Genomic DNA, 72,089 nt, shown 5'->3' with positions numbered 1-72,089 from the left:
CCAATTCAGTATACTTTCAGTTTTGCTATCCCACCATTTGTCCTTGTCCACAGCGTTGACTCGCTCAATGTGATGGTAGGTTTCGCCACCTATCTTCCTTCTTCCTTTGATTGTTGGGATGGTATGGAGACTGTATATGGATTGCTACCGTCGCCATGAATAATTACCTATTGGTGATTCCACTCGGATTTCATTGCTTGATGTAGGGTTGATGCCACAGCTCCAGCGACATGGATCCAGGGCCGTCCCAATAGAAAGTTGTAAGATGCTAGGACGTCCTTCACTTGAAAATCAATGTCGAACCAAGTCGGTCCCATTTGCAGACGCAAACTGATTTCCCCAATAGTGGACTTTTGGGATCTATCGAAAGCTTTGACATTAATGGCTCCATCCTTGATATCATGTAGGCTCTTTCCCAATGTTCTGAGAGTCACCAATGGACAAATATTGAGGCTGGACCCTCCGTCAATCAGGACTCTGGTGATGAAATGATCTTCGCACTACACAGTGATGTGCAAGGCCTTGTTGTGGCTTAGCCCTTCAGGTCACAGCTCGTCTTCATGGTAATGATTTTGTGACTCTCCAATACTTGCCCCACCATGTTTGCCATTTCTCCTCCAGTTATGTTGCTGGGTACATATGCCTCGCTCATCACCTTCAATAAGGCATTCTTATGTGCGTTAGAGCTTTGTAGCAGAGCCAAGATAGAGATCTGGGCTGGCATTTTGTTCAACTGATCAATGATCGAATACTCTTTGGCTTGTATCTTCCTCCAGAGATCATCAGGCCTAGTTTCTGTGACAGTTGGTCGTCCAAAGGCCTGCTTACTGGACTCGCCTAGGTGTTCTGGGATATAAACCCTGTCGGTTCTTGTCATACCCTGTGCTGCAATTGCTTCTCCAGATTTGGTTTTCCCTTTCCTTTTCACCTCGGTGGTGTAATCCAATGGTATGGCCTTTGGGTGGAATGGTGTTACGGCTGTCATGGACACCGGGATGGGTACCTTTGCCTTGGATGGTAACACATCCACTTCGAATGGTACAAGTGTCTTTGGAGACCCAAACTCGACCTCAATAGGTCCTCGCATCTTTGTAGAGGAAGGTGCTTCGAACTCAAGTGTTATGGACATGTCTACTTCAGCGTTTTCAGAAGGCTGAATCTGGACCACAATTAGATTAAGTGTGACCGTTGGTTCCTTTGGCTCGTCACCTTCAACGATCAATCTGATCGACCCTTTGGGGTCTCAATCATCCTCTATCTCAATCATGTAAACGCCGCCACCATTGTGGCCAGGTAGAGGGTTGTTGCGGACATTCAGAGCTGGCTCTTTTGCTATGATGATCTTGTTGTCAATTAAAGCTTGGATATTATCCTTCAGAGAGCGGCACTCATCAATGGTATTCCCTTTCATGCCGGAATGGTATGCACAAGTTTTGTTTGTGTTGACCCATCGGGAGGGGTTTTCGGGGTTTACGACAAGGATGGGGGTGATGTAACCAGCAACTTTGAGCCTTTCATAAAGCTGGTCGATAGGTTTCGACAATGGCGGTATACTATTTGGGGGGTCTGCGGTTGAAGTTCGGTCGGGGTGTAGGAAAGTTTTGGCAAGTGGGAGGTGGTTGATAGTGAGAGGGTTAAGTATTGTAGGCTTGATAGACATGTGCGGGTTGGGAATATCTGGGTGAAGTGGGCTGATATGTGGGAGGTGGACGTGATTGGTAAGTAGGTGGTGGAGTTTGGTAAGAGGGCGAGGGTGCTTGGTAATTTGGGGTAGGTTGATATGTAAGTGGAGGTATTGGGTAGGTTTGATATTCAATTAGGGATTTTGTTCTTTGCGCAACCATCACGACGCTCATGTCCCTTTTCTTGGACGTGCCACCAGACTGTAGAGCCTTGTTGGTGGCCTGCAAAGATTCAAAGTTAGTGACCATACCACTTTTGATACCTTCCTCGATCCTTTCCCCTAGCTTGATAATGTCGGAAAATTTCTGGCTTTCAATCGGCATTAACCTTTCATAGTATTGTGGGTCTTGAGCTCGGACAAAAAACCTGTTTATTTTTTCTTCTTCTAAAGCCGGTCTGACCTTAGCAGCTTCTGATCTCCAACGAGTAGCATACTCGCAGAATGTCTCCGAGGGTTTCTTCTTTAAGTTCTGGTCTGGTGCATTTTCCGCATTGAACCTGAACCTGTCCATGAAATCGGACGCCATACTTACCCAATTTGACCACTTCTTAGGGTCTTGGTTGATGTACCAAGACAAAGCATCTCCTTTTAGACTTCTCATAAAGAGTTTCATGCGAATCTTTTCATCCCTTCCTACTCCAACCAGCTTGTCACAGTACGTCCTCAAATAGACTTTGGGATCCCCTGTTCCATCAAACATCTCAAACTTGGGAGGTTTGTACCGCTCAGGAAGTTCGACAGGTGGTTGTATGCAAAAGTCCTCGTAATTCAGTCCCTCAATCCCCTTGCTTCCTTCGACACCCTGAACTCGGCTAGTCAGCTTCTTGAGTTCCGCGGCCAGATTCCTGATAAGAGAGTCAGACTCCGGTGTGCTTGAAATAGGTTGAATATAGTGTGTTGTGGTTTCCACATAGATGGGGGTGTTGTGGGGATGATCATTTGTGGTGTTTAGTGGTTCAGGAATGAGTAGTAGGGTGTTGTCTGAAGTGTGGTATGTGTTGAAGTGGTGATGGGGAGTGGGTTGGTTTTGTGGTTTCGGGATTCTTTGTGGAGGTGTGGGGTTTTAAGTGTTGGCAAAGTTGACATTTGGGGTAGTGAGGGAAACGACAAATTCGCCAAGTTCCGAACTTGGTCCAGTTCTTCCTGAAACCTCAATAACTTCTATTCGAGCTGGGAGGCACTTTCCTTGGAAACTTGAATACCCTGAGGAACCTCTACCCTTTCAACTGAGTTCTTTTCTCTTATGTTGCTCAAATCTTCCATCTTTCTCTTGTTCTTATTTCTGATAGGACTCGGAGGAGGAGGAGGTGGAGGGCCCTTAGATCTTGCGGAGTATGATGACGATGCCAGAGTTCACGAACTAACCTTTGGGGAGGGGAATAAACAAAAGGTAAAAACAAAAAGGTAGCAAGTTAGTGCGGATTATGAGAAGAAAATGTTGCAATATTTAAACACATAGTGCAAGAATATAAATCGTGTCCTAATTTGGGAGCCTCGTTGTGCCCTAGGTAGGCCTAGCGACAAGTTGATTTGGAGAACTTATAATGCTAAATGCCTCATTTTATTGATAAAAAATAAGGCGAATCCCAAACGACACTAAAATAGTAGAAAAATAAAATGTCACTAATGGCCGTTGGCCTTATTACATTTTTAAAACAAAAGAAAAGACTCCTAACTACTTGGTCTCAGAAGGACCTTCCCTAGACTCGACATCTTTAGCTCCATCGAACAGCTTCACCAGCTCACGCAGTCCCAACAACAAATAGGCTCTAGCGAAGTGTCCTCCTTCGTTTCCCTCAGCGTTCTGGCAGTTTTCAATCCTCTGGATGAACTTCCTTTCCAATTCCACTAAACCCCGCTCCAAATACCCTAGTCGCTTGTTGGTGCTGATAGCCATATATTTCCATTCTTCAATCAACTTTTGATGGGCTTCTTGAATCTCCCAGTGCTTACTTTCTCATTCTCGTATCCTCTTGTACAATTGGTTGTACTTGACCTATGCTTTAGCCTTTTCATCGATGATCTGTGACCTCAAACAAACCCAGGTTGGCTCAGACCTTTGTGATTATTCCAAGCCATCCTGAATAGTATATGGTGCAGCCAACATGGTATCTGTCTGGCTTGATAGTATCTCTTCCCATGATGATCTTAAAATGCCACATATGCTGAGCTTGGCACTTATAAGGACTGTCATCAGCTTGGAAATTAGCCCGGAAGTGGCTCATCTTGTCGACTCTTGGTATAACCCGCTTCCTACCATCCTGTCTCATGACCCGGAGGGGGACAAAAGGGTAGGTTCCTCTTAAACCGATCAGTATCAGAAACGGTGCGTCCCTAGATCGGGCAATGAACTTGTCAGTAGGGAACCATTCGAACATCCATTGTATTTGATCCTCAGTCTGATTTTCAAACAGCTCCACCCATCCTTTGGTATCTTCTGGCTGAGCAAACATGTCGAGCATGTAGTTCATTCGCCTTGGTTGATGGAAGGCTATATGATCATCCCAGTCTCTCCGCTGAATCTCTTGTCGATATTCACCGCTTTGGAGATGCTCCATGAGCCAGAGCTGTAGTAGCAAGTTGTAGCCTTCGAAGTGTGGGGCTCCTTGTTGACACTTTTCCAAGGCTCGGTACATTTCTGCAATGATCATGGGCACTATGCTAAAGGGTTGCCCACTAATTACCTCTATTAAGGTTTTAGTGACCATAGCTAGCCTGGTGTGAATCCTTGCTTTCTTCATAGGAAACGCTATCATCCCCAAGAAGCAGAACATAAAAACAAAGACCCTTCTGTGGATATGCCCTAATGAGGTGAGGGCGAATTCATCTGAGTCAGTGCGGTACGACTTACTATGACCGTACCTTTCGTACAGATAGTCGAAAGGAGTGTAGGAATCCTTCAAACAGGTCAAGTCTGTGTTTTTCTTTAGTCCCATCATTTTGAAAAAACCCCTACCCTTGCAATTTTCCGGCATAAGTAAACCCGAAGTCTCCCACGAAATACCAGCTAATCCTCCTATTTCCTCGAGCAAAGGTGTCATCTCAATCTCCCCAAAGCGAAACACAGACCTATCACAGTCCCAGAACAGAGTAGCAGCTTCTATGATTTTGTTGTTGGGTTGGACCCCACTGGACTCGACTATTTAAACCAATAATTATCATAAGCATCATTTAGTTCTCCAAATAAATGCACAAAATATGGTAACGTCCGTTTGGGTTCCTAGGGAACCCAGTGGACTTTGGACAAGGCTATCTTAAAGAGTCATTATGTGGACCACATAGCTGACTCGGCTAGGTTTTGACAGTGATGCATGCACAATTGAAAAGAGTAGGGTTTCTATATGGTATTAGAATGGTACCCTGAGTGGACAACACAAGCGGGAAAGGCACGAAACTGTCGACTACACTGTTGATCGATTGATTTAGAGATAGATTTTTTAGCATGTCTTGCATGTACTGGTTATGGTCTAAATTAAATTAAAGCATAGGATAGGCTGATTCATCACAGATTTCTCAGATGAGGAGTCCGAATTAGCCTTCCCTAGTTGTAATTTATTAAAGACTGATGCAGTTAATCAATTATCTATTGGCTTGCCTAGGTGAAACTTATAGGCATGATATCTAACGGTGCTTACTCTGATTTTAAAGAAGGCTTACTGATTGTAGAAAACACATAAGTTCTGCAGATGTTAGACTACATTACTACTGATTTTAGACTTGTAGATGAAATAAACGAATCAAATTCAACTGGTTACTCCTATAGGCATGATTTATAGGCGTTGTTGGTTTTAAGACGATTATAAAAGTGCATGAGTCCTATAGACATGGTATCTAGAATGAAACTTATTATTACTTAACCTATAACTATTTGCCTAATGATAGATGTAAAATGCAGAAGTACCGAAGACCTATAGTCGTGATTTCTATATGCAGAAGTGCAGAAAAACCTACAGACATGATTTCTATATGATATGCGAAAGTGCAGAAAACCTATAGATATGATCTCTATGTTTGCAGAGGTGCAAAAAAACCTACAGAAAGGATTTCTATATGATATGCAGAATTGCAGAACTTGTGAATAGTAACGCCTATGAGCATTCTGTCTACCCTTTGCATACATAAGCGACCCTCCCCTTTTCACTAGAACCCCATAAGTTATTACAACATATTACAAACCAGAATGAATTAAGAAAAGTAAAATTACATCAGAAATTAAGCTACAACTAAGGAGCCTAATTCAGACTCAAAGTCCAACAATATGAGGTGAACGAACTTCCAGGATCAGGTTTCCAAAGCCTTCTCTTATTTGGGATGTGTCAAAGTTCCTCAAGAGCCTCAAATGGACTCCGAGTAGTGCTTACAACCCAAATATATTGCAGAATTAAGAGCATAGTGCGGTGTAGAAATACCAGCCCTCAGATATCCCAGTTTAGAGGGAACTCAAGGTCCCAAAGTAAGGCTCATAAGAGGGGGGGTGGGGTAGAACTTAGAATCTAAGAGTAAGTGTAAGTGCACAAGGGGGAATTGGGGAGCCATAGCAGGCTGGTAGTCATGCCCAGCAATCAGGAGTGCTGGCACACCCTTGACTAGCCTATTAGCCACATTTTGAGAGTTGGGATCCACTGAGGATCAGGTTCAGACCTAAGCATCAATTTGGATGCTGTTAGGCCAATGAACCTTAACTCAAACATATAGACGGGAGTGGGGGTATAGGGAGTTCATAACAAACAACAGATGCAAAGAGAGAGTAGCATACTCAATACATAACATGAATAGCAAAGTAGACAGGAGTGTAGCAACTATAAAATAAACACATAGGGATTGTGCTGAAATTGAAATTAAGGCATACCAGTTTCAGGGAATGAAATAAGTGAAAGCTGAAGTCTTGTAAACCAAATTGCAAGCAAACAATACAAAAGATCTCAGAAGAGAGTAGAGTATTGAAAGAGTATTATAATTGAGTGGTGTGTGTGTAAAGTATTGAATTCGAAGTGTTGAATTGTTGGTTCAAGGTGTCTAAGTGCAGAAGGGTCTTGCCCCTTTTATAGTGCAGAAGACAAGTAATAAAAGGTAAGGGAATAGTTTGCAATCAATCACACAGAATCTCCCTTTAGTTAAGGGATTCTGATTTCAAACGGGTAAAAAACAATTGAGGAAAGAATTGGATTAAAATCTTTTCCAAAGTAGTACAAGAAGATAAAATACATAGAAACTATTTAAGGAAAGAGTTTGATAGCAACACGGTTTGTGCAAATAAGGAAAGACAATCAATCATCAACTAATAAAAATCAGAAATTGAGTTTTGGTATGAATGAATAAAATCAGAAAAGATGAAGAAAGGTTTAATTAAAGAAAATCAGTAACAATCAATCAAACCTTATTAAAAGGAATTCTGAATCAATCACAAATTGGCAAAATCTCTTTTGAAGGAAGAATTCCTTATATATAAAGCATACAGACATGTCAAACAAGAAAGAACTGTCATGCTAATTAGAAAGAATCTAGCATAGAAAAGTTTAGAGGCACAAGAAAAGAGGCTCAAATTGAGTACATAGACTCAGACTTAGTTCGAGAGAATCCAGGGTTCCATAATAGAACCCTAGTCCAAACATAAGATCAAACTCGCCAAAAACCCCAAATCCTAGGGTTTCAACTCGAATCTGATGCAGAGATGAGAAGACAAATAACTGAAATAGGCTCAGAGGTCTCTTTCAGAGGCTTATGAGAAAACAAAGAGGTAAAATAGCAGGTTCGAAACAAACATAGTGAAAAAGCCGATTTGAAGCATAAAGAACATGTTTTAAGAAAAACTTGGAACTTAAACAAGTTCAGAAGACAAAGAAGTAGCATAAACTTAAGAAAACAGTAGATGAAACATGTTTAGAAAGAACTCAAACAAAGTCCAGAAGAAGACAAATAAGAACTAAAAGCTTAGTAGAAATTACAGTAAAGGAACACAGGGTTAAACGAACACATAAGATAAATGTGTGAAAGCATGATATAGAAACCAGTAGAAGAAAGAACGGAGCACAGTAGAAGAATATGCATAATAAGGCAAACCTAAGAACACAAGAGAAGGACACGCAAGGTAGAAAAAAGAACATTAAACATAGCATAGACAGATTCACACAAAGAAAAGAAGAAGAGGAGTCAGAAAACCTTTTAAATTGTTTTTTAGAAACCCTAAATTGAAGAGAAACAAATTTTGAAAGGGAAGATTGGAGAAAACATTTTAAAATTCCAGTAGAACACAGATATAGCATAGATCTAACAAAACAACTAGAGAAAACCTCGAATAGCTTATGGTTTCAGAGAAACCCTAGAAATGAGAAAGGCTTGAAAGAAAATCCGATCCTAAGTCGAAAAGACTTATATTGCTTGAACACACCGGAATAATGGCCGGAGAAGCCATAGATCTACAGATCTGAGAAAGATCTGAAGAGAGCCATTGGAGTCGGGCCTCGAAGCTACAAACAACCATGGTTTGATGGTGGAGGGGGTGAGTACCATCCATCCATGGCCTAAGAAGCCACGGATTCCGGTGGAAACATGGTAGAATAATGTGGGAGATGGCTAGGGTTTTAGAGAGCTTGAGAGTGTTTTGAGAGACGAAGGGTTTCAAGGCGGCGGGTCAGGTGAGAATGAGGGAGATTAGGGTAGTCGTTTAGGTTTAATTATGGAAGGGCGAGTCTTGGCCGTTGATCTTGAGAGATCAACGGTCCAGATTTAAGTGGTAGGTGAGGAACAGGTTGGGTCGTTTGTAATTGGGTCGTGGGTTGGATCCAGATTGAAACTAGGTTGGTTTTAATTTGGGCGGAATTGGGGTCAAATTGAGGTTAAAATTGAAAGGAAATGAGGCTGTAATTGAAATAGAAATAGGCTAACTGTTAAATAGCCAATTTTTCTCTTTTTATTTTATACAAATAGTGAAAGAGACTTTAAAAACAAATTAACAGTACTGACCCAACTAATAACGCATAAATATTGATTTAAAATATTGAAACCAATTTTGCAATTATAGAAATGCTATTAATCTTAAATAGGCTATAATTGCAATTATATGCAATTTAGTCTTTTAAATATCAAATAAATTTGTAAAAATGTACAAAAATTATCTTAACTATATTTTGGTATTAATATGGGAATAAAATAATTATTCACCAAAATTGACGATTTTGAGAATAATTATGGATTTTGTACTGCTAAAATGGATAGTAAATTGATTTTAAAAACTCTTCAAAAGATTGGAAAAATACTAAAACACTTGGGTATGATTATGTATGCATATATATGCTATTTTTAAAGTATTTTGTATATAAAAATACATAGGAAAAAATTGGGTATCAACAGTCTGCGATCGAAATTTAGTCGAGGTCTAGGAAAGTTTTGACGTGTGGGAGGTGATTTATTGTGGGATGGCTGAGCATTGTAGGCTTGGTAGATATATGCAGGTTGGGAATATTTAGGTGAAGTAGGTTGATATGTAGGAGGTGGGTATTATTGGTAAGTAGGTGGTGGAGTTTGGTAAGAGGGTGAGGGTGCTTGGTAATTCGGGGTAAGCTGATATGTGAGTGGAGGTATCGGATAGGCTTGGTATTTGATAGGGGATTTGGCTCTTTGTGCAACCATTACGGCACCTACATCCCTTTTCTTGGACGTACCACCAGACTGTAAAGACTTATTGGTAGCTTGCAAAGTTTTAAAGTTTGTAATCATACCACTTTTGATGCCTTCCTCGATCCTTTCCCCTAGCTTGATGATGTAGGAAAATTTCTAGCTCTCAATCAACACCAGACTTTCATAGTACTACGGTTCTTGAGCCCAGACAAAAAACTTGTTCATTTGTTCTTCTTCTAAAGCCGGTCTAACCTTAGCGGCTTCTGATCTCCAACGAGTAGCGTACTCGCGGAATGTTTCCGTAGGATTCTTCTTTAAATTCTGGATGTAGAACACATATGGCAAATTTTGTGTGTTGAACCTGAACCTGTCCATAAAGTCGGATGCCATACTCACCCAGTTCAACCATTTCTTCGGGTCTTGGCTAATGTACCAAGACAGAGCATTTCCTCTCAGACTCCTCATGAAAAGCTTCATGCGAATCCTTTCGTCCTTCCCTACTCCGACCAGCTTGTCGCAGTATGTTCTCAAGTGGACTCTCGGATCCCCTGTACCTTCAAACATATTGAACTTAGGAGGTTTGTACCCCTCGGGCAGTTCTACATCTGGTTGTATGCAAAGATCTTCGTAGTTAAACCATTCAATCCCCTTACTTCCTTCGACACCCTAAATTCCACTAGTCAATTTCTTGAGTTTCGTAGCCAGGTTCCTGATGAGTGAGTTTTTATCATCAGACTCGGGAGTGCTTGAGGTGGGTTGGGTGGAGTGTGGAATGGTTTCCACATAGATGGGGGTGTGGAAATGGTCATTTGTGAAATTCAAAGGTTCAGGAATGAGCAGTGGAGTATTGTTGGATGTGTGGCAAGTATTGCAGTGGTGGTGAGGAGCGGGGTGGTTTTGTGGTTTTGGGGTATTTTGTGGAAGTGTGGGGTTGATATCTGGGGTAGTGAGGGAAAATGACAGATTTGCCAAGTTCCAAACTTGGTCAAGTTCCTTTTGAAATTTCAACAACTTTTGCTCGAATTGGGACGCACTTTCTTTGGAGACCTGAGTACCATGAGTGACCTCTACCCGTTCGGTTGAGTTTTCCTTTCTAGTGTTGTTCAAATCTTCCATCTTTCCTTTGTTCCTGCTTTTGATAGGACTAGGAGGAGGAGTGGGTGGAGGGCCCTTTGATCTTGTGGAATATGATGACGATTCCAGAGTGCACGAACTAACCTTTGGGGAGGGGAATAAAAATGAAAAATAAAACAAAAGGTAGCAAGTTAGTGAGGATTATAAGGAAAAGATGTTGCGATATTTAAACACATAGTGCAAGAATGTAAATCGTGTCCTAATTTGGGAGCCTCGTTGTTCCCGAGGTAGGCCTAGCGACAAATTGATTTGGAGAACTTAGAATGCTAAATGCCTCATTTTATTGATAAAAGTAGACGAATCCCAAAATGACACTAAATAACAAGGAATAAAATGTCACTAGTGGCCATTGGCCTTATTACATTTCTTAAAGCAAAAAGAAAAGATTCCTATCTATTTGGTCCCGGAAGGATCTTCCTCAGGTTGAATGCTCTCATTAATCAGATACTCCAGTTCGCGTAGGTTCACCAGTAAACATGCCTTTGCCAGGTGTTCTCCTTTGTTTCCCTCAACGCTCTGGCAGTCGGTGACTCTTTTCCTCGCTTTTCCTTCCCATTTCAATAGACTGTATTCCAGATATTCCAACTTTTCGCTAGCTTTGGCGGCCCTCTCTTTCCACTCATTAATTTGGTCATTTGATGAAAGACTCCTTCACCAGTCTAGCAAGAGTGAGGGTATGCTAACCATACAAAAGTTGGGGACCTCGTTCTTCATTTTCTGCAAAACAAAAAGGGTTAAGACCCTACCCCCACCAGATTCGACTATTAAATATCAATAATTGCCATAAAAACATTTAGTTCTCCAAAAAAATGCACAAAACGTGGTAGTGTCCGTTTGGGTTTTGGAATAACCCAATGGATTTTGGTCAAGGCTATCTTAAAGAGTCACTATGCGGACTACATAACTAACTCAGCTAGGTTTGACCATGATGCATGCACAATTAAACAGAGTAAGGTTTCTATGGGGGTTTTAGACTGGTACTCTTAAGCGGACAACTCAAGAGAGAAAGTCACGGAACCGTCGACTACACCGTTGATCGACTGGTTTTATCGCAGATATGCCTTTGCCGTATTTAAATGGTGATAATATCGGAAGAGCGCAACCACTCATTATAAGCGTTGCTATGGTATTTGTTTGGCACGAGTGAAATATGATGTTGAGCATGATTATGCAATAATTATAGCAGATTGTCACGTATTTGCACATTAGGAAAGCAGTAAATAGAACAGTTTTTCATAACTTAAAGCGGTAGTAAAGGAAAGCAGTAAAGGAAGTAATAAAGGAAAGACAAGTCAGTTTTGCAATCGAAAAGGAAATTGAATGCTTAAAAGAAATAAACAAATAATTGCACATAAAGAAGCATAAATTCACAATAATAGTCTGAAATAGTAAAAGCATAAAAGTCGCCAGCAGAGTCGCCACGCTGTCGCGCCCCCTTTTTCTCGCGAAATCGGGTTTATGACATTTGGGAGGAAAACTCGTTCCCTTTCGGGAATTGGGTTTGAATTGAAAAGTCGCCACCTAATGATTAAAGTGCATTAGGACACTAGGAGGGGTTTGTTTTGAGTAACCAGAGATTGAGTAAGGGCTTGAAATTATCCCAGGAGGAAGGTGTTAGGCACCCCTCAGAATCCACTAGTGTGGTTCCCGGCAAAACTATTGTTGTAACTTAAATGCACATAGGCAAATAAAGGCTTCATATAAGAGGGAATTTTCACGTAATGGTTATAGATAAACAAAAGTAAGAAAAAGGAACTAAAAAGAGTTGATTTTATTGAAAGAAATGGTTAAAAAAGATTTAAAAGAAACGAAGAAAATAAAGGAAAGGGGGGGTCCTAGGTTTATTAATATTATGGATCACCCTACACAACATCCGGTAATCACTCCTTAGTGAGGGGCTACACGTGATGTTATTGCGTGGTCATCATATCCATATCTACCCTTTCCCACCCCGTTAAGGTATTAAAGTGCGAAATGGTCTTGTTTACTTATTGCATACCATTACCCACCCCAATCCTATCAGCCCCGGAGGTACTTGGGACTACTAATCCTAAAGGGAAGAGGTATTGGGCTTATTTGTGGTTTAAAAAGGTAAAATACTAAGTGACAAACGAAACACATATAGCAAGATTGGGGAAGCATATAAACAAATAAAAGGGCTCAAACAGACCTCCTTTAAACCAAAGAAAGTACATAATGTAGCATATCTTGCATGTACTGTTTAAGGTCTGATTAAAACTTAAAGGGTCGAGGCAGACTGATTTATTACATAGTTCAGATATAAAGCCCGAATCAGGCCTGCCTGCTGGTTGTAGTTGATAAAAAGTCTGATTCAGTTTATAAGTTTACCCTATGGCTTGCCTAAATGCTGGACGAAAACCTATAGGCATGACATCTACTGATTCCAGAAATAATGAAGTAAACATGAATACATATTGGTTTAAGAAAAATCGTCTGTTATTAAATAAAGGTGAGTTTTAGCAAAAGAGTATGCATCACTGTTACTGGTTTTAGACTTAAAAGCGAGTGAAATGATTTAGACTTGATTAATAGCTCATATAGGCATGCTTTCTACGCGTTTGTTGATTTTAAACCCCTTTTAATAGACATGGTAAAATGCGAAAACCCTATAAACATAATATCTAGATGCTGAATTTCATTTAAGGCCTATGAACATGATATCTAATTGCGGCTGATTGATTAAGACCTATAAACATGATTGCCTAATAAAGAATGTGTATGCAAGATTCAGATTTCCAGGTAATTATAGACATGGTATCTATATGAGAGAATGCAGAATCCCTACAGACATGGTATCTATATGAGAAATGCAGAATTCAAAAAGTAACTTATAGGCAGGATATCTATATGAGAGTGCAGAAATTCAGAAATAACCTATAGGCAAGATATCTACCCTTCACATAGTTATCCCTTCCTTTTCACTATCCATCCCCAAGAGTTTATTACAAAATTATTACAGCCCAGAAAAAGAAAAATACATCAGAAATTAAAAGGTACAACTAAGGAGAGCCTGATTAAGACTTCTTATCTGAAATATGAAGTAAACCAACTCCAAGAGATCATATTTTGAAGCCTTTCTCCCATTTGGATGTGTCAGAGTTCCCTAAGAATATCGTAAGAACTTTGGGCAGTGCTTTCACTCAAATGTATCACTATATTAGGACATAGTGCAGTGTGGAAGGACCAGCCCTCAGGTGTCCAAGTTTAGAGGCAACTCAAGGTCCCAAGGGAAGGCTCACCAGAGAGGGGCAGAACTTATGAACTAAGAGAGAGTGCAAGTGCAAAAGTAGAATTCTAAAAGGGGAAAGGGAAACGGGGAATAACTTAAAAATCAGTACACATAAGGGTGTAGGGGAATAGGGGAATTTGCAAGAGCAAAAGAAAAGCAGGCTGACGGGCACACCCAGCAATGGGAGATGCTGGCACACCCTCCAGCCTGTTTACTTATAGGTTAAGACCCTATTGGTTCAAACTTAATTCATAGGCAACAACTCACATTGTCATGCCTTAAGTCACAACTCTCAAACACATAGGGGTAATGGGGGTAGGGAGCAAGTATTCACAATAGAAACAAGCAGAAAGATATGAGCATACTAACTTAAATATTGAACTTTACAGAAACAGTACAATAGACATGGATATAAAAGCTGTAAATGAACACATTGTGATGATGCTAAGAATTAAACCCGGACATACCAGTTTTCAGGGAAACAAGTAAAGAAAAGCAGTAGGTATTGTAAAACAGGCCACAGTGCAGACAAGAAGAGAATATTATTATGAGAGAGTATGAGTTCAGAAGGATTCTGAAAGTGTGTTCTGTCTGTGAAGAGGGTCGTGCCTCTTATAGTGCAAAATCAGGCAGAAATAAGGTAAGAAAATAGTTAAGGAACTGATTGTCAATTAAGGATCAATCACACAAGACTTTCCTTAATTAAGGGATTCAGATTCAAATGGGTAAAACCATTTAAGGAAAGAAATTGAGTAAACACTTTGTGCACAGCATGCAATTAGGGGCAAATACATAAAAGGTTATTTTAAGGACAGGGTTTTGAAGTACACGGTTGCACAAATAAGGTAAGAAAATCAATTAGTAGCTAGTAAATCAAATTATCAGGGATCTTGTAGTTATTAATCCATGAATAAACCAAGTCAGAAAAGATGAAGAAGGGTTTTAACTTAGGTCGAGTCACAGAGAAAATTAGCAAACAATGGAAAGAAATCAATCCAACCATATTCAGAAGGAAGTTTGAACTAATTGCAAATTGAAAGTCACTTGAGAGGGAAGTGTATCATATATAAGGAGCATGTGAGCATGTTAAGCATAAAAGAAAGAATAAAAGAGATTGTCGTGTCATTGTGAAATTAGTAGGAAAATCCAATGTAGAAGAGTTTAGTAAAAAACCAGAATTGTATGAAAACCAAGATGTCCAAACTCAGTTTAGAGACTCGAAGTTAGTCTGAAAGAATTAGGGGTTTTTTGAAATAAGACCCTAGTCAAGAAAACCACAAAACAAAGATGAGAGGGCAAACAATTCAATCGAAACATGTTTAGAGGTTTCAGAAAAGAACTGAAACTTCCAACATGCTTCTTTCAGCAACAGAACTCATGAGTAACATGCAAACATAGTAGAAGGGTTCAAAGCAAACAAAGTGAAGAAACTAATTCGAAGCATAATGAAAAAAGAATGATAAGAACAATAGAAGAAGCATTCTTAAGAAGATCTTTTAGAAGAAACATAAACAGAGCTCAGTAGAAGGAAAATAGTAAGAACACTTAAGAACACAGTAGAAAATTATAGTAGGAGAACATACCAGAACATGGTAGAAGAAAATACCAGAACACAGTAGAAAAGCATACGAAAATATAGTATAGGAAAACACAGTAAGAGATGCATACAAGAACATGGTAGAAGAAAATTCAAGAACACAGTAGAGACAAATACACATGAAAGACAAAGAAAGTCAGAAAAACACTTAAACACTTTCAGAAAAACCCTAGATCGGAAAAGAAAGATTTTAAAACTAGTTTTTTTGAAAGAAGAGTCAGGAAAATCATTTGAAAACTCAAGGAAAGCATAGATACACAACAGATCTAAAGGAATCGGAGAAATCTCGAAGGGTTAGGGTTTCAGAAGAACCCTAAAAATGAGAAAGGCTTTGAAAAGTCACCGATCTGAGTCGGAGAGGTCAGAATCAGGCTCACACAACCATGGTACGTCGGAGCAAGGCCGAAGATGACCGTAGAATTTGAAATAGACAGAGGTCTGGACACAACCCTTCATGGTCGAGTCATGGAGATTCAGTTAACCAGGCGTAAGGAGCCATATGTGGCTTGGTGGGTGGTGAAACCACCATGGATTTAGATTAGAGGGTGGCCAAAGAAGGTGAAAAGGATTCATTAGAGAGGAGGGGATGGGGAAGGTTCTAGAGAGAACCAGGGGTTAGAGAGATAAAGACAAGTGAGGAGAAATGAGGGGTATTGGGGGGGGGGTCATTTGATTAAAAAAGGTAAGGGCGGATCTAGATAGTTGATTAAAATTGATCATCGGCCAAGATCTGATCCAGGTTGGGTTGGGTAGTTTTAGGAATTGGGCTGGGTGATTTGGGAATTGAAATTGGGTTGGATAAGGGGTGCAAATTAGGCTGAAATTGAAAATGAAATTTGGCTAGGTTTTAAATAGCAAATTAATTTCTGGAAATAAATTTAAGGTACTAAATTAATTAATAATATATAGATATTAAATTAAAAATACTGGAATCAATTTTGTAATTATAAACGCAATTAAGTCTAAAATAGGCTAATATTGCAATTATATGCAATTTAGCTTTAAAATACTAAATAAATTTGTAAAAAATTTGAGAAAATTACCTTAGCTATATTTTAGTATAAATATGAGAATTCAATACATGAATTACCAAAATGCCTATTTTGGGAACACTTATTGAGTTTTTCTTGATAAAATAAGGCAATAAAATTGATTTTAAAAGCCTTTAAAATTAAGGAAAAATAAAAAAAATATTTGTAAATACTTATATATTCATTCATGTTCTATTTTGAAATTATTTTGCATATAAAAAATATACATGGAAAAAATTGGGTATCAATAGTTGGCTCGCCCTACGTATGTTGTACGTATATGTATGTATGCCTTTTTGGGCAGATTTCCTTCATGTACATTACTCTTGTAGTGCAGTAGATGTTATTAAGGTTTATATATTAGATGTATGTTTAGGGGTGGTTGATAGGTAGGATCGGGCACCCGTCGCGGCCCATCGGTTTGGCTAGTCGCAAAAGTGGTATCAGAGCAGTTCGTCTACAGACCGTATCTAGTAGAGTCTTATTTATGGGTGTGTCATGCACAACAATTATAAACAGGAGGCTACAAGACATATATGATGTTATCCTCTCTTTTTATCTCAGATCGTGCGATACAAGAATTCATGTTCCTAACGATATGTTATATTTTCAGCGATGCCTCCAAAGAGTACGACCGCCCAAAAGGGAAAGTCCGTGGCTGGTGAGACTACTAATTGAGATCCAAGAGTTACTAGGGCTCGGGAAAAGTCTCATAGTGAGGTTCCATCTCAGACTTTACATATCCCGAGCTTTCTAGAAGAGCTCCAAGGGGCACCAACTCCAGCGCCCGCCCTTGTACATTCAGCACCTCAGCCGGATGCACCGGATTAGGAGATGGGAGATGCTATTCAGTTATTGACCCGATTAGTAGCCGCGCAGGCTCGGCGTTAGGAAGTAGCTATTGGTCATGTAGATAGGTCCGTAAGTGCGAGGGTTCATGACTTTATTAATTTAGACCCTCCAGTATTCACTGGAGCAGATCCAAACGAGGACCCTCGGGTATTTATTGATAGAGTGCAGAGGACGCTACGGGTAATGAAGGCCACTACGACTGAGTCAGCTGAGCTAGCTTTCTATAGACTCCGAGATGTTGCAGTTAATTGGTATGAGTCTTGGGAATTGTCTAGAGGTGAGGATGCCCCTCCAGCTATATGGCAGGAGTTTACATAAGTTTTTCTTCGTCATTATCTGCAACCAAAGATTAGACGAGCTAGAGTTGATAGGTTCTTGACACTTCGACAGGGTAACATGAATGTTTGGGAGTACACTCTTTAGCTTGATTTGTTGGCTAGGTATACTCCTACTATTGTATCTAATATGGAAGATCGGGTTCATCGGTTTGTGATGGGATTAGAGCCTCACTTGCTTAGCGATTGTATGTCGGTCTCACTTCAGCTAGACATGGATATTTCTCATATTCAGGCATACACTCAGGGTGTAGAGGAGCACAAATAGAAACAAAGGACCAATCGTGAGCATGATAGGGCCCAAAATAAGAGAGTGAGGTTTTCGGGTCCTTTTGGTGAGTTTCGAGGTGGTCAGAGGTAGCAGTACTCAAGGTATCCATCCCAGCCTTCAGCTAGCGTGCCCCCTCAGTTTGGCAGTAAGAGATTTGATCGTTATACATAATCAGGGTCTGGTCAGAATTTCAGTGGCTCAGGTTCTCAGAATAGGGGTGAGTCAAATTAGATGAGGCCACCCTTGCCATGATGTGCTCAATGTGATAAGCAGCATACCGAGCAGTGCCACATGGGGTTAGGTGTTTGTTATACTTGTGGTTATCCGGGCCACGTTATGAGGGATTGTCCGATGAGATGTGGTGCAAGCATAACTTAGCCAGCGGGATCTGTAGTAGGTTCATCATCATCAGTACGCCCCTCTAGGCAAGGTCCCCAAGCACCAATGAGTCATGGTAGAGGCAGAGGAGGAGCATCTAGCTTGAACAACCCTCAGAACTGCATTTATCTGTTGGCAGGACGACATGACCAAGAGTCATCGCCTGATATTGTTACAGGTATATTAACAGTCCACCTATGATGTATATTCACTGATTGACCCAGGTTCTACCTTATCATACGTTACTCTGTTGGTTGCTAGTAAGTTTGAAATAAAACCTGAATTGGTTAAACATTTTGAGGTATCTACACCTGTTGGGGGCTCGGTGATAGCTAAGCAGGTATATAGGGGTTGTATAATAATATTTCATAGTCAAACTACCGTAGAAGACTTAATCAAGTTAGATATGGTAGAATTTGATGTTATAATGGGTATGGATTGGTTGGCTTATTGTCATGCCAACGTTGTTGTAGATATGGAAGTGGAGTCACCAACCATTCAGTCCATCCCTATTGTGAATGAGTTTCCCGATGAGCTTCCGGGTCTCCTACCAGAGCAAGAAATTGAATTTTCTATTGACATAATACCAGATAATCAACCAATATCTATTCCTCCCGATATAATGGCCCCCACATAGCTGAAAGAGTTGAAAGAAAAATTAAAGAACTTACTTGAAAAAGGCTTTATTAGACCTAGTACGTTACCGCAGGGAGCACCTGTTTTGTTTGTGAGAAAGAAAGATGGTTCCTTATTAATGTTTATTGATTACAAGCAGCTGAATAAAGTGACGATCAAGAATAAATACCCGTTCCCGAGGATTGACGATTTATTTGATCAGTTGCAAGGTGCCAAGTAGTTTTCAAAGATAGACTTGAAGTCCGGGTACCATCAGGTAACGGTTAAGAATGAAGATATTCTGAAGACAACATTCAGGACTAGATATGGGCACTTTGAGTTTCGGGTTATGATGTTCGGTCTGACCAATACCCAAGCATAATTCATGGATTTAATGAACCGTGTGTTCATGCCTTTTTAGATCTGTTCGTAATTTATTGACGATATATTGGTATATTCTCGGTCAGAGGCTGAGCATGCAGATCATCTACGTATGGTGCTCAGAGTTCTACAAGAAGGGAAGTTGTATGCAAAATTTTCTAAATGTGAATTCTAGTTGAACTCTGTAGCTTTCCTTGGGCATGTTATTTTGGGTGAAGGTATCCGGGTGGATACACAAAAAATTGAGGCAGTAAAGACTTGGCCTAAACCCACAACACTGATGGAGGTTCGTAGCTTTCTCGGTTTGGTAGGTTATTACAGGAGATTTGTGGAAGGTTTTCTTCCCTTTCAACACCTTTGATAAAGTTGACTCAGAAGGGAGCAAGGTTTCAATGGACTTGTCACACCTCCTATTTATACACCCGAAGGTAGTACAAGGGAGTTTTCCCAATTAAAGTGACATTATTCGAAATGAGATTATTTATTTACTTATTTTTTTTTCAGAGTCGCCACTTGGGATGGTTTGTTTTATGGTGTCCCAAGTCACCGGTTTATTTTAAAATTCCAAATCGAGGAAAATTCGACTTTCCTTTTGAAGTCTGCGAACTAGAAATTCTGAATAAGGAATTCTGTTAACCCGAGGGAAGGTGTTAGAGCAAGGTCGCTTAAACTATCATAATTGGTCTATTATCTGACTTTAATACATGTTTTAGCCTATGGTATATTTTTAACTTATTAAGCCGCTTTTAATTAATTTTAAGAAAATTCAACGTCATCTAAAACATGTCTTGAACCACGTCACATGAAATGCACCCCGGTCCACGACACGTGTTATTCAACGTTGTTGAGAGTTGGAGTTAGGTCACATGAAATGCACACCCGAGTTTAAGGAAATTAATTTAAATTACGCGGCTAAAGCAACTGCGCACTTTCAAGTTGGCGAGGGCCATGGAAAATTCAATTAAATGGCACGCCTCGATTTCTATAGGATAAAAATTAATTAAGTGAAAGCCATGGGTTTTGAGATTTTATTTGGCATGGCACGCCTCAAATTATTCTAACTAAAGGGTTTCTAAAATTAATTTAAATTTTTTTAGGGCCATACATTGTACGTTCGACTAAAATGCACGCCTCAAGCTATATTGATAAGCTAAATTAATAAGCTAATTAAAGGGCCTAGTTAATTAATCACAAGGCTAAGGGGATTTCTTATTTATTTAAAACAAAAGTTTAAGCTACATTGATAATCAACGGGTTTGCATTGGTAGAACTGCTCCAATTATTTTGAAGATAGTTTGGACCAGCAGTAGTCATTTGCTGAGATGACCATATCGAAAAGGAAACAAACCCGCACATGATAAAGCATACAATCCTCCAATTCACAAAGTCCTTCAAGATTGGGCCCAAAATGAGCCCAAATTTAGTGAAACAATGAACATCTAGAGACATGAGACATGAAATTGAATGTTCATCAGCTGGATCGGCATTAGGCCCAATTCTTAGAACCAAATAATTTGCACAAAATCAATTAAACGCAAGTCAACTAATGCTACATGAAACATGAAATTGAATTAACATTTTAACTTCTGAATTTCAACTATTTAAACCAGAATCAACTAGTTGAACTTCTGAATTTTAGTTTTCATGCATTTTAGGCCAGATCTACTGTGGGAAAAATCCAGCAGCAGCAGATAAACAAGTTACTGGGCTCAAAAAGCAGGCCTAAACGACACATGGGAAAGCAAACTCCCACTTTGGAAACAGCCTTAAGTCCTAGGCCCAAAGAGCCTAAACTTTGCAAAGATAAGGCTGGAGCAAGACTCAAGATCGAGTCCACACTCACACAAAACTACCATTTCACATCCATCAAACCAAACCAGCTTGATAGACTTTCATCAGTACACAACAGTAATTCAATTCCAAACCACCTCACAAATACGCCTATGAATTTTAATCTCAACTAAACTATTTTCTCAATAACACAAATAGCTGAACCCAGGATGTTCACATGTCAATTACTTGAATCCAAAATCACACCCAAACTCTTAAATTGATTCATTTTACAACATATTAAGGACATGAGAAAACTAAAATAACATGCCTAGTATTAGATTTACTACAGAATACTAAAGAAATGGAAGAAACAGAAGGAATAAAACTCAAATATAACTTTGTATTTAATCAGGTTTCATCTTAAAACACATGTTCACATTCACTTGTTTTGCATAGTTTGAAGAATACATGGATTGCATATAAAAAAACAAGGAGTTAAACAACATCAGCATAATCAACTCAAAGCAGCAATAGAACAGTGATAGAATGACAAATCAAAACAAAACATCAAACCAAAACTCAAACCATTTTTCAACCTAAGGCACGATTTTAGAATTTTCAGGAGTTCTAGCTAACAATGAGAATCAGAGATCCAAAACCAAGCAGAGTTTTTAGCATTTTCGGTTTTTCTGGAATTCAAAGAAAGCTCTGTTACTTCTGAAATTTTCAGTATTTTTTAGCCTCCAAAAATCTCACTTGGGAGTGAAGAAACAGTATCCTTTATAGGGAGCAATTAGGGCAGCATAAATGAATCAACTTATTTTCTACTTACCCTTTTCAAATTTTCATTTTTGCTCTTAATCCTTAACTAGAAAATCTGTTTTCCTAATCAGTCCTCCGCCCACCTTCTAGGCAACTTCCTAAATCAGTTACTAAAGATTCCCCAACTTAAAATGCCTAAACTAACCCTTAAACCCCCTGTTTTTACCCCAACCTACCTCATGGGTCAAGTTGAGCCAATAGCTTAAAACCAAATGAACGGGCTGCTCTTGCAAATGGGTCAGAAATGACCCAAAGCCAAACAACAAACTAATCCAAACTAAATTCCGTGAGCATATGGAAAGCAGAAGAAAACAAACACTTAAATGATTTCAAAATTGAAAATCTAAACTAAGTGACTGATTAATAACACAAGTGAGCATGGAATCAACTAAGTTATTAAATAGAAATAAACCCAATTAAACTGAACTATGAGACTAAAATTAAACGAGGGGGAAATCAGAAACTTAAAACCTAAAACTAAACAAAATGGATAAACAAAGTCAGGGCACAACTTTTTTTAGAAATTGAAAAGAAAAACTGAAAATGAACGGAAATAAATACGAAAAAACAAATTAACCTAAAGGGAAGAACTAAGTTCGAAACTTATCACAATTTTAGTCAGAAGACAGACCAACCAAAATACATGGAGAAGAAAAGAAGAAGAATAAGAGGTGAAACAAATCCAAATGGACAGAAAAGATAAGAGAAGGAGGACTTACCAACTCAAATAAACACTTCTGGATGCCCTGATTTAAACAAAATTGATGCTAATCACTTGTTCTTTGTCAAGAACAAGCGGACAACATTAATTTTGCCTTGAATCAGATTTCAAAACTCGAAAAACTGGAAGCCTATGTTATGCATGCCACAGATTCAAGAGATTCTGATTTGGGGCTTTTAAAGCTTCAACTTCAATTCAAGAATCAACGAACGTTAGGGTGATTCAAGGCAAAACAAATGGATATTTGGAGTGAGGGAGCCTTGGAGGTTCTCCAGTGTTAGTTTGGGGTTGAGCAGAGGTGGCGCCGCCACCGGAGAAAATAAGGGCAACACTAGGGTTTCTCCTTTAAATTAAGATTCGAGATGTTCCAAGGAGTTTTGAGGGAAGGTGATTGGTGATTCGTGGTTGGGTGTGGAGAGGATTTTGGGGTGTATTTTTGGTGGTGATTTGCGGTGGCGCCGCCACTGGTGGCGGGTGGAGATAAGGGCGGCTTTTAGGGTTTTTGTTCTGTTGGGGTGAGAGAGATGAGAGACGAGGGGGGTAGGGGGTGAACGTTTGGACAGTTATATATCATAGGGGACTCAGTTCCGGACCATCCAATCAATTAAGATCATCAAATAATTAAAGAAAAAAATTCTAATTCTAGGAATTCTGTAGGAATAATTCATGCGAGGCAAAAATCACGTGCTCACAGCTGCCCCTCTTTGCTCGGAGACACGAAGGGTTTTCGGGCAAAGATAAAATGAGCAATCACGAGGGATTTTTGCCCGTTTGACATTCCATGAGAAGCATTTTGAAATGAGTCTGACCGAACCTTGCTTCAAAGGTTGCCTACATATCCTTGGCTATAAAGGAATCATGCCAGTGTAGTTCTTGAAGTTTTGGTAGCTGGGACTACCGGGAGCTATGATTTTATTGTTGTTGCTGCTACTGCTTGCTGACCCCCTTATTACACCAAAAGGAAAATCAAAAGCTAAGCTAGCTAAACCTATCAACTACGAGTTACAAGATTCCTATCTATAAATATCTCGAAGCTTGATCTTGAGTCTTGGCTAGGTCTTGCTGCAGACTCCGATGCTCGTCATCTATAACCGCTGGTTCATTCTTCAGCTTTAGATCAAGGCGGGACATGCGAAGCTTCTTACTTCAATCATATCTTGAGCAGTCCACATCTTTCTCCGTTTCAAACTTTGAGTTCGCTTCTTTGTTTTTTTGTCCTTTTTCTTCTTTTCTTTGTTTTGGATTAAAACTCATTCTTTTGGTCATCTCGAACCTGTGCCTTGAGGTCAAACCTGATCAGGCACCAAAACAGACAAACAGACGAAATTTTCTACCCCAGTTTTCACTAGGAAAATTTCGTGAGTTATTTGTAACCAAAACCTACATTATTTCTTTATTGAAAGCAACAAAGTAAGGATCGTGTGTCCTTAGGAAGAAAGATTAGGGAATGAAGCTCTATATCTAAAAATCTCAACTTAGGGATTGGAGCCCTAATGTTGGCAAAAAGGCGACTAGGGAATGAAGGCCCTATGTTGGCAAAAAGGTAACTAGGGAATGGAGGTCCTATGTTTAAAAAGCTCAACTCAGGGATTTGAGACCTAATGTTGGTAAAAAGGCGACTAGGGAATGGAGGACCTATGTCTAAAAATCTCAACTTAGGGATTGGAGCCCTAATGTTGGCAAAAGCAACTAGGGAATGGAGGCCCTATGTCTAAAAATCTCAACATAGGGATTGAAGCCCTAATGTTGGCAAAAAGGTGACTAGGGAATGGAGGCCCTATGTCTAAATCTCAACTCATGGATTGGAGCTCTAATGTTGGTAAAAAGGCGACTAACAGACCCTAACAGAAAGAAAATACGGACTCGAAAATAAACTGACAGACTCCAACAGAAACAGACTAAAGTGAAAAATCAGGAATACATTAATGCTCCTGGGCCCTCGGAACACCATTCGGTCTCGCCGCGGGCCTATATGCCAGATCACCTTGCAGCCGCTCCATATCACTCATTATCTGGCGAACAAAAGTCATCACTGTAGCGAAGAAGGTGGTACAAGTCATGTCCTCGCATGCTTGGCACTTCACAGTGATGTAATCAGCAATGGCTCTGATCCTCTCTCGGATTTTGCCCTTTTCCTGAAGAAATCACCCTATCTGCTGATTCCTGGCTTTTAATACCTGAGAGTCGTGAAGATGTTGATTTTGCACCTGTTGTATTACTTCCTCCATCTGATCCATCAAATTATAACAGTGTTCCCTGTCAGCTTTGAAGCCTTTAGCCTGCTTGGGTGCCTCATTTTGTAGAGTAGCTACCTTTCTTCTCAAGCTGGTGATTGTCCCTTCATACTTTCTCTTCAGTTGTTGCACAAACTGCGTCCGACCTTTTGCATTTTCCACCAATTGAGCCCGGGCTTTGAGCTTTGACAGCTTCCATTTGTCTTTATTCCTGGCATGGGTCAGACAGTGTTCGGCTCTTCAAAACCTTGGGGGTTACCATAGCGTTGGTATAAGAACAAGAGAGTGCAAAAACCTTCAGATAAATTTCCATCCTGGATATCGCGACTAATACTCAACAAATCCAGAAATCTATGGGGAGATACTGGTCTTGGTGACAATGGATATCGACTTCTAAAGTTTCCATTAAGGCCCGCATAATCCGCAACTTCCTCCAGCGTGGGTGTGAGCTCAAAGTTAGAGAAACGGAACACATTGCGAGATGGGTCCCAAAAAGGTACTAAAGCTTCAATTATGTCCAACCTTGGCTTGACGTTCAATAGTCCGACGAGGCCTCCCAAAACCTTTACCACTGTTTCTCTACTGCCTTTCCATAGATCATTCCACCACATGTGGAGCTGTAAGGGGATATCATTAAGGACTGTGAATGGTTCAATTTCATTTGTGCACATCCTGCACATTTATTAAGGTGATTTAATAACTTATTTTGACCCAAAAAAGTGATTCCATTTTTTCAAAATTTTACTACAAAAATAAAACCCGGTTTTGCAGATACGACCTTTCAGTGCTTCGGGGAAGAAAATTTTAATGTTGTGCCTGCTAACTGGTCAAAAATAAAAAAAAATGACCAAAGGTGGTTGTTCTTGCAAAAACAGCCTTCTGGCACCCTTTTGGGGACATTCGGCTTATTTTAAACAAGAATGGCATCACCCTGCTTATTTGTGACAAAAATAGAATTTTGTTGTTTTTGGGTTATTTTTTGCAAAAAGAAGTTAGAACCGATGGGGGTTGCTAGTGAGAATCAAACTGGCGTAGTTCGGGCAGATTTGACAAAAATGAAAACCAACTAATTTTAAAAACAAAACTTTCTATTTCTTTTCTTTTTTTAAAAAAATTTTGGCAGAGTTTCGGTATATTTTGGACACTGATTTTTCAAAACAAATAACTATCACTCTGAGCCTTCACACTGTTATTTTATTTTCCCAATTTCTTCTATTATCCACAAGCCGGTCAACATGCAAATCCGAAGCAAATAAATGCACAAGTAGCAAGTAAAATGATTCAGGATGGTCTTTTCATTTCGGGTACGCATGTCCTAGACAGACCCAACCCCTGTGTTGAGTCTCCTAAGTCAAATGCACGTGATGAAAACAAATGTTTCTACTAGGGATTCGGCATGAGGTTTTGTTATACTAGGTTTAAAACCTGAGTTTATTGTTCTAGACCTGGCTTACCCGAGCAGACAACCCGAGCCGAGGGGGGGCAGCGTACCGGGAATACAGAAGCTTCACCGACTTAGCAACTTGTCCGAACCTCGTTCTAAAATGGGTTAAGACTCTAGACAGAAGAGAAGTCACACGAAGTGCACCCTTCTCCATGATTTAAAGACTCGGAGAGAAAGGGTTTCATAGCAGTTTATATACAGTTCACAGAATATCAAAACGGTAAAAGCATTTCGCACATTAGGATCAGACATGTAGGAAAATCAGATAACAGATAAAGCCAATCATAATAGCTATTCTAAGCTCGAATTCTTGAACCCTAAACCAGAGATTCTGAGTTCGGTCCCCAGCAGAGTCGCCAGAGCTGTCACACCTCCTTTTTACACACCTGAAGGTAGTACAAGGGTGTTTTTCCAATTAAAGTGACATTATTCGAAATGGAATTATTTATTTATTTATTTATTTATTTATTTTCAGAGTCGCCACTTTGTATGGTTTGTTTTCTGGTGTCCCAAGTCACCAGTTTATTTTTAAATCCCAAATCGAGGAAAATTCGACTTTCCTTTTGAAGTCTGCGAACCATAAATTCTGAATAAGGAATTCTGTTAACCCGAGGGAAGGTGTTAGGCACCCCCGGATTCCGTGGTTATAGAACGGTCGCTTAAACTATTATAATTGGTCTATTATCTGACTTTAATACATGTTTTAGCATATGGTACATTTTTTAACTTATTAAGCCGCTTTTAATTAATTTTAGGAAATTCAACGTCATCTAAAATATGTCATGAAGCACGTCACATGAAATGCACCCACGGTCCATGACACGTTTTATTTAACGTTGTTGAGAGTTGGAGTTGGGTCACATGAAATGCACACCCGAGTTTAAGGAAATTAATTTAAATTACGCGACTAAAGCAACTGCGCATTTTCAAGTTGGCGAGGGCCATGGAAAATTCAACTAAATGGCACGCCTTGATTTCTAAAAGATTGAAATTAATTAAGTGAAGGACATGGGTTTTGAGATTTTATTTGGCATGGAATGCCTCAAATTGTGCTAAATAAAGGGTTTCAAAAATTAATTTAATTTTTTTAGGGCCATAAATTGTACGTTCGACTAAAATGGCATGCCTCAAGCTATATTGTGTTACAACCCATATCCACACACGTTAGTTCATGCCATATATTAGTTAACATAAATTCAAGAAGTAATTACCTTTGAGACGATAAGAAGTTAATCCTATTGGTTTTAAGTGATACAAGGGTGTATAAGGGTGATTAACAAGTATTAGAAGTTAAACGAATCAAGGATGTGGTAACTCGTATTTTCAGGTAAACCTAGAGGTTATTAATACACTCAAGGTCATGTATTAAGGTGTTTGAATCATATAATATCCGTATCATAAGTCTTGAAGCCAAACGAGTTATGAAACAAAAGTCGACAAAAGTTGTCGCAACTTAGGTTCATAATTTTACTTAAACATTAGGTCAAATGTTTCTAATCTTTTCTCCTAATTTACAAGGAATTATGGGTTATATACCAACAAAATTAAAGATCTATGATTCTAGTTTCCAACGCATTAAACCATTCATCGATACGATCTCGAAGTAGAGAGATATTCGCATTTTCGCGAGACTGCGCCAGGAACCTCTCTATGGGGCCCACTAAGGCGGTTTAAGATATTTGGACCTATATAGGATGCCTCCAACCCATTTTAAGTCATTTCTTCTCACTATTTTCAGACCTTAGAACCCTAGGAATATCCTCTCAAGGTTCTCTCAAGATTCAGGACCCAAAAAAGGGCAAACAACACAAATCAAGTGTCGGGAATTCCGTGGCGCTAGTAAGTCTCTTGTTCTTCCTGTTGTTGCTCATTTTTGTGTCGTTCCAGCTCATGTGGGAGGTTGTTTTAAAGGGTTTATGTTCTGTAAATACTTCCTCATGTTCTTAATATCAATCCTAGGTGATTTCAAGCCTTCTAAAGTGATTTTAGTGCCGAAAAACACTAATTGATCGCTAGTTTCGCTTTTTTGTTGTTGTGGCAGCATTGGAGGGATATTTCATGGAAATTTAAGGTCAAATTGGAGTTTTACTTTCTTTATAAAGGTAAGGAACCTCTTACTCTATATTTATTTAAGATTATCCAAGTTTCGGCTAAGCCATTGAAGCTAGAACTTGTGAAATATATATCGAAAGGCTTGGTAGTAATGTTATTGTTTTGTGGACTGTTTTGCGTTGTTGTTGGGCTGCGTATTTTACTATTGTTTTGTGGAGTTATGGAGGAGGAATGGTGTGGAGAAACACTATATATATGTAGGGTTGTGTGATGATAGTTATTCGTAACATTTCCGGGTCGTTTGACACGACTACGGTGGTCGTCGTATGTATGGAGTGATTAGGCTGTGCGTGGACTATTTTGGGAGGCTCAATATGTTTATTATTGATGTTGTTTGGGCTGTTTGGTGATTGTTTTGAATGGTGTGAAGTCATATATATAGGGGAGGTGCTGTCCGTTTCATCGTAAAATAGGTTGTGGTCGATACATAATAGTTATGACGCTTAAATGATAACGATAGTATCGTTTCTCTTATTGTAGACTAAGGAGTTTTGACAATTGCATAGCTTGAGATTGGGGCAGTATATACAAGGTATGTGAGGCTATCCCTTTTCTTCTTTTGCACGACTCCGATTGTACATAATGTAATGAACGAGCTTCCAAGATACTCTACTCTTACAAGCTAGCAGTACTTACATTGTTTTCCCTCTTATGGAACGATTGATGTTAATGTTGCTTCTCTTATTCTTATGTTATCAATGTTGTTGGTACTTCCTGATTCTTATAAGGTTCATAGTGAAGAGTTAGTCCTAATAACGTGTACAGAGGATACCGACCTTACGTCACTCCGAAAGGTTTAGAATGTGATTCCATGAGTCGAGCATGCATTATATATATGTATCTATTTTACTCTACCGAGCCACGCTATAGTTGGCCGGGTACGACACCTATTGTGCAACCACTGATCAGTTGGGTTTTACCGAGCTCCACGTGGCCGGGTACGATTCTACCGAGCCTATTATGGCCGGGTACGATATGATGATGATGATATTATGGTCGGGTACAATATGATGATGATGATGCCCACAGAGGCGAATGTTTTAAAGGTTTATGTATTTATACATATGTATCATGCATTTCATGTCAGTAGCCCTCAGAGGTACTAAGATGTTACAGGTTGTATATTCTCTATCCTTGCTTACATTACTGATCGTATTTATGGTTCCCTACCTTACATACTCAGTACTTTATTCGTACTGATGTCCTTTTATTTGTGGACGCTGCATGTCATGCTGCATGTCATGATAGACAGGCAGGTGCAGCTCCCCCACTACAGTAGGCTGTCCAGTTCAACGGTGATTGGCGAGATCCGTTCTCCGGACTTGCCTTGGTCTTGGTATGCATTTTTGTTATTGACATTATGGGTATGTAGGGGCCATGTTCCGGCTATGTTGCAGAACTTATGTTCCTTTAGAGGCTCATAGACAGGTGTCGACTCATGTATAGTTTGGTATGCCTTGTCGACTAGTTTTTGTTGTATAGTCTTTCATGGTAGCGTGGTAGCTCATACCTTATATGTAGTTTCTTGATTGTCTGGTCATCCCCTGCTATGTATGTTCATGCCGTCATATTTTATTGCTGGTTGTCCATGATCCAGGTCTACCATTTATATTGATCTCGTCAGCCCTAAAAGATAATAATGAAGGTTAGATGAAATGTACGTTGGTGCTCGGCAAGTATGGTCGGGTGCTAGTCATGGCCCTCCAGTTTGGGTCGTGACAAACTTGGTATCAGAGCAAGTCTGTCCTAGGGATTGTCTATGAGCCATGTCTAGTAGAGTCTTGATTATGGATGTGTAGCGCGCCACATTTATAATCAGGAGGCTACATGACATCTAGGGTTGTTACCTTCTTCCTGAATCTAGATCGTGCGTAGAGTTGAGTCGTAAGTGTTTGTCTCTAATATTCACCTTGTTTTCTTTCAGTGACGCCTTCGACTAGGAAGCAAACGATTAGTAGACGGCTTGATACAGCAGCGGGAGAGGGTACCAGTCAGGTGCCCCAAGCTAGAACAGGACAAAGTGAGGCTCAAAGTGAGATGCCCTCTCATACCTCATCTACTCCATCTCTTCCAAAGGATATTAGAAGGCACCCAGTGCCTCCAGTTCCTCTGTCTGGCACTACAGACCAGGATATGCGGAGTGCTTTGCAGTTGTTGACTAGCTTGGTAGCTGCTCAGGCTCAGAGGCAGAATACAGGTGCTGCTGATAAACCAGTTAGTACAAGAGTTCGTGATTTTATTAATTTAGACCCTCCAGTGTTTACCGGATCAGACCCCAAGGAGGACCCACAGACTTTTATTGACCAGGTTCATCGTACACTTCGGGTTATGCATGTTAGTGATACAGAGGCAGTAGAGTTGGCTTCTTATCGGCTACGGGATTTAGCGGTTCTCTGGTATGATAGTTGGGAGAGATCCAGGGGTCCGAACCCTCCTCCAGCTGTGTGGAAGGAATTTTCTGAGGCCTTTCTTCGTCACTACTTGCCAGTTGAGATACGACGAGCTAGAGCTGATAAGTTCTTGAACCTTAGACAAGGTAATATGAGTGTGCGAGAGTACAGTATGCAGTTTGATTCTTTGGCAAGGTATGCTCCCCATATGGTGGCCGAGATGAGTGATAGGGTGCATATGTTCGTGAATGGGTTGGGACCACATCTGATAAATGAGTGTACGACAGCCTCCTTGGTGGAGGGCATGGATATTTCCCGTATTCAAGCTTATGCCCAGACCCTAGAGGATCGTAAGCGCCAGCAGAGGGCAGTTAGGGAGCAGGATAGGGGCCAGCATAAGAGGGCGAGATTTGCAGGGTATTCTGATGACTTCAGAGGCCGCATCAGGCCACAGTTTTCGAGGAGTTCGGCGCCACCTGTAGCTAGTGCTCCTCCACAGTTTCAGAGGCCTCGATATGATCGATCCTATTCTGGTCCAGGTCAGAGTTCGCGGGCATCTGGCTCGCAACATCACAGGGATACTAGTCAGATGAGACCCCCAACACCACATTGTGATCAGTGCGGCAAGGCCCACTTTGGACTGTGTCGTCGAGGTTCTGATGCATGCTATTCGTGCGGGCAGCCTGGCCATATGATGCGGGATTGTCCTAATAGAGGAGGTGATGGTATGGCTCAGCCGACTGGATCTGTGTCTGGTTCTTCCTCATCAGTTCGACCTCCAGCACGGGGTTTTCAGCAGTCGACAGGTCGTGGTAGGGGTAGAGGTGCAGTGCCGAGTTCGAGTGGTGCTCAAAATCGAACCTATGCTCTAGTAGGTCGACAGGATCTCGAGTCGTCTCCAGATGTTGTTACAGGTATTATATCTGTGTTTTCTTATGATGTATATGCGCTGATTGATCCGGGATCTACATTATCATATGTTACACCCTTTGTGGCTAATAAGTTTGGCATTGAACCTGAATTGATAAGTAAACCCCTTGCGGTATCTACTCCGATAGGAGATTCTGTGATTGCTAGAAGGGTATATAGAGGTTGCACTGTGATGATTTGTAGTCGTCAAACCTCGGCAAATTTATTTGAGTTAGAAATGGTTGATTTTGATGTGATAATGGGAATGGACTGGTTGGCCTCATGCTATGCAAATGTTGATTGTCGTACGAAGATGGTTAGGTTGCAATTTCTGGGTGAACCCGTCATTGAATGGAAAGGGAACATTGCTACACCGAAAGGTAGGTTTATTTCCTATCTTAAGGCAAGGAAAATGATCTCAAAAGGTTACATTTATCATCTCGTTCACATTAGGGATGCGGAGGCAAAACCGCCTACTTTACAATCAATCCCTGTGGTCAACGAATTCCCAGATGTTTTCCCAGATGAACTCCCAGGCCTTCCTCCTGAAAGGGAGATTGAGTTTAGCATTGATGTGTTGCCTGACACTCAACCGATCTCTATTCCTCCATACAGAATGGCCCCGGCAGAGTTGCGAGAGTTGAAGGTGCAGTTGAAGGACTTGCTGGATAAGGGCTTTATTAGGCCTAGCACTTCACCTTGGGGTGCACCAGTCCTATTCGTGCGGAAGAAAGACGGGTCGTTACGGATGTGTATCGACTATCGACAGTTGAATAAGTCTACTATAAAGAACAAGTATCCACTTCCAAGAATTGATGACCTGTTTGACCAACTCCAGGGTGCCAAGTATTTCTCCAAGATTGATTTACGTTTAGGGTATCATCAGGTGAGGGTTAAGGAGAAGGATATTCCAAAGACGGCCTTCCGGAGAAGATATGGGCACTTTGAGTTCTTGGTGATGTCGTTCGGGCTAACAAATGCCCCAGCAGCTTTTATGGATCTCATGAATACTATATTCAGGCCCTATCTTGATGTGTTAGTGATTGTATTCATTGATGACATTCTAGTGTATTCTCGTTCGGAAGCGGAACATGCGGGCCACTTGCGGATAGTATTACAGACGCTTCAGGATCGTAAGTTATATGCTAAGCTCGCCAAATGTTAATTCTGGTTGAACTCAGTAGCATTCCCTGATGAGGGTATTAGTGTCGACACTCAGAAGATCGATGCAGTAAAGAATTGGCCGAGACCTACAACACCATCAGAAGTCCGCAGCTTCCTAGGGCTAGCAGGATATTATAGGCGGTTTGTAGAAGGATTTTCCTCTATATCATCACCATTGACTAAGTTAACACAAAAAGCTACCAAATTCCAGTGGTCTGACACTTGTGAACGTAGTTTTCAGGAGCTGAAGAATCGATTGACATCTGCACCAGTGCTCACTCTTCCTGAAGGAACAGAAGATTATGTGGTATATTGTGATGCCTCAGGTATAGGTTTGGGGTGCGTATTGATGCAGCGTGGGAATGTGATTGCTTATGCATCAAGACAATTGAAGAAGCATGAAAAGAATTATCCAACCCATGATTTGGAATTGGCTGCAGTAATATATGCTTTGAAGATATGGCGGCACTACTTATACGGCGTCCATGTTGACATCTACACAGATCACAAGAGTTTACAATACATCTTCAAGCAGAAAGAGTTGAATTTGAGGCAGCGTAGGTGGCTTGAATTATTGAAAGACTACGACGTCGAGATATTGTATCATCCCGGTAAAGCCAATGTTGTGGCAGATGCTCTCAGCCGTAAATCAATGGGAAGCTTAGTACATATTGAGGCAGGTAGATGGGGGTTGATTAAAGAGCTTCATCAGCTAGCCAATATGAGAATCAGATTGTTAGACTCTGATGACGGAGGTGTTACTGTACAGAATACATCAGAATCATCTTTGGTAGCCGAGGTAAAAGCACGACAATATGAAGATCCTATCTTAGTACGATTAAGAGAAAGCATTCAACAGTGTAAAAGTATGGCTTTTGGGATCGGAAAAGATGGGGCACTGAGATACCAGAGCCGATTGTGTGTGCCTAATGTGGCAGGGTTGCGAGAGAAGATTATGAATGAGATTCATCAATCCCGATATTCCATCCATCCCGGCTCGACAAAGATGTATCATGATGTCAAGGAGCAGTATTGGTGGGATAATATGAAGAAGTCTATTGCAGAATTTGTAGCCCAGTGTCCCAATTGTCAACAAGTAAAGATAGAACATCAGAAACCCGGTGGATTGCTTCAAAATATAGAGATTCCGACCTGGAAGTGGGAGGTGATTAATATGGACTTCATTATTGGATTACCTCGCTCTTATCATAAGTTTGACTCCATCTGGGTGATAATTGATCGACTTACAAAATGTGCCCATTTTCTGCCAGTGAAGACAACTTACACGGCTGAAGATTATGCGAAGTTGTATATCAAGGAGATTGTTAGGCTTCATGGTGTGCCCGTATCTATTATATCAGACCGAGGAGCTCAATTTACGGCTAACTTTTGGAGGTCTTTCCAGAAGGGTTTAGGCACACAAGTAAATCTCAGCACTGCATTTCATCCGCAGACTGACGGACAGGCTGAACGTACCATTCAGACACTGGAAGATATGCTACGAGCATGTGTTCTAGATTTTAAGGGGAATTGGGATGATCATCTTCCACTCATAGAATTCGCCTATAACAATAGCTACCATTCCAGTATTAAAATGGCCCCATACGAGGCACTATACGGGAGGAGATGTAGATCACCAGTTGGATGGTTCGAAGTCGGTGAAACAGAATTATATGGGCCAGATTTGATTCACCAAGCTATTGAGAAGGTGAAAGTGATACAGGAGCGATTGAGGACGGCACAAAGCAGGCAAAAATCTTATTCTGATGTCCGACGTCGTGATCTAGAGTTTGAGGTTGGTGATTGGGTTTTCCTGAGGATCTCACCAATGAAGGGTATTATGCGTTTTGGGAAGAAAGGTAAGCTGAGTCCAAGGTATATCGGGCCGTATAAAATTCTTCGACGGATTGGACAGGTTGCTTATGAGTTAGAATTGCCATCCGAATTGGAATTTGTCCACCCGGTATTCCATGTATCTATGTTGAGAAAATGTATTGGAGACCCTTCTCGAGTCGTCCCTATCAAAGATGTACAAGTTACAGAGGACCTATCATATGAAGAAGTGCCAGTGGCGATATTAGATCGGCAAGTCCGCAAGCTGAGAACAAAAGATGTAGCTTCCGTCAAAGTATTGTGGAGGAACAAAAATATGGAAGAAATGACATGGGAAGCAGAAGAGGAGATGAAGTCTAAATACCCTTACTTATTCCAGAATGAAGATAACAAGGATGCTGGTGGAAGACAGGATACATTGGAAGGTGAAACGGCTCTATGAGGTAAGCAATAATTTGAGAATACTCCTCCTTAATACAAAATGGTGATATGTAGATAATGTAAATACGCATAATGCTTTGTGTAGCCTTGTGAAGCCATATGTTGGGCTTAATTACTTGCAAGTTTTGCTAGTGACCATTTTATAGGGGAAAATTGATCGGAAATTTCCATTGGAATCCACGATGATTTAAACTCCCCATAAACCCTTACATTCGAGGACGAATGTTCCTAAGGGGGGGAGGGTGTTACAACCCATATCCACATGTGTTAGTTCATGCCATATATTAGTTAACATAAATCCAAGAAGGAATTATCTTTGAGATGATAAGAAGTCAATCCTATTGGTCTTAAGTGATACAAGAGTGTATAAGGGTGATTAACCAGTATTAGAAGTTAAACGAATCAAGGATGTTGTAACTCGTATTTTCAGGTAATCTAGCGGTGCTTAATACACTCAAGAGGTCATTTATTAAGGTATTTTAATCATATAATATCCGTATCATAAGTCTTGAAGTCAAACGAGTTAGGTTCATAATTTTACTTAAACATTAGGTCAAACGTTTATAATCTTTTCTCCTAATTTACAAGGAATTACGGGGTGATCTACCAACAAAATTAAATATCTATGAGTCTAGTTTCCAACGCATTAAACCGTTCATCGATATGATCTCGAAGTAGAGAGATATTCGCATTTACGCGAGACAGCGCAAAGCACCTCTCTATGGGGCCCACTAAGGCGGTTTAACATATTTGGACCTATATAGGATGCCTACAACCCGTTTTAAGTCATTTATTCTCACTATTTTCAGACCTTAGAACCCTAGGAACATCCTCTCAAGGTTCTCTCAAGATTCAAGACCCAAAAAAGGGCAAACAACACAAATCAAGTGTCGGGAATTCCATGGCGCTAGTAAGTCTCTTGTTCTTCCTGTTGTTGCTCATTTTTGTGTCGTTACAGCTCGTGTGGGAGGTTGTTTTAAAGGGTTTATGTTCTGTAAATACTGCATCATGTTTTTAATATCAATCCTAGGTGATTTCAAGCATTCTAAAGTGATTTTAGTGCCGAAAAATACTAATTGATCGCTACTTTCGCTTTTTCGTTGTTGTGGCAGCATTGGAGGGATATTTCATGGAAATTTAAGGTCAAATTGGAGTTTTTATTTCTGTATAAAAGTAAGGAACCTCTTACTCTATATGTATTTAAGATTATCCAAGTTGCGGCAAAGCCATTGAAGCTAGAACTTGTGAAATATATATCGAAAGGCTTGGTAGTAATGTTATTGTTTTGTGGACTATTTTGCGTTGCTGTTGGGCTGCATATTTTACTACTGTTTTGGTGGAGTTTTGTATGAGGAAGGGTGTGGATAAACACTATATATATGTAGGGTTGTGGGATGATAGTTATTCGTAACATTTCTGGGTTGTTTGACACGACTACGGTGGTCGTCGTATGTATGATGTAATAAGGTTGTGCGTGGACTATTTTGGGAGGCTCAATATGTTTATTATTGATGTTGTTTGGGCTGTTTGGTGATTCTTTGGAATGGTGTGAAGTCATATATATAGGGGAGGTGCTGTCCGTTTCATCGTAAAATAGGTTGTGGTCGATACATAATAGTTATGACGCTTAAATGATAACGATAGTATCGTTTCTCTTATTGTAGACTAAGGAGTTTTGACAATTGCATAGCTTGAGATTGGGGCAGTATATACAAGGTATGTGAGGCTATCCCTTTTCTTCTTTTGCACGACTCCGATTGTACATAATGTAATGAACGAGCTTCCAAGATACTCTACTCTTAGAAGCTAGCAGTACTTACATTGTTTTCCCTCTTATGGAACGATTGATGTTAATGTTGCTTCTCTTATTCTTATGTTATCAATGTTGTTGGTACTTCCTGATTCTTATAAGGTTCATAGTGAAGAGTTAGTCCTAATAACGTGTACAGAGGATACCGACCTTACGTCACTCCGAAAGGTTTAGAATGTGATTCCATGAGTCGAGCATGCATTATATATATGTATCTATTTTACTCTACCGAGCCATGCTATAGTTGGCCGGGTACGGCACCTATTGTGCAACCACTGATCAGTTGGGTTTTACCGAGCTCCACGTGGCCGGGTACGATTCTACCGAGCCTTATGATGGCCGAGTACGTTTTTTTACCGAGCCTATTATGGTTGGGTACAATATGATGATGATGATGCCAACAGAGGCGAATGTTTTAAATGTTTATGTATTTATACATATGTATCATGCATTTCATGTCAGTAGCCCTCAGAGGTACTAAGATGTTACAGGTTGTATATTCTTTATCCTTGATTACATTACTGATCGTATTTATGGTTCACTGCCTTACATACTCAGTACTTTATTGGTAGTGATGTCCATTTATTTGTGGACACTGCATGTCGTGCTGCAGGTCCTAATAGACAAGCAGGTGCAGCTCCCCTACGACAGTAGGCTGTCCAGTTCAGCGGTGATAGGCAAGATCCCTTCTCCGAACTTGCTTTGGTCTTGGTATGCATTTTTGTTATAGACATTATGGGTATGTCGGTGCCCTGTTCCGGCTATGTTGCAGCACTTATGTTCTTTTAGAGGCTCATAGATAGGTGTCGACTCATGTATAGTTTGGTATGCCTTGTCGGCTAGTTTTTGTTGTATAGTCTTTCATAGTAGCGTGGTAGCTCATACCTTATATATAGTTTCTTGATTGTCTGGTCATCCCATATTATATATGTTCATGCCATCATTTTTTATTGTTGGTTGTCCATGATCCAGGTCTACCATTTATATTGATCTCATCAACCCTAAAAGGTAGTAAAAAAAAGTAAGATAAAATGTACGTTGGTGCTCGGCAAGTATGGTCGGGTGCTAGTCATGGCCTTCCAGTTTGGGTCTTGACATATTGATAAACTAAATTAATAAACTAATTAAAGGGCCTAGTTAATTAATCACAAAGATAAGGGGATTTCTAATTTATTTAAAACAAAAGTTTAAGCTACATTGATAATCAACAGGTTTGCATTGGTAGAACTGCTCCAATTATTTTGAAGATAGTTTGGACCAGCAGTAGTCATTAGCTGAGATGACCATATCGAAAAGGAAACAAACCCGCACATAATAAAGCATACAATCCTCCAATTCACAAAGGCCTTCATGCTTGAGCCCAAGATGAGCCCAAATTTAGTGAAACAATGAACATCCAGAGACATGAGACATGAAATTGAACATGAAATTGAATGTTCATCAGTTGGGCCAGCATTAGGCCCAACTCTTAGAACCAAATAATTTGCACAAAATCAACTAAACGCAAATCAACTAATGCTACATGAAACATGAAATTGAATTAACATTTTAACTTCTGAATTTCAACTATTTAAACAAGAATCAACTAGTTGAACTTCTGAATTTTAATTTTCATTAATTTTAGGCCAGATCTACAGTGGGAAAAATCCAGCAACAACAAATAAACAAGTTACTGGGCTCAAAAAGCAGGCCTAAACGACACATGGGAATGCAAACTCCCACTTTGCAAACAGCCTTAAGTCCTAGGCCCAAAGAGCCTAAACTTTGCAAAGCTAAGGCTGGAGCAAGACTCAAGATCAAGTCCACACTCACACAAAACTACCATTTCGCACCCAACAATCCAAACCAGCTTGATAGTCTTTCACCAGTGCACAGTAGTAATTCAATTCCAAACCACCTCACAAATATGCCTATGAATTTTAATCTCAACTAAACCATTTTCTCAATACCACAAATAGATGAACCCAGGATGTTCACATGTCAATTACTTGAATCCAAAATCACACCCAAACTCTTAAATTGATTCATTTTACAACATATTAAGGACATGAGAAAACTAAAATAACATGCCTAGTATTAGATTTACTACAGAATACTAAATAAATGGAAGAAACAGAAGGAATAAAACTCAAATACAACTTTGTATTTAATCAGGTTTCAGCTCAAAACACATGTTCACATTCACTTGTTTTGCATATTTTGAAGAATACCTGGATTGCAAATAAAAAACAAGGAGTTAAACAACAACAGCAGAATCAGCTCAAAGCAACAATGGAACAGTGATAGAATGGCAAATCAAAACCAAACTTCAAAAAAACCCAAACCATTTTTCAACCCAAGGCACGATTTTAGAATTTTCAGGTGTTCTAGCTAACAAAGAGAATTAGAGATCCAAAACCAAGGAGAGTTTTTAGAAATTTTGTTTTTTTTGGAATTCAAAGAAAGCTCCGTTACTTCTAAAATTTTCAGTATTTTTCAACCTCCAAAAATCTGACTTGAGAGTGAAGGAACAATGACCTTTATAGGGAGCAATTAGGGCAACAGAAATGAATCAAGTTATTTTCTACTTATCCTTTTCAAATTTTTATTTTTTGCTCTTTAATCCTTAACTAGAAAATCTGTTTTCCAAACTAGTCCTCCTCCCACCTTCTAGGCAACTTCCTAAATCAGTTACTAAAGATTTCCCAACTTAAAATCCCTAAACTAACCCTTAAACCCCCTGTTTTTACCCCAGCCTTCCTCATGGGTCAAGTTGAGCCAATAACTTAAAACCAAATGAACGGGCTGCTCTTGAAAATGGGTCAAAAATGACCCAAAGCCCAAACAACAAACTAATCCAAACTAAATTCTTTGAGCATATGGAAAGCAGAAGAAAACAAACACTTAAATGATTTTAAAATTGAAAATCTAAACTAAGTGACTGATTAATAACACGAGTGAGCATGGAATTAACTAAGTTATTAAATAGAAATAAGCCCAATTAAACTGAACTATGAGACTAAAAATAAACGAGGGGGAAAATCAGAAACTTAAAACCTAAAACTAAACAAAATGGATAAACAAAATCAGGGCACAACTTTTTTTAGAAATTGAAAAGAAAAACTGAAAATGAACGGAAATAAATACGATCAAACAAATTAACCTAAAGAGAATAACTAAGTTCGAAACTAATCACAATTTCAGTCAGAAGACAGACCAACCAAAATACACGGAGAAGAAAAGAAGAAGAATAAGAGGTGAAACAAACCCAAATGGATAGAAAAGATAAGAGAAATGAGGACTTACCAACTCGAATAAACACTTTTGGATGCCCTAATTTAAACAAAATTGATGTTAATCGCTTGTTCTTTGTCAGGAATAAGCGGACAACAGTAATTTTGCCTTGAATCAGATTTCAAAACTTGAAAAACTGGAAGCCTATGTCATGCATGCCACAGATTCAAGAGATTCTGATTTTGGGCTTTTAAAGCTTCAACTTCGATTCAAGATTCGACGAAAGTTAGGGTGATTCGAGGGAAAACAAATGGGGATTTGGAGTGTGGGAGCCTTGGAGGTTCTCTGGTGTTCGTTTGGGGTGGAACAGAGGTGGCGCCGCCACCAGAGAAAACAAGGGCGGCGCTATGGTTTCTCCTTTGAATCAAGATTCGAGACGTTCCAAGTAGTTTTGAGGGAAGGTGATTGGAGATTTGGGGTTGGGTGGCAGAGATGATTCAGGGGTGTATATTTTGTGGTGATTTGCGGTGGCACTGCCACTGGTGGTGGGTGGAGATAAGGGTGGCTTTTAGGGTTTTTGTTAGGCTGGGGTGAGAGAGATGAGAGATGAAGGGGGTAGGGGTGAACGCTTGGATAGTTATATATCAGAGGGGACTCAGTTCCGGACTGTCCAATCAATTAAGATCGACGGTCCTGATCAAGGGGTAATAGAAACGACGTCGTTTTGGTTCCGAGTGGGGCAGACCGGGTATGTGGTGGTCTGGGCCGGATTTTGAGATGGATATTAAGCAAAAAAATGTTTGGGCCCTAGGGAATTTTAATTAAAACGGCCCAAATCCGAACTTCTCTTGTTTTTAAATCTTTTTCTCTTTCTTTTTTTTTCAATTTCAAAATTTCTTTTCTTTTAAAAATTAAAAATAAAACCTTAATTAATTATTAAAACTAAATTGATCTACCAAAATAATCTAATTATCCTTCATAGTATTTATAAAAATTAATTAAGTCCTAATTTAGGAGAAAACTATAACAATTCGAAAATTAAAGAGTAAAAATGCAAAATGAAATAATTTTGTCGTTTTCTTTCATTTTTATAACATTTGTTAACTAATTAGCCTAAAATATAAAATAGGACCCTAAATGAAAATGCAACAATTTTTTTTTGTACTTGTATTCATTAAATGAATTAAACATGCACACAAAAATGCAAACAAATACAAAATCATCAAATAAGTAAAGAAAAAATCCTAATTCTGGGAATTCTGTAGGAATAATTCATGCGAGGCAAAATCACGTGCTCACAGGACTGATGGTTGCAAACGGAGTTTCCAGGAATTAAAGGATAGATTAACTTCAACACCGATTCTAACGCTCTCAGAAGGGATCGATGGTTATGTGATCTATTGTGACGCTTCAGGCGTTAGATTGGGTTGTGTGCCAATGCAACATGGTAAGGTTGTGGCTTATGCTTCCATACAACTAAGAAAGCACGAGAAGAACTACCCGACCCACAATTTAGAGTTAGCTGCGGTGATTCGTGCACTAAAGATGTGGAGGCACTACTTGTATGGAATTCATCTTGATATCTATACGGATCATAAGAGCCTTTAATACATCTTCAAGCAAAAGGAATTGAATCTACGTCAAAGGAGATGGTTGGAGCTACTTAAAGACTATGACGTTGATATTTTATACCATCCGAGGAAGGAGAACGTAGTAGACGACGTCCTCAGCCGTAGATCTATAGGTAGCCTGTCGTGTTAACGGCTAGAAAAAAGGAGAATAGCCCATGAGGTTCATCAGCTAGCTAGTCTTGGAGTTCGGTTACTAGACTCAGGTGATATTGGAATTACTTTTTAGGATACAACAACATCATCTTTAGTAACTAAAGTAAAGGAATGCTAGTACGAGGATCCTGTGCTAGTTCATTATAAGGATACCACTCTTCAGAAGGAGAAGACACCGTTAGAAATTACGGAAAATGGGGTCCTCAGATATCAAGGGCGATTATGTGTGCCCAATGTTGCAGAGATGCGTTGGCAGCTTATGGGAGAAACTTACTATTCTCGTTATTCTATCCATCCAGGAGAAACAAAGATGTATCATGATATCAGGGAAGTGTAGTAGTAGGAAATATTTAAAAAGGATATAGCAGAATTTGTTGTTCAGTGTCCTAACTATCAGCAAGTTAAGATTGAGCATCAAAAACCCGGTGGATTATGCAAGCTATGGAGATTCCGACTTGGAAATGGGAAACAATCAATATGGAATTCATTGTAGGCTTAACTCATACCCAGCGTAAGTTCGATTTGATGTGGGTGATTGTTGATAGGCTTACAAAGTCAGCCCATTTTCTGCACGTCAGAACTACATATTCCTTAGAGGATTATGCGAGGATTTATATTAAAGAAATAGTACGACTACATGGTGTCCCTATATCTATTATCTCGGATAGGGGAGCTCAATTTGTAGCTAATTTCTGGAGGTCCTTCCCAAAAGGATTGGGGACTCAAGTAAGTCTTAGTAGAGCATTTCATCCCCAGAGAGGCAGACAGGCTAAGCGTACTATTCAAACACTGGAGGATATGTTACGAGCTTGTGTAATAGACTTAAAAGGTAAATGAGATGATCATTTACCGCTTATTGAGTTTGCATATAATAATAGTACCATTCTAGTATTCAGATGGCTCCATACAAAGCTCTTTAGGGACGAAAGTGTAGGTCGCCTATAAAGTGGTTCGATGTTGGAGAATCTGAATTACATAGGTCAGACCTGGTTCAACAAGCCATAGAAAAAGTAAAGCTTATCTGGGATTGACTATTGACAGCTCAGAGTCATCAAAATTCATATTTTGACGTGCGGCCACGAGATTTAGAGTTCGGGGTTGATGATTGGGTATTCTTAAAGGTGTCACCTATGAAAGGTGTGCTGAGATTTGGCAAGAAAGGCAAACTTAGCCCATGGTATATTGGGCCTTATAGGATCATTCAGAGAGTGGGCCAAGTAGCTTATAAGTTAGAATTGCCCTCGGAGTTGGTTCTGTCCATCCTGTTTTTCACGTATCTATGTTACGGAAGTACATTGGCGATCCTACCCGAGTGGTGCCAACGAATGATGTACAGATTACAGAGGACTTGTCATACGAGGAAATTCTGGTTGCCATTCTAGACCGACAAATCTGCAAGCTACAGAATAAGGAGGTAGCCTTCGTGAAAGTACTTTGGAGGAATAACAATGTGGAAGAAATGACTTGGAAGGCCGAGTTAGACATGAAGTGTAGATATCCCTACCTATTTCCTCCTCTAGAGAAGGGTCCGACTGAGACGTCATAATCATAAGGTACATGTATAAATTCTTGTGTTGGTTATTGTTGTTGGTCATGTGAGGCCATTGTCGTTATTGATACTTGTGGTCTGGTGTTGCATTGGATTATAAAGCTTCTACAGGGAGAGTTGGTAGTAGTGTTGTTACAAAGGAGACCCTACCAAAGTTATATGGATGACGGGGAGTCGAACATTCGAGGACGAATGTTTCTATGGAGGGAAGGATATTACATCTTGCATTTTCGTACGTTAAAAGTTTTGTCTTCAGTTAATTACGTAGACACGGAGATGAGATCATCTTAACGTTAACGTACTTATGCTATTTATAACAAGCGATGAATAAGTGTTATGAAGGATAAAGGGGTACACAGATTAAAGAAAATGAGTTTCGTTGAAAGTGGCCAATTTAAAATAAAATACGGGTCGAGCGATAATACCCGATAATTATGAACTAGTACCATGCAAGGTACCATATGACCACGATAGTATAATATATATAAAGTACATAAAAAATAATAAGTAAATTTTTTAGTAATTTGTGTCAATTTTTAAATTAACCGGGTAATTGATTAATTACCGGGTAACGGGACAATACCCAGTTAACTAATAAGTGAGTAAAGATTAATAATCTTCACCTCTACTCCCCACGTTGCAGTATGCCACCATTCAAGCATATGACTCATAGTCATATATGCTTAGTATGGCAATGTAACGTGTAAAATCATTAAATGACTCATGAGAATGAGTCATTTTAAAGAAAGACTTGATCTCACCTCCTTGTAAAAGGGATCTAAACAACAATATGTTATTTAGCCAAGAAATAACAAAGAAGAAACGTTCAAAGAAGCAAGAACGTTGAGGTTTGAAAGGTTAGGAGCTAAGAAAAAATGTTAGAAGTCTTCATTCCAAGCAATTTCTTTCAAATTCAGAAGTAGAAGCTTCATTCTCTCGTCCCAACATATTTCATGGAAGCAGAAGCTTCACTTCGATCAAATAATTCAAGAAACATGTATGTTTAGGCCATCCCTTCTTTCTTTTGGCATAATCCAAATTATACTTAAGAAACGAACAAACACATAAATTACTCTATTTATAGAAATAGTAGGGATGTCTATATTCTTGATTCCCCATGAAAAATATTATCTTCTGTTCATGGGTCTCAGAATGATACACAGTTGAAAAAAATTTATCTGGAAGGAATATTAAGATTATTACGTATTTTTCATGCATTTCACTCATTTATACATGTGCATTGGCCCATGACCAGATGTGTTATATATGCATATATATGTAAATATATTGATATAGGATGTGGGAAAAGGTTACAGCGTTATATACGCACCACCACCTGATCAGTTGGTATATATTGATGATGTTGCCCACAGTGGCTGAGATGATATGATGGGATGCCCTCAGTGGCTTTATGATATTATGTACACCCATATCTATGTAGGGTACGACATTTATACGCACATGCATGACATTATAAACGTTTCAGAATTTACAAAGTTATTCAGAATTAAAGATGTGTTTCCTTATTCCATGTTTCATCTATGTCTTTTACGTACTAAACTTCATGCCTTACATACTCAGTATACTTTTCGTACTGACACCCAATTTTACGGGGCCTGTGTTTCATGCCCGCATGTGTAGGTAGGCAAGCTGACGGTCCCCCTTCTTAGGATCCCTGATCAGCGAGAGTTGGCGTGCTCCACTTGATCCGGAGCTGCTTTTGATTTTGGTACGATAAGTTTGTGTGTGTATATATATATATGGGTATGACGTGGCTCAGTCCCGTCTTTGTACAATTATGTTTTTATTAGAGGTTTGTGGATAGTATGCCTAGTTGGATAGTATGTGGCCTTGCTGGCTTCCAGTTTTGAGATGCATAGTTGCCTATAGCAGCCTTGTCGGCTCGCCCTATGTATGTTGTACGTATATGTATGTATGCCTTTTGGGTAGATTTCCTTCATGTACATTACATTCGTAATGCAACAGATGGTATTCAGGTTTATATCTTAGACACATGCTTAGGGGTGTTTGACAGGTAGGACTCGGGCACCCGTCGCGGCCCATCGGTTTGGGTCGTGACACTGTGCCTTTTGACATTATTATTTATGCACAAAGGGTGTTTCCGTACTTCTTGATACTATTATTATTGTTGCATGAATGGTGTTTCCTTTCTTGTTGAGAAAGGGCGATATGATAATGGCATGAAGGATATTTCTGTGCAAGTGAGGATGAGAGTTTATGGCATGAAGCGTGTTTTCTTGCAAGTAAGGATGAGAGACATTCATTATGTTGTGTTATCTTTCCGTCACATATGCATTTATGACTTTACCCAGAGTTTTTATTGTTACACCTATGTTTTCTATGTTGGTTGTTGTTGTTAGGTTTGCCTTCTACCTTATTTGTTAATGTTCTATCTATGCCTTTATAATTGTTTATCATTGTTGCATTCATGCTTCATTCTTGTCAGCTATATTTATACCTATGCCTTTTAGCTCGTTTGTTATTGTTTATTGTACCTTTTGCCTTGTTAATTATTGAAATATATGCTCTCATATCTTAATTTCTATCCTTACTTCTATGCCTCCTACCTTGTCGGTTACCATTACCCTTTTGCCTCTACCTTATTTGTTACTGTTATTTGTGTGCCTTCTACTTTGTTGTTACTATTATTTGTACTCCTTCTACCTGGTTGGTACTGTTATACATACACTTGGTGAGATGAGATAAATGCACGAATGATATTGCCGTGCCATTTGATTTGACATATATGCATATGTTTGGTTAGTATGAGGTAAATACACAAAGGGTGTTGCCATGCTATTTGATTTTGTATCTTGAACACATTTCTCTGATAATGAAGATTGGTGGGTTGACTATGTTGCTTTAGTGGATATTGCCTTAACCTCTTGACTTGACCTTTTAAGAAAAGGGTTGATTGTGATATCTAGGAACCTGATCATTATTTTTTTAGTTAATCATTTTATTATTGTTCGTATTTGTTCTAGTTATCTGCATTGTTATTTTTCGTTGGTGCCTTTACTGCAATTTAACTGTACATGTTATATTAGCGAGTATCTTTTGAGTTAAAATTCCTCGTAACTACTTCATCGAGGTTAGTCAAGATACTTATTGAGTACATAGGGTGTGTTGTACTCATACTATACTTCTGCACCTTGCGTGCATAAATTTGGAGATGTGCAGCTACGGAGTTTGAAGGCATAGCATGGAAGACATACCAACAGTCCAAATACAAACTACCATTTGTTCGTGGTAGTTTAGGATATATATTTCTATTTTTGTAAATTTCAAACAGATGATGTATATTTCCTCAAACTAGAGTGTTACTCTTATTCTGAGTCGCTCGTGGATTGTACTACCAGTTTTTTGTAGGTGTATTGAACTCTTTTGGCTATTTCACTCATTATCTCTGTTGGTTTCTTATTTACTATTGACTAATATGATTGGGCTTACCTAGAGGTTTGGGTTAGTTCTCATCATGACTTAATGGGATTTTAGGTCGTGATGAGTTGGTATTAGAGCTCTAGATTTGTAGGCTCTGTGAGTCATGATTAAAGGCCTAGTAGAGTATTGCTTATCAGTATGATGACATCCATATTTATCTTTGACAAGCTACAGGGCATCTAGGATATCAATTATGCACCGACGGTTTGTGATGTTGTGGAAGGGATGTAAAGGGATAGGGATACTTGATCATTGTCTCAATGTGTTGTATAGTTTTGAGGTGTGGATATGTAGGCGGATCTTTCAGTTGTTAATTTGAGGAATGATGTGGCATCTAATATCTTGTCTATGATTGAAGACCCGAAAAGATTAATTGATTGCGTAGTGGTTGTGACCATGGTAGGGTCATGGGACGATGTCGATTTGAAGATTAGCATGTGCATTATCTCCCGTGAGAAGATTTGAGATTCTTTGATTCATATCAGGCTTTTACTAAGTTTATATACTACCATTTCGGGGCACTTGATGAAGTTGGCTTGACTATCATGAGGATAAGTATATATTCATCATATGATCATAGTGTGTTATGACTGGTGCGATGCGAGCTTATGAGGACATTTAGCTAGATAGCATTGTGAGGTTATGGCGAGTTAAGAAGGAAAGGTATTGTGTGTTTATCATATAAGGTGTTTGTGGCTCCAAGCCAAGTAGGAGAGTCTACCATCGACGATTGGGTCATTTGGGCATGTGTTGCTATAGTTTCTAAATTTTGATGCATTATGGATTTGACATGGTTTGAGAAGGGGACCATCGAGGATGATTTGGGCAAGGAAATTGCGAGACACATTGATGTAATATACTTTATTGATATATGAAGGTTGTGGAATCACTCGCGTTTGTTATTTGTTATGGATGTAGTGTGCAAGGAAGAGGAATCATAGGTTGCTTCTTTTTGGTTATTCATGTGCTGGTAGAGCACAAGGAGTTTGACATATATTGACTACGCATTGGGGATTGGATCAAGGTAAATGACTTTCAAGAAAATTCCAATGGGCTCAAGACTCATATGTGGTATTTAAATATTTTCGAATTTGGGTAAGGCTAGGACCTGAGATTTTCATGGGATGGCGTAGAGACTTGTAGTATTCTAATATCATTATTGATTCTCTATTGTAGTATTAGAGAGATGAGGGATCTAGCTTTAGATTCATTAAAAGGTTCATCAGCGCAGGCATTTTAGGTTCAGGTACTTTTGGGTTTAGCAATCTATGTGAAATAGTTGATTTAAAGGGATTCAGTTTTGATGGTTTGGCTATGTGTTAATGGGTTTTAAAGAATTCATGATGGTTATGACCACGGCTCGGGGTTGATGTCTTCTATGGTCATAGAAAGTTTGTTACATATTGTGACGTTCTCTTAGATTGAGGGGAGATGGAGGTTATTGGTGGATTAAGTGTTATCCTACTAGTGATTCAGAATTGATGATGAGATTTTCGTATTTTTGTACTGGAGCATGGTAGGAAAGCTGCTTGAGGCATTAAGATTTAATGGACAATGCTGTGATTCAATTTTGAGAGGAGGTTTATGTGTTTAAGACAACACGAGAGATTTTAGATGCATAAAAGTATGCTAGCACTATCCTGTATCACCTAATGAGGTATGTGCTGTAAGAGATGCATTTGGTATTGATTTTGCGGATGCTTGACTAATGTTATAGAAATCCCATGGTTGGGACTATCGATGTTCAGGTTTTACTACATGGTGTAGAAGATTTATGGAAGCATTTTGCATGACGGGATTGTGTATGCGTGATTTGTTGGTCTTATATGTAGGGAAGCTAGAGATCTGGTAAGGAGATTCCTATATTCTTGATGTTTGGAGACTGGAAGCTCTCAGAGGTAGATTATTCCTTTTGTTGCAGATTATGAAAGTGTGTAGAAGACTAGACTGCCGAGTGTATTTTTTATAGGTAGGTCACTGTGGACCTTTGGAAGGTTATTTACCTATCTGGGATTATGTGAATCGGTTTGGGAGCCTATTGGCATGTCTAATAAAGAGGTGTATTTTACTCTAGGTTAGATTTGCTTACTTAGTCTAGTTTTTGCTATGATGAGTCTTTCGCTGGAACTGATCTTATTCACGCCCTAATCTATTTAATGTGTTACTCGCATGTACGATGATGTGTTGTGATATTTCTTGATTATTCACATGTATGTTGTGGTCCTATTTAGGCATTGCTACAGTATATGAGGGAGATGGCTATTGTGATGTTGATTTGCTTATTGCACCTTAATCGTGCTAACCTTTTCCCAAGTATTTTATGCTTACTCATATTCTAATAGTTGTATTCATGCACTCTATCGTTCATGATACTGATGCACATGTGTTTAGTGAGCAAGAGCATTATGGCTCGATGGATATTCTCATGTGGATTGATATTATTGGATCGGTTTGCATGCCGCAACTATAGTATGTGGGATCGGGTTGCACACTACAACAATATTATGATGAGATGTGATTCCTTATGCTTATTTCATATGTTTTGCTTATACTTTGTGGAAATAGTTCTTACAGATATGTTCTGTATTTCCCTACCTGTTAAACTTTCTCGGTAGTTTTCTTATTTGACCCTGTTACTATTATTGTCATATCTGTGTTATTGCTTTTTTGGTGTTCGGACTACATTGTGTGAGCTTCCATGTGGCATTTAGTGTGGCTTGTTGGTTAAACAACTTGTACTGGATGAGATGAGTTTTTTGAATCTAGAATTTGCAGTATTGTATTGGGATAAGTGTTGCAAAGGTTTGGAACAAGGTGTTATTTGATATAAAGTATACTACCTGGTACCGGTATGGTGATGAGAAACTATTATGGTCGAAAGTTATTATTGTAAGTACATGAGTTATGTGGTACATCATGTGGTTTGATCTTGCGAGTGTATTGATAGCTTGATACAGGTTGTTGAGATCGATACAGTGTATATATAAAAGGATCAGATCTTATAAGGAATTTAGGATGTTGGAATATGGTTCTGGGCTTGGTGGGCTAAGATCGAAGGGAAAATTTTCAATCGGGGTCGTGTTTATATGGACTGTGGTAGCATGGTATCACTCATGGGTATATGTGTGATGAGTTTATTCAACTATTTGATGGCATTGGAATGACTCTTGGCACGTTTGAGGACGAACATATGTTTAAGTGGGAGATAATGTAATGATCCGATCAGTCGTTTTGAGTTCTAGCGCTCCATTGTGTGAGTCGAGGCTTGTAATAGGTTTATTTGACATTTTTGTGACATGCGTACTGTTACGAACCCAATTTTCTTCTGTAGGATGTCGTGATGGCACCTAGTCTCTAAAACTAGGTCAGCCTAACATACATGCAAAATTTAACTGAAATAATGATAAAACTCTCAAATAACACAACAACTATCATAAAAGAAACTCCACAACTCAACATAAACAAACTCCCCAAAATCCGGTGATATCAAGTAACAAACTCTGCAAGGAAGTACTGAACATCCATATACATAAAATTTATAAAAAGAGGGTGACTCCGAGGCCTGGGGAAGCCGACAAATGTACCTTGAAGTCTCCGAATCTGAACTTAATTCACTGGTGCCTGGACTGGTAAGAGGTACCTGGATCTGCACAAAAAATGTGCAGAAGTGTAGCATGAACATACCACAACAGTACCTAGTAAGGGCCAAGCCTAACCTCGGTAGAGTAGTGATGAGGTCAGGTTAAGGCCCTACTGGAATAAATAAGAAAACTGAACAAGTATATGACAATGTAATAATGATAAACAATGAAAATGAAACAATGAAGAAATATGCCAAGAATAGCTACACTAAACTAAGGCAAATAAAGCATGACAGAAGAAAACAAGGAAAGTTATGCCAAGGTAACAAAACAACCAAAACAATAAGAGATGTAATAGAAAGTATCAACAAGAATCACTATCGAGGTACCACCTCGTAGTCTCATATCACAAAACAATTCGCAATCTTTCATTATATCACCATGGGAGCCTTGCATTTAGTTTTGAAAATCATTTTTTTCCGAAAAAGCTTCCCCCGTTTTAGCCCACCATTATCACACCGCGTGTCTTCAAGTAGTTCCCCTACTAGCAACACGCATATCAAGACCACATTATCTCATTGCATGTGTTTCAACCCCAAGCCTTATACAACCGCATGCGTATCAATATCGCAACGTATTACAAATCCCACCTCAAATGCCCAATACCACCACTTGCTAAAGAAATCAACAATAATAGTATTTTCACAATAAGTAGCCCATGACTCAACCAAAATATGCACAAGAGTCTCAACAATAACAACTGAAAGTGAATAACTCAACAAGAATGGTATTTCACAACTTTACAACTTTGCCTCAATGTGAATCACAGCCTTCATAACTCAATACCAATTTCAACAATAAGATATTCCAAGAATAACAACTTCAAGTAAGGAACTCAATAGTTAAATAATGAATTCGGAATAGAGAAAACAATAACTTTAACTAAACATGTAAAGACAACTAACAAGTAAGGGATAAAACAAGTAAAGCATGGGAAGATAGACTAACGACGATGAATATAATATATTATGACAACTCGATTAAAGGCATGAAAGGAATCTACAAAGCGAAAACCGGTCAATTACCACATTTAGTCTGTGTACACACTCACCACCTTGCGTACACGGCTTTCACATATCACAACTAACACAAAACACACCACTCCTAAGGGGTAATTCTCCCACACAAAGTTAGGCAAGATACTCACCTCAAAGCACGCTACTCAATCCACTAATTAGCCTTTTCCTCAATTATCCAACTCCGAACGACTCGAATCTAGTAAAAACAACTTCATACCATAAATATAAACTATACAAAACTATTCCAAACAATAAAGTTATGATCTTTAAAGAGAAATAAAAAGTCAACTCAAAAGGTCAACCGCGGACCCACGTTTCGAAACCCGACCATAATTATAAATTCTGAACATCCATTTGACAACGAGTCCAACCATAAAAGAATTACTCAAATCCAACTTCAAATCGCCTTTCAAATCCCCAAAATTTAGTTTAAAAAGTTTTCACAATTTTTTCCAAAATTTCCAACTCAGATCACTAATTAAATGATGAAAATAACAATGGATTCAGTTATTATAGCGTAAACGGAGTTAGAATCTCTTACCCCGATGATCTCCTTAAAAATCCCTCAAAAAATTGCCACAAACCGAGCTCTCTAGGTCCAAAAACAAAAATGATATGAAACCCTCGCCCTAAGCCCTTTTCTACCCAACGATTTCGCATCCGTGGGTCATTGTCGCATCTGCGACGCCGTACCTGTGGTAATCCATCGCAGGTGTGGTTCCAACCAATACCTTGAGATTCCTCTTCTATGGACTACTTTCGCCCACCTGCGAGACCACTTATGTGGAGAAATCGACCGCACCTGCGGTCCCTCCCAAGCTCATGATTGTTCGCTTTTGCGGAAGAAATAATCGTGCCTACGGATGCGCATCTGTGCCCAGGCTCCACACCTACAAACCCAGTACTGGGCTTCCCATTCTACTTCTGTGTTTCTTCACTTGCACTAGCGAGTCCGCACCTATGGCCAATCCCACTGCAAGTGCAATGACACTAGAAAGGCTGGAGCTTCAACAAAAATGACTAAGTCCAATTTGTTTCCAGATTCAATCTGAAACACACCCGGGGCCCCCGGAACCTCATTTGAATATACCAATAAGTTCTAACACACATAACATCCTACTCAAGGCCAAAAATCACATCAAACAATATTGATTCAAAGAATTGCAACCCAATTCAAGCCTATTGAAGTTATGAACATCCGAATTCCAAAACTAACACCGGATCATACCAAAACAACTCCGATTGACCTCAAATTTTGCACACAACTTGTAAATAACATGACTGACCTATTCCAACTTTCGGAATTGGAATCCAATCCGATATGAATAAAGTCTACTCCCGGTCAAACTTCTCAACCTTCCAAACCTTCAAGTTTCAAACTTATGTAAATTCAAGTAGAACGACCTACGGACCTCAAAATCAACATCAAGACACGCTTCTAAGTCTAATGTCACCATACAGAGCTATTAGAATCGTCAAAACTCCATTCCAGAGTTATCTACATAAAATTCAAACCACTGTCAGCTCTACAAACTTAAGCCTCCAACTTACGAACTATGTGTCCCATTTCACTCTGAAACTCACCTGAACCATAAGCAAATACACCCGGTAGGTCACATAGCCAAGATACAATATATAAGAGGCAGTAAATACGGAATCAGGGTTAAAATACTCAAAATGACCGGCCGGGGCATTGCACATGCATCATTGGTTTGGTTTTCGGAGGGTTGGGGAAAGTTTTGGAAAGAGAATTCTTATATATGAGGTTTTAAGTCGTTGGAGTAGACCAATAATTTACTTTCTTGTAAATGACTCTGGATCGGCAATTTGATGGTTCTGTTAGCTTTGTTTGATAATTTTGGACTTGTATGTATGGTTGGTTTGGGTCTCGGTGTCCCGAAGTCATTTCGGCGCTTCTAGTCAAAAGTTAAAAATTGGAGTTTAATAACATTTGAAATTCTTGAGTTTTTATGAGCGATTATTGATTTTAGATATTGTTTTGATGATTTAAGCTTGTGAGCGATTTGTATCATGTTAATATACTCGTGTGAATGTTTGAATTGGACCCTGAGGGGCTCCAGTGATTTTTAGATAGGTTGCGGAACATTTTTGCATAGCTGAGAAATTTCTAGTGAGATGTCCTATAGTTCTCGCATTTGTGAAGTACTCTTCGCAAATGCGAGCCTCGCATTTGTGAAATCATGCTTGCATTTGCAATGCTAAAGGGGGCTGCTGAATTGATATGATTGGATAATGCATGTGGAATTATTGGTGTTATTGGACGAGTTCCCGTACGGATCGGGTAAGATCCAGGGTACTTTCAAACCATTTTGGTCAAGTTTTGCATAGCTGGTGTGCTGGTGCATTGTAGTGCATCGCGATCGCGGAACAAGGCTCGCGATCGCAGGGAAGGATTTTGATAGTTTGGAACTTCCGCATCATGTTTGCGGGATGGGGCTCGCATTCGCGAAGTGTTGAAGGATGCCCCACAACAGATATTTATGTTCACGTCTTGTCCCTTGCATTTACATAGTTGATAAGCCAGTTGGCTTCACGTTCATTGTGTGTTGTCCGCATTCACGTAGAAAGGGGTCAGGGGCACTATTGATTTGCGAAGCGTGATCAAGAAAGCTGTGCCGCAATTGCAATGACTATTACTGGGCCATAGTATTTAAGTTGCTTTATTCAGGATTTTACCCATTGTTTACATATTTTGAGCCCTAGACTTCGAAAAAAGGAGATTTTGAAGAGCAATTTCACTACTACCTTGGTTGTAAGTGATTTTTCAATTGGATCTGATTTTATATTTTTATTACCCATGGATTTCTACACCTAAAACATAATCTTTTGAATGGAAATTTGGGAATTTTGTCTATACTTTAAAAGAGTATATTTTGGGGATTTGAGTACCAATTTGGACTCAGTTTTGTAACTAATTATATTTTTGAACTCGGCATGTTATGAGTCATCGAAATTTAGTATTGGTATCGCATTTCAGGCACCAGACCCCATTTGATTTTTGTTAACTTTGAAGAATTTCTTCAAAGATCAAAGCTTTATGAATTTGGATCACTTATTATGTATTGTTGACTTCCTTGGATGATGTTTGGCTTGGATTTGCGTGGTTAGAGGGCTAGAGCGAGTGGTTAACACGATTGGAAGTTGAAGACTATCACAGATGTGGTAAATATCTTGCCTAGGTTTGGATTGAGGGAATTTTTCCAGTTGGCTATGATACATGTTATATGGACGTATATGTGAATTAATGAGCGTATATACGTGCACCGTGGTTATTCATGATACGGATAGATCTAAGGCTAGTATATACCTTGTTTTGCTATCATGCTTCTTTGATAGCGTGTTTTCCTCTACTTTTATGACTATGTGACCTATTATCCATGCTAGAAATTATGTCTAGGTTATCTACTTATCCGTTTATGACATGATAGGGCAATTTTTGCTATGTTGAGCTGTTTTCCTTAGCCGTAGCCATATTTTTCAATAACGATATTATATCCATGTGTTGTATCTCTATCCCTATGCACTTTTATATGTTATTCTACCATGTTGTTAGTATCCTTGTTTGTGTGACACAAGTTTGAATTGATTTGTCGCACATTGGTATACTTAGCGTGGTATTATGATTATGGTAATGTGAGATGATGGTACATTGAGACTTGAGGAGATTAATGATTGCTTTTGGCTATAGAGCCATGTTGAGCGGATTGATGACTAATATTGGGCAATAGAGCCGTGTTGATATTGATTGTAAGTTGACATTTGCGTCGAGGCCCCCTATTGGGCTGAGTGGCATTAATTCTTGAGTGTTGATATTGATTGTGAGGTGGAGTTTGCAGCAGGACCATATTGGGGAGAGTGATATTAATTGTCGACTTAAATCTGATTAGCTCTCGGGCTAGGATCCTCCCTCGGGAGTCAAGTAATAACCCATTAGTACAGGAATACGAGATGTGCTTAGTGAGGGGCTTATGCCAAGCACCCGTACAATGTTGTGTGTGTGTGTGTATGTTAATTTAGGGGCATTATGCCAGACACTCGTACAGTGCTGATTATGTGTGTGCATGATAATTCTAGGGCATTGTGCCATGCACCATGTGAGTGCTCTGAGTTTGATTATGGGTGAGTGCTAAGAGTATGATTAAGGGGTACATGTGCTAGGAACTATGAATGTGTTGACATTGTGTATACTTGATGATTTAACTGTGAAATTGTTGATTTGGTATGTATATTTGACATGCAAGCATAGAGTTGTATTTTCTTTGTGCTAATTAATATTTGATGTTTGTACTTGATTTTAGAGCTTAAAATCATAGTTTACCTTGATAAATATTTGCATAAGTAATTTTTATGGAAAAGTTGATGCTTGACTGATATTCCTGAAAAGCATGCCTATTTCTCCTCTTGTTATATTAGAGTTCAGCCTATTACTATTTGAGATATTTTTCCCTTATGCCATCATGTTGCTGTTATTGTTATTGTTGGCTATTGAAAACGCGCATCAGACTTTGCCATCCTCGCCACTGCTTTCTCCGAGGTTAGGCTTGCTACTTATTGAGTATATGAGGTCATTGTACTCATACTACACTCTGCACTTGATATGCAGATCTAAGTGTTGCTGATAGAGGAGGTTGCTAGTGAGTTGTTTACCCTAATTTGTTTGGTGATTTCGAGGTAACATTGTAGTTCCATCGCAGTCATTGAGTCCCTTCCTTTATTTATTGTTATTACTATTTTTTCTTTTAGCTAGTATTGTACTTTATTTAGGCTATATATTTAGTATTCTATAGAGCTCATGCACTCGGTGACACCAGATTTTGGGTGGTTTCAGTTGTATTGACATTATAATTTCATTTGTTCATGTTATTCCGCTATTTGAGACTATTTCAAATCATTATTGAAGTTTATATTTACATATTTATTATTGGATTACTTAACAAGCGATGTTAGGCACCATCACTGCTCTGGTGGGAGTTTAGATCGTGACAAGTTAGTATCAGAGCATTATGTTCATACAGGTCTCACGAGTCATGAACATGCATAGTACACTGTTGTGGATTGGTGTGGAGACGTCTGTACTTATCTTTGAAAGGCTATAGGGATTTAGGAAACTTTATCTTTCTTGTTTCCTCATCGTGCGACATTACCTATGCTTGAAGACTATATTTTTAGCTCTTTCCTATGCATTCGTATATGATATTAAGTACTCGATATTAGTTGGGCAACAAAGAGTTGTGATAATGATATAGACGTGGTGCAGTATGTTTTTCCTTGTGTTTTAAGGGCAGACTACTATCTTTTCTTTGTATAGGAGTTTTCGTCTATTTCAATTGCGATATTGGTGCTACTTACGAGTTCATAGCCTTATAGAGTGTATTGTGATTATTCATGTGTTGGTCTTAACACGATGTTGGTGTGTAATGGTAGGTGATTGCTTAAGCTTGAAGCAGTAGCAATCCCATGAGAGGGATTATCCGGTTCACGATTTAGAGTTTGCCATTGTTGCAGTAGAAGAGAGGCATTAGGCTATGAATGTTTAGGCTTTGGTTGATAGAGTTACGAGATTGATTATTTTTGAGCTTTGTAGTCCTCGAATGTGTTATTGTGCAGTCGTCTTGTTTGAGCGCATTAAGGATCGTTAGTATGATACTTTCCATTTGTTGTTCCTCAGGGACATGATGTTGTGAGTTAATAATCAGGGGCTGGTCCTTAGTGTGGGAGGCATGTTGCGTCTTGAGGTTCGGATTTGGCTTTCCAGTGTTGATAGTTTGAGGGAGGTAATCCTTGAGGAAGCTCGTAGTTGTGGTATTTTGTTTGTCTAGGTGATATAGAGATATATCATGATTCGAGGCAGCATTATTAGGGCAGAGGATAAAGAAGGATTTATTGGGCATGTTTCATGATGTTTGATTATCAGTAGGTCGAGAATTAGCATTAGAGATCGAGTAGTTACTTCAGAAGATGGCTATACCGGTGTGGTAGTGAGAGCGTATCATTAAAGATTTTGTTGTAGGGATTCGGCAAATTTCAACAAAGTTTGACACTATTTGGGTCATTATGGACAATTGAGGGCATTTCATTTTGGTTATGACTTCTCACATTTTGAGAGTTCAAATTTGACGAGAAGGGTTTTCTTCGGCTACTAAGAGATTATGAATGCTTCATTATCATCTTGTTGTGCAACACCATATTTAGTTGGAATATGTTGATTAGTCTTCTAGTTATGCATGGTGGAATAAAATAAATTTTTATAGCCTGTGGAAAAGTATGGACTTGGGAGGATTAATTGATTATATAGCATTTGTACCTATGGAAAGTCATAAAAATTGTTGATATGAGGTAACATAGATGTGCTATCTCTTGTAAGAAAGTTAGGGGGTTACATGATTTCTTATGAGGTCCCAATGAAGAGTTTTACCTTCTACCTAGTGGTATGTATGTGCTACGACATGGGTTTGGATTGCTTGGGGAAGATGGCACAACACTCGAGTTTTAAGGGGCATTAGGTTGATAGTTTAGAATGTGTTATGGTTGGTGTAACATTGGTTTATAAGAAATTCAGCTGAGTAACCGTGTGGGATCATGTCAGTTAAAGAGGAGTAGTCATTATGAATTTTTGGGTAATGTGATTGTGGCTTAAATCCAAGTGGGAAGTCTACCATCGGCGATTGAGTCACCTACTCATGTATTGTTATAGATTTTTGACTAAGGGATTTTTGTGGATTAGATATGATTTTAAGAGTATTACTTTGAGGATATTTCGAGCAAGGAATATTCTGGATGTGCGTTATAATTCACGTTAGTAATATATGGAGGTTTTGGAAGGACCCAGGTTTGATATTATTTCGTGGAGGCAGTGTGCAAGTTAAAGGAATCGCTTTATTTTTCTTTTGGATTATTCATGTACTACTGTAGCATAAATAGTTCGGTATGATTGGCTATGTATTCAGGACTAAGATTGAGTGAGTGACTCTCGAGAATGTTCTAATGCATTCAAGATTTAATATGTGGTATCTAAGGATTTTTGGATTTGTATGTGATTCGATATTTATGTTGAATTGTAGAAGAGAGTTGAAGTATTTTTGTATCATGATCAGTTCTGTGAAGCAGTGTTTGATAGATGGGAGAAACATTTTCAGATCCATAAAAGATCTTTTTAGAGCATGGATTTTGGTTTGAGGTACCATTAGTTATATAATAAGAAATAAAGTGGCTTATGAGTCTTAAAACAACAAAATTTCATGTTATGATCACTTGGGATTAGATTAGACTGAGGTCCATAGTGTATTGGGAAGGAGAAGTTTTTTTTGTGAAAGCGGGTCATGAGTAATCTGAAGAAGCTAGGTCCATTTAGCAATGGCTGGATCAACATGGTGATAGGGATGATAGGTCTTTATAGAAGTTTTGTTGTAATACTATTAAGTTTGGCAGTCAGCGTGACTTGGTTGATTATAGGGATTCAATTATGATGGATGGGTTATATGTGTATGGGTTCCTAAGAGTTTATGATGATTATGACCACAACTTGCGGTTAGTGTCTTCTACAGGAATGAATATTTTGTTACACATTATGATTTTTTCCTGAATTGAGCTAATTCGAAGGTCTCTGATTGATGACGTATGTATCCTATTCATTATTCAGAGATGATAATGGGATTCTCGTACTTTTGCATAACCGCATGATAGATGAGTTGAGTTGTGTGGAATTGGGATCGAATGAACAAGATTGCGGTTCAACTTTGAAATGTGAGGTCATGAGTTCTAGATAGCGTGAGAGATTCAGATGTTTAAGAGTATGCTAGCACTATCTTGTATCGCCTGAGAAGGGTGTACTTTGTGAAAGACGCAGTGTGTATTGATTTGCGGATGTTTGACTAGTACTACAGAGATAACATGGTTGGTTGCCATAGATGATCAGTTTTTGCTACTTTTTGCAAAGTTTATGGAAGTATCTCTTATGGGGTGATTGTGTATACGTGATATGTTAGTCATTTAAGTGGGAAAGTTAGAGATCATGTCTGGTGATTTTGGTATTATCGCATTTTGGAAATTTTATTTCAGAGAGGCGGACTATCCCTCTGGGTGCGGACAGTGGAAGCGTGTTCAAGATTTGCCAACTAATTGTATGTTTCATAGATAGGGTCACTGTGGACTTTTTGAAGGCGATTGACCTATTAAGGAATGATTTGAATCAGTTTGGAGGCATATTTGTAGGCCAAATGAGAATTTGTGTTCTACATTGGATTGGATTCTCTTACTCAGCGCATCATTTTCTACAGGTGTGTCATCGGGTGGAGTGGATATTATTCATGCCTTCATCTGTATCGTGTGTTACCTTCTTATTTTGTGATGGGTTGTGAGACTTCTTGATTATTGACACGCATGTTGTGGTTCTACATAGGTCATGCGGTGATATTTGAGCGAGATGGCTCTTGAGATATTGATTTGTTTATTTCACCTTAGTCGTGCATGGCCTTTTTCGCAGCACATTATGCTATCCGTCTCCCCATAGTTATGTTTATTCACTTTACGTGCATGTTGTTTATACACTTGTGCTTGGTGAGTACGAGAATTGTGGCTCAATGGTTTATTCCCTTGTGGATTGATGTGTGTGGAGTGGGTTGCATATCGCAACAGTATTATGTGTGGATCGGGTTGCATACCTTGCATGCTGATCTTGGATCTGATATTGTTGTCTATAGAGTGATCTGGCATTATAGATATACCTGCTTTCTGGATATAGCTACCACATGTCCTTGGTAGTTTGAGATTCATATTCTGCTTATGTATATTTGAAACAGATGTATTTATTTTCACACCAGCTTTGTAAATCTAAGTCTTAGAGGCTCATGACTTGTATTACCAATCTTTGGGTTATTGTATGAAAATTCAATTATTTCACTTATTGATTTCTTATTATTTCGTTAGAGCTGTGTTGATTGTTGTTTGGCTTACCTATAAGGTTTTGGTAAGGTGCCATCACGACTAGATAGATTTTTGATCACGACAATTGTTAAAGTTCATTTTTGCATATGTATTATTGGCTTGCCTAGCAAACGATGTTAGGTGTCATCACGACTCCACTTAAATTTTGGGTTTTGACATCTATAAATGTGACAATTTCTTTGAAAGTTAGATAATTCTCGGCTAGAAGGAAGAAAGGACCTAATTAATTAAATTATTCCACATGTTGTCCTGGAAAGATAAGTAGGAAATCTATGAAATTGATAAATATGTAGCTGCCTTTGAATTGATTAACTTAAATATTCACAATCACTACTATCACAACTTTGATTAGCAAGTTCTTCTATTGATGACAAGATTATGGATGTGTTTGGTACGACGACAAATAATTTTTAGTTTTGGCTTAAATATTCTGAAAAATATTTTTTAGATGAGCACATTTTTCTCCAATTGGAGAAAAATATTTTCCCTATCAAGAGAAGAAAAAATATTTTTTAAATCTCATTTTCAATCTACCTCCCCCCATGCCACTCCATCATAACCCCCACCCCCTACCCCACCCACCAAACCCCCACGACCCCTAACCCCACCTCTCACCCTAAATAGAAATATTATTTAGAGTACCTTTTTTCATGTGGTAGATAGGCTGATAGAGTACTTTCTTTTTAATTTAACAAAATGAGTATTTTCTTTTCATAATAAAGAAAAATTATTTTCTTTTCATAATAAAGAAAAATTATTTTCTTTCATTTCAACAAAATGAGTACTTTCTTTTCATGTTGTAGAAAGAGTACTTTTATTTTATTTCAATAAGAAAAAGAGTATTTTCTTCAGTTATGGAGCTCAAATATTAATTTTTTGGTAAAAAAAGTAAAGCAAGATATTAGTTTATTTAGATTTGTGTGAACTTTAAAAGAATAATTGAATTCTTGAAGAACATAGAGTCTTGAAAATGTCGGGTATTTGGGAGGGATGGAGTAAGAAGAGTAGCATAGAATATTAGTTTCCTAAAATATTATTTTCCACTCTCTAGCCAAAACACTAGAAGATATTATCCGAAAAATATTTTTCACTCACCAACCAGTCATAAAAATTTAAATGATAAAACCACTTATTTTTTCAAGAAATTATTTTCCAGCAAAATATTTTTTAAGGAAAATATTTTCCTTTATACCAAACACACCCTATATAATTCTTATTTTTGAAATATCAAATTTCTTACTTCGACATTCCCAAATATGTTATTAAATAATTGAAAATCCCATAATTCAAACATGAATTAAATAATTCTTGTCAATAGACTCAAGTGCAATGTTAAATACACGCATATTATGATTGCCTTAGTGGTCCAACTAAATTGGGAAATTTTTTATGATAATGCTTCTTTTTTTGTCGTCTTTTTTAATGTAAGTACTGCTTGTAGTGCAGATTGTATTGTAGTTTTTATTAAGTGGCTATACCAAATTAAGGTATAATAACATATAATTTTATTGTGAACGTGTTGTTTCATTTTTTTTTCAATATTATAAGTAGAACCAAGGGCCCAATTGATGTAAATCTTTTAAATGAGCGGACTAGATTGTGTAACAAGTAATGCAAAATATTATAAAATTAATTTCAAACTAACAATGTGAAACAAGAAAAGAGATGAGACATAGAGCTTCCTCATTTCATCAAAGTGTATAAAATATGATTCTCAATACCTATATTTATAGGGTTACAATGTGGAACACCAAAAGATATCATAATTGATTAATCATTGAGATCGTGGGGAGGGGGGTGGGAAGGAGAGGAAGATCATGGAAGAGGTTATGGAGGTGTGATAATGTCACAACCCAAAATCCCTCCGAAGGAGTCGTGATGACACCTAGTCTTTAAACTAGGTAAGCCTAACATTAACTGAGATAACATTTATATTTGCTAACTTTAATTTAAATAACTCTTAAAAATTTACAATTTCCAAAACCGGTGGTACAAGTCACAAGCCTTTGTAAGAGTAGTTATACAAAATAAATCCATCATTACTCCGAAACAAAAGGAACAAATGGAAATAAGTACAAATGAAGGTGACTCCGAAACCTGCGAATACGGTAGCAGGTTTACCTTGAGTCTCCACCGCAATGACCCGCATAGCTACTACCGATCAAATACCCGGATCTGTACACAAAAATAAACAGAAGTGTAGTATGAGCACACCACGGCAGTGCCCAGTAAGTATCAAGACTAACCTCGGTGGGGTAGTGACGAGAAACAGTCCAGACACCTATTGCTCAAATAAATTGAACGGGATTTGATAATAAACTATCAACCTAGAAATGACATAGTAATATCAACAGCAGGGAAAGAACAAACTACAATCAGTAGAAACAATAAAGAGAAACACCGGTGGAAGCGAAGGATAACCAAATAAGTTAACACCAACATAGCTGGAACACAGACAAGTAAAAATGTACTCAAACAAGGAAGGCGATGTCAGCTCAATAAATCATATCATTTCTGATGCACAATTTCCAGCCATATCAAACTCGATGTCTCATATCATAACCTCAATTACCAAACTTTTAGCACAACCCGATACCTTGTGCCCACATATTTCTATCTCACTTTACACAACAACGTTTTTATGTTATTTAGTTCATAGGAAACATAACTAGTACAATTAAGATGTTCAAGGAGTCTGTTTTACCTAACATAAAATAGAGTACAACTTCTAAACCAATTAGGAACTCAACAAGAAAAGATGAAGTTATTTTTAGAAATCATTTGAATAAAGATTGTACCATTTCCAATTAAAGTACAACATTGAATATATTATTACCTTTGACAAGGAATTTAATAAATTAACTTAGTAGAAATTCCATTTTTAAGTAAAATACAACCTCAGACAGTTTAAGAAAATTTAATTGAGTAACTAAATGAATTGAAGATGAAACAATTATTAAAATTTTAAAGTATTGAAAAATATGTATATAAATACGGCGAAGCATGTAAAACACGATGGAGGTTCCTTCACAAAGGATCGCAGCGGTAAATGAATCTGAACAATTAAAACACTTGAATTGGTAACAATAAATAAGCATATCAAACAGAAAGTGCACGACATCACCCTTGTGCTTTTACTCTCATTCTCACCATATCAATCAATATTCACTTTTATTCTTTTTTGTTGTAGGCATGCAACCCAATCCCATTTCAAATATTACCGTGGCGGCGTGCCACCTGATCCTATTTCATATATCACCATGGCGGCGTGCCACCCAATCCTATTTCATATATCTTGTTACAGGCGTGCAACCCGATCCTATTTCATATATGTTATTGCAGGCGTGCAACCCGATCTCATTTCGTATATCTTGTTGCAGGCGAGCAGACCGCTCCCATTTCATAAATCTTGTTACACGCGTGCAACCCGCTCCCATTTTAAATATTACCGTGGCGGCGTGCCGATCCCATTTACAAATCAATATCGATCATAAAAGAATCCTGGAAAAGGAACAAGAGTATAACAGCAACATCCTGGCAAGGGAGACAAGATCGTAAACAACAACATCCTGGCAAGGGAACAATATTATAGCAACAATATACCGGCAAGGGAAACAATATCATTAGCAATAACATCCCGGCAAGGTAACAATAGTATAACAACAATATCACGGCAAGGGAGACAAGATCGTTAACAACACCATCCCGGTAAAGGAACAATAGTATAGCAACAATATTCTGGCAAGGGAAATAATATCATAAGCAATAACATCCCGGTAAGGGAATAATAGTATAACAACAATATCCCGGCAAGGGAAACAATATCATAAGTAATAATGTCCCCTCAAGGGAATCAACAAGTACATAATAAGGGTCACGGAAAAACCAAGAATCACGATAACCTCAACAAAACAACAAGACATAATAAACACGTGATAACTACTCCGGTAACCACAACAATTGGACATGTAACATATTTGCACGAAGTCATAGAGGAACTAACAATCAAGAAGTATCAAAACAGTAAGGAAGGCAATCACTTCAATTAAGGCAATTAAGGGTCAATGTAACACGTAAGAATTAGAAGAAAGCTAGCAACGTCATATGGAGCATATAGAGGCAATTTAAGCAATTAGGAAATCCAAACATAACAGGATACTCTCCACATAAGGACCTAAGAACCCTAGGGGCAAATCTCGCACAAATAAGTTTGAGCACACACTCATCACCTCGCATGCATGGACTACAATTAGCATAGAAGACTCAATTCCTAAGGGAAAGTCCCCTACACAAGGTTAGGCAAGATACTAACCTCAATCCAGCCAATTCAATACTCAATTTAGCTTTTCCTTTACTAATTCACAATGCTCGGCTCAATCTAGCAAAAAATAACTTGACTACATCTAACAATGCAAGAGAAAATATTTCCGATTAACATAACTACTATTCTTATACAATTTGCAAAACAATAAAAGTCAACTCCCCGGGCCCGCACCTCGGAACCCAACAAAATTTATAAAAATTGAATACCCATTCCGATATGAGTTCACCCATACAAAAATTATCCAATTCCGATACTATTTGGTCCTTCAAATCATCATTTTATATTTTTGAAGACATTACAATTTTTTCCCAAATTCCATCTCAAATTACGAATCAAATGATGAATTCAATGATAGATTCATGTATTTTAGCAAAATCCGAGTTAGAATCACTTACCCCGATGAATTTCTTGAAAAACCTTCAAACCATCACCAAGATCCAAGCTCCCTAGGTCAAAATATGAAATAAAACCCTAAATCTCGTATTTAAAGTGCACCTCCCAGATTTCCATCACTGCTGACCGCGGTCCATCATCGCTGACCATGGTAAATCCACCTCTACAACGGAAAATGTTGACTTCAATAATATGCTTTAGTATTTTGGCCATACCTTTCTCTACATATGTCAAAATTGTAATTTCTTTACCTTTCTGAAAACTAGACACGAAGTGCTACAACTTTCGTTTTGAATCATCTCAAAATTTCTTGTAGATCAAAAGATATAGGCTTCCAAAGTAAGACCAGTGAACCTGCGGATTCTTCCTCATCGAGGACCGCTGACCATTTTCCGCTACCACAAAAATTCCACTACTGCAGCAAAATTTCACCGCTGACAGCGGTCCTTTTGGCTGCTGGGGTGATGATTTACAGTTGTCTGCCCCCCCCCCCACCCCCCACTATCCGTAACAACTTCCGAGTGTCGAAATGTCCGAACTCGCTCAAAACTCACCCCGAAACTTCCCCGAGGCCCCCGAATCCTCAATCAAATGTACCAACACATCCCACAACATCATACGAACTAAGACCCACTCTCAAATCACTTCAAACATTGCTAAGACCACGAATCAGATGCCCAAGTACATCAAAATCACTATGAACTTCAAGAACTTCTAGAATTGCAACCAAGCGTTCAAACCATATCAAATCAACTCCAAATGACACCAAATTTTGCAGGCAAGTCCCAATTGACATAGTGGAGCTATTCCAACTTTTGGAATTGCATTCCGACCTCAATAACATAAAAGTCAACTATGGGTCAAACCTCTCCGCTTAAGCTTCCAGAACTATATTCCTTCTTTCCAATTCTACTCCGATTCATCCGAAAACTGAATCCAACCATGCACACAAGTCGATATACATAATGTGAAGCTGCTCTTGACCTCAAACTGTCAAACCGGACGCAATTTCTCAAAACGACTAGTTGGGTCATTACATCCTCCTCCACTAAAAAATATGTTCATCCTCGAACGTGCCCGGAGTCGTTCCAAAGCCATCAAACCACTGCATGAGCTCCTCATACATACACCCAGGGGTGATTCCCCATCACCCAACCCATACAGAATTGACAATGCCACTTAACTGAAGGTCTCATCTCCTCCTTAGTCCATAACATTAGAACGGAACCCAGACCTCAACATATAAAATTCATCATAGCACCCGAATTCCACATCATAATACTGAATATAACCGAACAAGTTGAATCGAGCCAAAAATTCCAACACAGAATACAATCACATGCTGATCCACGCATCTCAAATTCTCGAAAAAATAACCTCTGACCACCATAGCTACTCAAATAACACTCTGGATGCCGGCAATACACTTCACATTGAATAGAACTTTGTTCCGGACTTCCACAACACTGTCTGTGAAGTTAACAAGACAAGAAATTATCTCGCCTACCAAGAGCCATTACCCAAACCTTAGCAGAAACAGCATCTTACTTCCAACACTCCTCACCCTCAATACCATAGTACCAATCTCAGGTTTCAGAACCTCATCTCAGCCAATACAAGTAGCCCAACTAACAACTCATCGCGGAACCACACGGATTCTCACACTACACAGTTTGTACACTAACTCAGCAATGACTCAATTATGCAGCACAAATAAATGAAATCAAGGTATAAGAATTATCTACCAAGTACAACATGTGTAACAACAAAAGTATAAAAAAAATTATTAATTCGTCCCACAGAGGGAAAACACGACACCAGATAAACACAAGGAAAGTGTATCCCACATAACAACCATTGGGGCGTGCAACCCGCTCCCAAATACTCATCGAGCCAAAATGCTCGGGCTCACTGATCATATGAATACTAATATGAAGTACAATAGAGTGCACAAATAAAACTGTGGAAAAAATGAATAGAAGTAATAAGACATAAAAGAAACAAGCACACTGAGGTGCAATGAGCAATTAATATCACGAGGGCTATCTCAGCCACATCTCCATAAGGCCTGAACAGAATTACAACATGCATGGAGAATAATCATACCGTCTCACAGATCATCACAACATAAGAGTGAAGCACATAACATAGGCCAGAAGTACAAATAATATCCATTCTGCCCGATAACATAACCAAAATGGCAACCTTAAAGGAGCACACAAACTTAACCTGATACGAGATACATATTTTCATTGAGCTTTCACATTGCCTTAACCAAATCTTGATCCTTCCCAATTAGATAAATATGCTTCAAAAGGATCCACAACAACTCGTCAATAATAAATGCTATTAGTCATCCCATTCTCAACATGTCTTCAAAATCCACAAACAGTAAATAGTCCATATATGAGGGAATCTAGCCCCAAACATTAGGAATACCAAAATTTACATACTCGACTAAACTACGCAAATCAAATAGCTGATATATTACTCACACCTTATCATTCTGCTGAAGGACTCACATAGAACTTCTGGCCACCTAAGAAAACATGGACCTCGAAAGTCTCAAAACCCAGTAATCACCATGCTACTAGCCACGCACCCGCAAACCAAAACTCAATGTCCTTTACCAAAGTGCACACTCTTCACATGTGATAGCCAATAATGCCACACTCTGTTAATTCCAAATACTCATCCAGTAGAAAATCGCAATGTACCACATATTCCTTATGCCCATAGTAGACAGTCAACTCAAGCCGTTGCCAAACCACCGAGAAATCTCCGAAGTCCGCCCGTACGCAACTAAGCCAATAGAACTGCACCTCCCCAACTCAACCGAGTCATACAGACCGTCCAATCCAAGAGTGCTGCCACAAATGCTAGTAGAGAATTCCTATTCAAAAGGACCAATAACTTCCATTGCCATGTTGACCCCATCACAAACGAACTAAACCATTTCTTCGGATAGTAAATAAGCAATATCCTCCATCAAAGACCAAATATCACCCCTTGGAAGATCACAATATCTAGTTACATAAAAATTTCAGAAACCTTCCAATACCACTTATATACATACCTCAGCCCAAAACTGATGTAAATCTGACTTTGCAATCTAGACGACTCTACTTAGCGCAAAGCCATAGAAAATAACATTTGATGATCCGCAAAACTAACTTTCGCAGCTCGCACAACGCCAATCACAAGGTACCCTAATACCATCAGCCATCCTCAATCAAAATCCACCTCGCAACCTTGCCACAATTGCGACGACTAGTCAACTAATCAAACCTTCACAAGCTCGCACTTATCAACTAGATGTCGAAAACCATAGCGCCCCTATATGAACAATTGCGTAGTCTTTCAATGCCTCTGTATCTTCAGTTTGGGCGACACATTGAGACAATGCCTGAGCATACCTGACTCCTTTGTTGCCCATTTGTAGCATCACGAACCACTGGCGCATAGCGGACATTGAGAACGTAATATCATACACGAGTAGATGTAGAGAAACATAAGTCATATACTTTGAGCTGAATCAATATCACACGATAAGAAATGAAAGAAGGCGAATTTCCTAACAGTTCTGTAGCCTATCGAGGATAAGTACATGCGTCTCCGTACTGATCCGCAAGACTCTACTAAACCTGCTTGTGACTCGTAGCACCTATGAACATAGAGCTTTGATACCAACTTGTCACAACCCAAAAATCCATCCGAAGGAGTCGTGATGGAACTTAGTCTCTAAACTAGGTAAGTCTAACATCAACTAAGATAACATTTATATTTGCTAAATTTAATTTAAATAACTCAAATATTTATAATTCCCAAAATCGGTGGTACAAGTCACAAGCCTTTATAAGAGTAGTTATACAAAATACATCCATCGCTACTCTGAAACAAAAGGAACAAATGGAAATAAGTACAAATAAAGGTGACTCCGAGACCTGCAAATGCTGTAGCAGGTTTATCTTGAGTCTCAACTTCAATGACCCGCACAACTACTACCGATCAAATAACCGGATCAGTAGATAAAAATGTATAGAAGTGTAGTATCAGCACACCACAGTAGTGACCAATAAGTATCAAGACTAACCTCGGTGGGATAGTGATGAGGAACAGTCCAGACACCTACTGGTCAAATAAATTGAATAGGATTTGATAAAAAACTATCAACCTAGAAATGGCATAGTAATATAAACAACAGGGTAAGAACAAACTAAAATCAGTAGAAATAATAAAGAGAAACACGGGTGGAAGCGAAAGATAGCCAAATAAATTAACACCAACATAGCTAGAACACAGAAAATAAAACAAGGAAGACGATGTCAGCTCAATAAATCATATCGTTTCTGATGCACAATTTCCAGCCATCTCAAACTCGATTTCTCATGTCATAACCTCAATTACAAAACTTTTAGCATAAACCAGCACCTTGTGCCCACATATTTCTATCTCACTTTACACAACAACGTTCTCATGTTACTCAGTTCATAGGATCCATAACTAGTACAATTAAGATGTTCAAGGAGTCTGATTTACATAATATAAAATAGAGTGCAACTTCTAAACCAATTAGGAACTCAACAAAAAAAGATGAAGTTTTTTTTAGAAATTATCTGAATAAAAAAGTAAAATTTTTAATTAAATTACAACATCGAATGAATTATTTTCTTTAACAAGGAATTTAATAAATTAATAGTAGAAATTCCATTTTTAAGTAAAATACAACCTCAGATGGTTTAAGAAAATGTAATTGAGCAACTAAATGAATTGAAGATGAAACAATTATTGAAATTTTAAAGTATTGAAAAATATGTATATAAATACGGCAAAGTATTGAAAACACAATGGGGTTCCTTCACAAAGGATCACAGCAGTAAAGGAATCTGAACAGTTAAAACACTTGAATTAGTAACAACAAATAAGCATATCAAACATAAAGTGCACGACATCACCCTTCGTGCTTTTACTCTCGTTCTCACCATAAGAATCCATATTCACTTTTATTCTTTCTTGTTGCAGGCGTGCAACCCGTTCCCATTTCAAATATTACCGTGGCGGCATGCCACCTGATCCCATTTCATATATCACCATGGCGGCGTGCCACCCAATCCCATTTCATATATCTTGCTACAGGCGTGGCACCGGATCCCATTTCATATATCTTGTTGCAGGCGTGCAACCCGCACCCATTTCATATATCTTGTTGCAGGCGTGCAACCCGCTCCCATTTCAAATATCACTATGGAGGCGGTCCACCCGATCCCATTTACAAATCAATATCAATCATAAAAGAATCCCGGCAAGGGAACAATAGTATAACAACAATATCTCGGCAAGGGAAATAATATCATAAGCAATAACACCCTGACAAGGAAACAATAGTATAACAACAATATCTCGGCAAGGGAGACAAGATCATAAGAACAACATCCCGGGAAGGGAACAATAGTATAAAAACAATATCCCGGCAAGGGAAACAATATCGTAAGTAATATAACGTCCCGGCAAGGGAATCTACAAGTACATAATAAGGGTCACGAAAAAACAAAGAATCACGATAACCTCAACAAAACAACAAGACATAGTAAGCACGTGATACCTACACCGGTAACCACAACAATTGGACATGTAACATATTTGCACGAAGTCATAGAGGAACTCACAATCAAGAAGTATCAAAACAATAAGGAAGGCAATCACTTCAATTTAGGCAATTAAGGGTCAAGGTAACACGTAAGAATTAGAGGAAATCTAGCAACGTCATATGGAGCATATAGAGGCAATTTAAGCAATTAGGAAACCCAATCATAATGGGATACTCTCCACATAAGAACGCTAGAGGCAAATTTTCCACAAATAAATCCGAGCACACACTCGTTACTTCGCATGCATGGGCTACAATTAGAATAGAAGACTCAACACATGGTTAGGCAAGATAGTTACCTTAATCTGGCCAATACAATACTCAATTTAGCTTTTCCTTTACCAATTCATCAATGCTCGGCTCAATCGATCCAAACACGACTAGAATACATCTAACAATGCAAGAGAAAATAATTCCAATTAACAAAACTATAATTCTTATACAATTTGCAAAAAGTCAACAAAAGTCAACTCCTCGAGCACGCACCTCGGAACCCCACAAAATTTACAAAAATCGAATACCCATTCCGATACGAGTTCACCCATACAAAAATTATCCAATTCCGATACCATTTGGTCCTTCAAATCATCATTTTTTATTTTTGAAGAACTTTATAATTTTCTTCCCCAAATTCCATCCCAAATCACGAATCAAATGACGAATTCAATGATAGATTCATGTATTTTAACCAAATCCGAGTTAGAATCATTTACCCCGATGAGTTTCTTGAAAAACCTTCGAAATATTGCCAAGATCTGAGCTCTCTAGTTCAAAATATGAAATAAAACCCTAAATCTTGTATTTATAGTGCACCTCCCAGATTTACATCACTAGTGACCACAGAAAAACCACCGCTACAGCGGAAAATGTTTACTGCAGTGACATGCTTTAGTATTTTGGCCTTAACTTTCTCTAAAGATGTCCAAATTATGATATCTTTATCTTTTAGGAACTTAGATACGAAGAGCTACAACTTTTATTTCTGAATATCTCAATATTTCTTGTAGATCAAAAGATATAGGCTTCCGAAGTCAGACCAGTGGACCTGCGGATTCTTCCTCACTGCGGACTGCGGACTATTTTCCGCTACCGCAAAAATTCCACTGCTGCAGAGAAATATCACCGCTGACAAAGGTCCTTTTGGCTGCTGGGGTGATAATTTACCGTTGTCTGCGGCCCCCCACTATCCGTAACAACTTTCGAGTGTAGAAATGTCCGAACTCGCTCAAAACTCATCCGAGGCCCCCAAAACCTCAACCAAATGTACCAACACATCCCATAACATCATACGAACT

The sequence above is a fragment of the Nicotiana sylvestris genome, chromosome 11 (assembly GCF_000393655.2).
Source record: "Nicotiana sylvestris chromosome 11, ASM39365v2, whole genome shotgun sequence".
Lineage (NCBI taxonomy): Eukaryota > Viridiplantae > Streptophyta > Magnoliopsida > Solanales > Solanaceae > Nicotiana > Nicotiana sylvestris.
This window is presented reverse-complemented; position numbering follows the sequence as displayed.